The sequence below is a fragment of the Mercenaria mercenaria genome, chromosome 16 (genome assembly GCF_021730395.1).
Source record: "Mercenaria mercenaria strain notata chromosome 16, MADL_Memer_1, whole genome shotgun sequence".
NCBI classification, from domain to species: domain Eukaryota; kingdom Metazoa; phylum Mollusca; class Bivalvia; order Venerida; family Veneridae; genus Mercenaria; species Mercenaria mercenaria.
The window spans coordinates 43254184-43326272 of NC_069376.1; the positions used below are offsets into that span (position 1 = coordinate 43254184).

The 72089-nt window shown below is 35.9% G+C and overlaps 2 protein-coding genes across 2 annotated transcripts in view; one reads left to right on the forward strand and one right to left on the reverse strand.

The window, feature by feature from the left end:
• The first annotated feature begins 3389 nt into the window (after nucleotides 1-3389).
• Nucleotides 3390-44872, forward strand: LOC123539669 (nicotinate phosphoribosyltransferase-like). The gene is made up of 12 exons (XM_053525907.1): nucleotides 3390-3398; nucleotides 4703-4787; nucleotides 6236-6344; nucleotides 7715-7855; nucleotides 9299-9383; nucleotides 14910-14990; nucleotides 16016-16118; nucleotides 20372-20457; nucleotides 21540-21611; nucleotides 23666-23773; nucleotides 32831-32935; nucleotides 36766-44872. The coding sequence occupies exons 1-11, from the start codon at nucleotides 3390-3392 to the stop codon at nucleotides 32906-32908; spliced, it is 957 nt and encodes a 318-aa protein (XP_053381882.1). The 3' UTR covers nucleotides 32909-32935; nucleotides 36766-44872.
• A 26834-nt stretch (nucleotides 44873-71706) lies between these two features.
• The window catches only part of LOC128549667 (uncharacterized), a 4276-nt gene continuing 3893 nt past the window's right edge, over nucleotides 71707-72089 (reverse strand). Inside the window, exon 1 of the mRNA XM_053526866.1 lies at nucleotides 71707-72089. This exon is cut by the window's right edge and continues 3893 nt beyond it. The gene's annotated coding sequence lies outside the window, so the exon portion shown is untranslated.

Below are 72089 nucleotides of genomic sequence, written 5' to 3' on the forward strand. Positions count from 1 at the left end.
AAAAACACTTAAAAGTTATTGTCTTTGGACTTCCTGTTCGTAGATACCAATATTCATGCTAGCTTGATTAGAATATTTGTAATGTAAGAAACAAAATTAACTTCCTTATAAATCAATTGCTCTGTAATCATCAAAATTTTCTTAAAATGGGGGTGGGGGGGGGGGAGGGTAGAATACTTTATATGCTCCTACATGTGTTTTGGACAAATTATGCTGCCTTTTGCACTTAGAAAATCCTGGTTATGTTTTGTATGCAAGTTACTATCTCCAAAACTAACACAGATTTTGATTTAAAACTTCAAATGTGTCTTTGGGGTTATTCAACTAGGCGATAGCATCAAGTCCCACAACTCTGATATGTATTTTGCAAAATTATGTCCCCTTTTGTACTTAAAAAACTTCTGATTATACTTTGGCATGCAAGTTACTATCTTCAAAACTAATGCAGATACTGGATTGAAACTGATAGATATTTTATTATTGAATAGAGTAATATTCCTGCTTCTGGGACAACGATTCAAATAGTCGAGCATTGGCTGTCTAACAAACAGCCCTTGTTCAATGAGATATTGCCCTTTTTATTATTCAACTTTAGTAAACTACATGTATATGTGCCTAAATTAGTGATGTCTACTTTTATTCTTTTAACCTTTACCCAGCTAAATTTCTAAAATGGATTGGTCAATCATTCACTTTGGGTACTACCACTTGTTTACTAAAGGGGTGTTTACTAAAAATTTACTGACTGAGTAGCAAACAGTGCAGACCTGATGATGATGATCAGCCTGCACAGATGTGCAGGCACTGGTCGTAAAGGCAGAATCACTTGCTGCCAGCAGGCTAAAGGTTAAAATGCAATAATTATATTTTGGGGAGCATCCATTGGTTTTTCAGATATTTTCTTGTTTTTATTAGTTTGACTTTTTGAAGAAAAAGTAGAGCTATTGCACTCACCCCTGCATTGGCGTCGGCGTCACCTTTGGTTGAAGTTTTTAATAAAGTCAGATCTCTCTGTTACTATCAAAACTATTAACTTATATATATATAAAGCTTGAAGTAGATAATTACTATCAAGCTACACTAGGAGAAACAATCCCCATACCTCTGATTTTAATTTTGACAGAGTTATGCCCCTTTTTAACGTAGAATTTTTTAGTTAAAGCATTTGACTTGAAACTTTAAGTAGTTATTTACAGGGCTTCGGAAATTTGCCGGTTTGTCGGTTTTGGACCGATTTTTTACTTTTCAGACCGATTCATAAAGTGAAAAAACAAAAAAAAAGTCGGTCCCGTAAAAATGGAGAAAAGTATAAATTTTTGTCTGATATCTCAATACACCATCTACAGCCAAGCAGGAAATTGTTGGTCGCACCCTCAGATAATCAATAAACGTGTCGAACAGTCTGACTGTCACTTTGATAATCGGTCCGTAATTAGCACGTGACGCAATCAGTACTAGCGCGGCACATCCTTTAATGTTTGCAGACAGCCGACTGCAATGTATTAAACATTTTTGACTGGTTTCCAAATATGTCTGACTGGATCCAAATCATTTCGACTGGGATCCACTTCTTTTATTTAAAATCCGATGGATGGTTTATTTCAAAAGGCTATGTTTCATCATGGTAAAAAACAAATGGTCACTGCATTTAATCAAAGAGTTATAATTGTACATTATAGGTCTTTGATTTAATGAGACATCACACGGAAAACCAATCAAAATATTTTTTATAATTACTTGATTTGAAAAAAATACAAGATTCATTTGTTGCAGCTCCAGTTGAAACAAGTGCAGAAAATCGTTTTTGCAACCCGACGGTGCAAAAAAGAAAAAGAAAAAAAAAATGGACTGGCAAACACGAATGATAAAGAAAACCGGAGTGGTGCTGTTTATCAAATCGGTCTTTTAAAAAACGTTTCAAAATGAAATTTTGTTTACATCAGAAGAGAACATATAACTTCTAAAATGTAGCTGCTTATTGAAGTACAACATAAGTGAAATGAAATATCCGTGGCCAACACGCGTGACCTTTTGGTACTATACATGCGGGAAATTAGATCTCAGCGTTCATAGAACGTACACATTCGGTCCGCGGCAGAGTATTCTTAAAATACCGAGACTGTTTAGCAGAGAATATGTGTCATGTAATTGTATTTTATAGAATTCCGTCAAAGAATGAGGAAACATCACAAAGTATCTGCCGTGTATACGGTACCGGTCACGTGCGTTGGCTTTTAGACTAGTTACGCACACGGTGTCAATGCCTCGGTAATTTTATCCTTACAAGTATTTTCTCGGAAAAAAATCGAAATTTAAACAAAGTAACAATCACACTTAACACTGAATAACTGTCTTCATTGTATGGAAACACGCGGTGACCGGTAACTCAGTTTTAATGCATGACATGATTATATCTTTACTCTATCTCGTTTTACAAAATATGTAATATTGGGAATGCAGTGGGTGGGGTAGCGCCGATGTCAGGATTTTCGTTTCGGACCGATTGAGTTATCAAAATTTCCGGAGCCCTGGTTATTTACCATTAAAGTCTACACAAGAAGAAATAATTCCCATAACTCTGATTTGAATTTCGACAGAGTAATGCCCCTTTTTAACTTAGAATTTTTTGGATAAAGTTTTATGAAGTTTTTACTGGCAAAGCTTAATAATTCAGAGCACTGAGAAAAGTCAAGTGTGCTGTCTTAAGGACAGCTCTTGTTGATTTTGACAGTATCTGAACAACCTAAAAAAATCTCTTGAGTAAAATCACTGCTCTGCCCTCGTGACACAACGTAGCATATAAACTCCAAACAATGATTTATCTCACTGGTTGACAAAATCACTTTTTACGACTAAGTTAGTTAAATAACTCGATTATAAAGCAACAGAAATACTTTTTGAAATACAAAAATAATCTTTAAAAAAAATTCTAAGAAAAGCCCCCCAAACCCCCAGAAAATGATGTTGTACCAGTAATATTTTTTTCAGAAAATAAAAATGGTCAAGGCAGCATAAAAAATATATATACTGTCCTCATATACATCTCAAAATATCTTGGATCACTGGTACTATTGGGAAATAGTTGGGTTTTTTATTGGAAAAAATGCTTTTTGGGTTTTTTGGAATATATTTTTATATGTAAAAAAAAATTGTTTATAGTGATTGGCTTTTCTAAGTATGAACAGGTAAGAGATACCACAGTACGATTGATTCCACATAAAAATTAGTGGACCAAAAATGATTACCTAATCTTGCATAGGCCTCAAAGACATTAAACTGTTACAGCTCTGATAGAATAATTACTCTGCAGCCTGTGATAAGGTATTGATTACAATGATTGGTAATTGATTTTCATATAAACGTTTGTCAGCTCTTGAATAGATGCACAAATGGATATGGTAAAGCATTGCATTAGAACTGGCAATTTTTAGCTCAACTGAGCCAAAGGCTCATGATGAGCTTTTGTGACCACTCAATGTCCGTTGTGTGTTGTGTGTCAACATTTTCTAAAAAAATCTTCTTCTTGAAAACCACTGGGCAGAATTACACCAAACTTAACAGGAATGATCCTTGGGTGGTCCCCTTTCAAAATTTTTCAAAGAATTTAATTCCATGCAGAACTCTGGTTGCCATGGCAACCGAAAGGAAAAGCTTCAAAAATATTCTTGTCCAAAATCGCGTAGAGCATTACCTGGTGGATCTCTAACAAGTTTGTTTAAATTATGCCCCTGGTGTGAAAAGAGGCCCCACCCTGGGGGTCACTTGTTATAATTATGAGTTATATAGGAAAAATTATCAGATCATATTTCCAAGACATGTACAGTTTTGCACACCGATCTTAAAACTGACTTTCAGTTACCATGAATGTGACCTACTGACCTACCTTCTTAATATTTTAGCATCAGTTTTCTATTTGAAAAATATGGCTCATATTACTCAGGTGAGCGATCCAGGGTCATCATGACCCTCTTATTTATTTTTGTCTTTTCTTAATGCCCTTGTCAATAACTTAAACTTGTGAAAATTGACAGTCTCCATTTAACCCTTACCCAGTGCTAAATTTCTATAATGGACTTGTCCATCTTTCAATTTGGACAGTACCATTAACTGTTTAAAGGGGTGCTTACCTAAAAGATACTAATTGAATAGCGAACAGTGCAGATCATGATCAGACTACACGGGTCCCAAAGGAAGAATCAGTCATGTCCAGCATGATGAGGGGTAAAAAACCTTTGCAGTTCCTATCCATGTTCATCAAACAGCCAGAATGTAGTCTGGCATATTACAATCACCAGATTCTATAACTAGCCTCTTTAGTTATATCCCTTGAATAAGTTCAGATTTGGACAAGTGGAAACTTGGCTGCTCAATAAGTATAATAATAATCAAAGTCAGAAGTAACTGGCTGTCACATTCATTGTTTGTGACAATTTGTTGCCCTTGTTGCTTTACATTAATAACTCAGAGCCATACCATGAGAAAACCAACATAGTGCATTTGCGACCAGCATGGATCCAGACCAGTCTGTGCATCCGTGCAGTCTGGTGAAGATCCATACTGTTTGCTTTCAAACTGTATTGCAATTAGAGAAACCATTAGCGGATGCTCAGGCTGGTCTGGATCCATGCTAGTCGCAAGAGCTGTATGTCAGTTTTTTTATGGTGCAGCTCATTATGTTTTCTTTTTCACTTTTTCTTTTCAGAATTTGTTACCTAAAGACTCGAACACAGCGGTGAACTTTGTAGAGAAATGTATGGCCTGGCAAAAGAAGTTAGCTCCATGTATAGGTAGTAAATACTGAGGATTTTCACTTTGAACTACAGTTTGACCTGCCTTAATGGTCACCTGTATTAAATAGCCACCTGCAGTAAGCAGCCAGATTGTATAGTCGTTTTAGCTCACCTGAGCACGAAGTGCTCAAGGTGAGCTTTTGTGATCGCCGTGTCCGTCGTCGTCAACAATTTGACTGTTAACACTCTAGAGGTCACAATTTTAGCCTAATCTTAATGAAACTTGGTCAGAGTGTTACCCTCAATAAATTTTTGGACGAGTTCGATATTGGGTCATCTGGGATCAAAAACTAGGTCACCAGGTCAAATCAAAGGAAAAGCTTGTTAACACTCTAGAGGTCATAATTTTGGCCTAATCTTAATGAAACTTAGTCAGAATGTTACCCTCAATAAAATCTTGGATAAGGCCATATTTATGACTGTATCTTCATGAAACTTGGTCAGAATGTTAATCATGATGATCTCAAAGTCCAGTTTGAATCTGGGTCATGTAGGGTCAAAAACTAGGTCACCAGGTCAAATCAAAGGAAAAGCTAGTTAACACTCTAGAGGCCACATTTATGACTATATCTTCATGAAACTTAGTCAGAATGTTAATCTTGATGATCTTTAGGTCAAGTTCAAATCTGGGTCATGTGGGGTCAAAAACTAGGTCACTGGGTCAAATCAAAGGAAAAGTTAGTTAACAGTTTAGAGTCCACATTTATGACCATAGAGTCCACATTAATGACCATATCTTAATGAAACTATCTTGATGATCTTTAGGTCAATAGGTCAGGTGAGCGATACAGGGCCTTCATGGCCCTCTGGTTTAAAATAAACTGATATTTTACTCAACTAGGAATGTCTGATTCAAAGGTACAGGCTAAGGTGTGTTGAATTCATCCATAGAAAATTTTATAAGAAACAAATGAAAAGCATTCTGTATTATTCATTTGAAATGCAGTTTTTAGCTGGACAGTGTATGAAGTATTGTGTATGATAGAGAGCTACTCATCCAAGTGTTTAAATTAAGCTTCAGCATTAGTGTTAAAGTTTTGATGCACTTCACATTTACTTTAATTATCTCAATTATTACTTGGTGGATTTGCTTCAGACTTAAAATAGTTGTTTCTCGTCATCACCTGCATCATATGACACAAGGGCAAGAAATCTCACAACCATATTTTATGAATTAAGTCCCTTTGTCCCTTTTATGCATAGAAATTCTGCATAATGTTTTTACTGAATGGCTTTGACTGAAACTGCAGATAGCTGTTTTGCATCATCGCCTACATCATACATGACAAGGTTAATGAACTGTGAGTCTTATTGTGGTTTCAGGAATCAGTAAGACCAAGGTTAAAGGTCAAAGTGACCAGGGGTGTTTAGTTGTGGACTATGCATTATGTAATTGGTCATCATTTCTGGTTCTAATATTGCTGATGTGAAATATTTTATTACAGGATTTTTACCTGATCAAGTTAGTTTGGGGGAGCTGGCAGCTTTTATATCATATGCACAAGCTTTCCCAAATGGCTTCCTCGCTCTTATAGATACCTATGACGTTAGCAGGTAAGACTAAAAGTTTAAATTACTGTTTGATCTGACTTATCTGTAACAAGTTTTTCTCAATTTCTCTCTAAAGATAATACATATTTATTTTTAAAAGATTCGTGCATCTTTCTTAATGCCTCTAAAGGTTTTCATAGGAAGTTTTATAATTGTCCAAAATATTTTGAACAACAGTTTTGATTTTATCATCAAAAACAGCTTTGAAAGGTGTTTTTCGATAATAACTTTCAGCCATTTTAGAAGCTAAAAGTTTAAAGGCTTTTGTAAAATGTTTGGAAAACAGACACAATTTCGTTGGCCAGAAAAGAGGCAGTGAAAAAATGTGTGTTAACAATGGCATTGACAATATTAAAGATGACCTAAAATTGTTTAATTTCCTACTTCCACTCATAGAGACCTTTAGAAAGACATGCAACATTATCTTTAGTGTCGATTTTGCAAACTAAAGAGAAATTTAGTGAAAATGCTGTTATGGGTTTTGTGGATCAAATGGTACATTATGTTATTGTTTGAAAATTTCACAAAGGAGTTAATATGAATATCTTTGCACATGTTGATTTATTCTTAACTCAAAAGACAGGGCTGCCTTTTACAGAGTGATTAAAGCTCTGATGTACTCGACTGTCACTGCTGTGTGATTGAAATTTTTCTTGATACAAAAAATTCTTTCATTTTAAGGAAACTTTCCACCATGATTGTAGAATGAGGTTGGTTCTGCCTTGCACCTAAATTAGTGTACATAGGGCATTCTGGGGTTTTCCTTCATGATACAAGCTGAAAAGATTCAATATTTGTTTTAACAAAATTGTCTTGATTTAACCCACTTGCCACCCCCTCCCCAAAAACAAAAGACCGTAATTGATATGCACCATAACCAAGTGTAGTTTCAGTGATGTGGCAAAGCTGGGGCATAGGAAGCAGTTCATTAGAAACAGTTAACAATCTGAAGGAGTAGACACCCCAAACACATGTAAAAATTTCTTCCTGTGTATTTTCTAGCTTCTGGATGTGTTTTTAGCTCACCTGAGCACAAAGTGCTCAAAGGTGAGCTTTAGTGATCACCCTGTGTCCGGCGTCGTCCGTCCGTCGTCCATCGTCAACAATTTGTTAACACTCTAGAGGTTACATTTTTGGCCCAATCTTAATGAAACTTAGTCAGAATGTTACCCACGATAAAATCTTGGATGAGTTCGATATTGGGTCATCTGGGTTCAAAAACTAGCTCACCAGGTCAAATCAAAGGAAAAGCTTGTCCATTTGTCATTACGGGTCAACTACATTTTAATAAAAATTCCATAATGGCCAAAAGAAATTGTTTTGGCATCTTAAATAGTGGCCATTAATACAAATTTATTTAATTTTATTTGCAGGAGTGGGTTGGCTAATTTTTGTACTGTGGCGGTTGCACTATCAGAATTGGGTTACAGAGCACTAGGTATACGTCTAGATAGTGGAGATTTATCATACCTTTCACAGATTGTCAGAGATACATTCCGTAAAGTGGCACAAACGTACGTACATTTCATTTCTAGATCATAGATTTAAGACATACTTTTTCTCACCTATGGGAAAAGAGTATTCCAAATAAAAGTTCTGGTGTGAGATATTCTTATACCACTCACAGGCTTGTTTGTTTTGCTTTTTCTTTATAGTTACATATATAATATATATATATATGAGCCGTGCCATGAGAAAACCAACATAGTGGGTTTGCGACCAGCATGGATCCAGACCAGCCTGCGCATCTGCGCAGTCTGGTCAGGATCCATGCTGTTCACTAACAGTTTCTCTAATTCCAATAGGCTTTGAAAGCGAACAGCATGGATCCTGACCAGACTGCGCGGATGCGCAGGCTGGTCTGGATCCATGCTGGTCGCAAACCCAGTATGTTGGTTTTCTCATGGCACGGCTCAATTATAATATTTACATCCTCTGTACAGTCGAACTTCATTCACTCAAACAACACCGTTCCCTCAAACTCATCGTCAGGTCCTGGCAAAATCCATATCGATAATTCAAACTAATTTTAATGGTCCCCCTCGAGTTCTAGCGGACAAAGTTTGATTGTATATTAATAGTTTAGTAAATCTGTTATACACTGTGTCAGATAAACAGGTTATTTAGAAAACTCAACCATTTACTTTTGATTATGTCATCGTGGTATAGATTCATTTGGAACAGTCTGATGGTTTCCAGAAATGGGTAAATAGATAAATAAGGTGCAAAAATCTTCCAAGCCATTTAAGTTATGGTAATAAGAAAATCCCGTCTTTGGTCAGAGGTATGCTAAAAAAATTAGCAGTGATATAGAGGTAAGAGTCTGTCAAAACTAAAAGGGAGGTCACGGGTTCAAATCCTATAGGAAGCAGAATTCTATTTCTTTTCTTGTGCAAGTTGCAAGTACTGGCAGGAGCGGATAATGAATTGGAGGAACAATCGTGCAATTCAAATTTGGCTATGAATTTCAGGACCTTTCTGTAAAGTCAGATATTTTCATGAAGCTAAATGTTCTCTATCTTTGGCATTGGTATGCACAATGTATGATCAGCTTGTAAATTAGATAGAACAAGTAAACACTTTGAAAGTGATTTTGCAAGTAATGTGAAATCATTGATATTAACAGGGGCTATGTTTCATGGATTTCGTAGTTGGGTAAATCCAGGAATACAAATAGCAACAAAAAAGTGTAATTGCCACACATTTTAGGTTCAGAAGTTAAAATCCACAAATTTTTATCCCCACAAAGTAGCCATTCTGGCACAAACAATAACATTTTATGCAGATGGAATTAAATGATTTCACATTATTTAGTTTTGAGAATACAGAAGTTAAGTGAACACAGCTATAATAAATTCCTGTCAATTTTGATTTGCGTTTCCTTTAAGATCATTTGTGTTTTGAACTTTTGAAAGTTTCCATTGGCGCTTGTATATTACCTCCCTTGTCTATTACAGTTTTGATCTCCCTTGGTTTGAACATCTAACCATTGTTGCCAGTAACGATATTAATGAAGACACAATTCATTCCCTAAACCAACAGGTATGCAGCCTTTTAAATGTTTCCTTAGTGTTGGATTCTTTTTAAACATAATAGTTTTCTTTTGTTACATAAACTAGAAGTTCTTTTATTTATAGAGTAATGCAGCTTTGGCCTTCTATAGAGGATTAGTATGTCCTTTGAAACAAAGAGGCAGAATTAGGTAAAAAAAAAATCAAGTGGCATGTGTATTTAGTTGTGTATGAAATATTGAATTTAACAGAGCAATATTTCCTGTCATATAATGTGTACCCCTAAATAACCACATGCCAAAGGGTTTGGCAAATGGCACTTGCTTAGACCTTTGCCCCTTTTAGCTCACCTGAGCACAAACTGCTCGGGATGAGCTATTATGACAACTCTTTGTCTGGCATCTGTCCATCCGTCTGTCATCCATCCGTCTGTCATCCATCCATTCTTTTCTTCAAATGACATCTCCTCTGAAACCATATGGTGGAGAAAATTGGTCTGGATGTTCCTTGGGTGTTCTTCTTCTTTTAAGATTAATCAAATCTTTCTGTTTGGTTGCACATAGGGGCTGCAGAGCTAAAATTACATCTCCTCTTAAACCGCTAGTTCGATTTTGAAATAATTTCACACAAAATTAATGGTCCTTATGTAACCATCTACAAAGGTTGTTCACATTATTCATTGTTTAGGTCCATTTTCCTTGAATATTTATTAAGAGCTACAGCTTCAAAATTTTGTACACATGTTTATTATCAGTAGATGTTTAAACAGCTTAGGAACTATGACTCTGTCTTGCATTTAGTAGAGTTATGACCCTGGATAACTTGGAGAAAGCTTGGATTTCTCAATTTCTTGTTTTAATAGGGCAACTTTGTACTATTGCTTATGACCATTAGTGTATGTAGGTCAAGACCTTAAGTCTCTTTTGCATTTTGTCAGAATAATGACCCTTTTAAACTTCAAAGGCAATAGCTTTGAAACTTTAAACGTTTTGTCATGATCAGAAGACCAGCAAAAACATCCAGAACCATAACGCTTTTTAAGCTCACCTGAGTCAAAGGCTCATGGTGAGCTTTTGTGACCGCTTAATGTCCGTCGTTTGTCGTGCATCCATCAACATTTTCTAAAAAAATCTTCTTGAAAACCACTTGGCAGAATTACACCAAACTTCACAGGAATGATCCTTGGGTGGTCCCCTTTCACAGTTGTTCAAAGAATTTATTTCCATGCAGAACTGAAAGGAAAAACTTTAAAAATCTTGTCCAAAATTGCAAGGCATAGAGCCTTGATATTTGGCATGTGACATCATCTTATGGTCCTCTATCAAGATTGTTCAAATTGTGCCCCTTGGGTGAAAAGAGGCCCCGCCCCGGGGATCACAAATTTTACATAGACATATAGTAAAAAGCTTTAAAAATCTTCTTGTCTAAAACCACAAGACCTAGACCTTTGATATTTTGTATGTAGCATTGCCTTGTGGTCCTCTACCAATATTGTTCAAATTATGTCCCTGGGGTGAAAAGAGGCCCTGCCCCTGGGGTTCTCCAGTTTTACATAGACTTATTTAGAAAAAAAAATTTTTGTCTAAAACTGCAAGGTGTAGGCTTTCGATATTAAGTATGTTGCCTTTCCTGGTGTTTCTCTACCATAATTGTTCAAATTATGTCCCAAAGGTGAAAAGAGGCCCTGCCCTGGGGGTACCAAGTTTAACATAAATTTATATAGGAAGAAAAAAAGATCTTCCTGTCTGAAAGTTCAAGGCCTAGGCCATTGATATTTGGTGTGTAGCATTTCCTGGTGGATCTCTAACAAGTTTGTTCAAATTATGCCCCTTGGGGTGAAAAAAGGCCCCGCCCTGGGGATCACTTGTTATAATTATGAGTTATATAGGAAAAAATACTTCAAAAATAATCAGATCATATAATTGCCTAGACTGTTTAATTATAATTACCTGATGACCCCAAGCAATTAGGGATCACTTGACTGTGACCTTGACCTACTGACCTACTTTCTTGTTTTTTAAGATACAGCCGTGAAATTTGGATGACATGTACAGTTTTGCACAACGATCTTAAAACTGACTTTCAGTTACCATGAATGTGACCCACTGACCTACATTCTTAAAATTTTAGCATCAGTTTGCCATTTGAAACATGTGGCTCATATTACTCAGGTGAGCGATCCAGGGTCATCATGTCCCTCTTGTTTGCAAAATGTTAAGCACTTGCTTATGAGCTTTGGCAACCTCAGGCAGTGCTCCTGTTTTAAACATTTCAACACGACCAAAGCACTGGGTCCTCATAAATGCACATTTTGGCGTATTTTATTAACCCTGGGTACTTTGAGTAGCATTAATATTGTCACCTAAATACATCACCAATCTTACAAACCCAATTAGGGTTTGAATTCAGGCTTTTTTTGTCCCCCCGCCAAAGGCGAAGGGGATATTAGAAATGCTCTCTGTCCGTGCGTCCGCAACGATCTTTGTCCGGAGCATAACTCCAAAAGTATTGGAGGGATTTTCTTCAAACTTCATACACTGATAGAACACATTGGGAGGAAGTGCAGTGTGCAAGAACAATAACTCTACCTTGCCTATTTTTGAATTATTCCCCTTTATCATATTTTCCAAAAAAAAATTATCCGGAGCATAACTCCAAAAGTACTGGAGGGATTTTCTTCAAACTTCATACACTGATAGAACACATTGGGAGGAAGTGCAGTGTGCAAGAACAATAACTCTACCTTGCCTATTTTTTGAGTTATTCCCCTTTATCATATTTTCTTAAAAAAATTTGTCCGTAGCATATCTTCTTCATGCATGGAGGGATTTTGATATATCTTGGCACAAATATATACCACCACGAGGCGGAGTGTCATGCGCAAGAACCAGGTCCCTAGGTCTAAGGTCAAGGTCACACTTAGAGGTCAAAGGATACAAGAAAAAAACCTTGTCCGGAGCATTTCTTCTTCATGCATAGAGGGATTTTGATATAACTTGGCACAAATGTTCACCACCACGAGACGGAGTGTCATGCGCAAGATCCAGGTCACTAGGCCTAAGGTCAAGGTCACACTTAGAGGCCAAAGGTCAGATACAAGAATGACTTTGTCCGAAGCATTTCTTCTTCATGCATGGAGGGATTTTGATGTAACTTGGCACAATTATACACCATCATGAGACGAAGTGTCATGCGCTGAGTTCCCTTCTTTAGAATTACTTCCCTTTGTTGTACCTTAAATAGCTTTTATTGTAACTTTTTCGTTACTAGTCGTAGGGAAAAATCGAGACCACTTTTCTGTAGTACAACATGCTAAATCCAATTTTGAGGTGTATTTTGACCAATCTCTACCTGATAAAGATTTTTGTGAGGACTTGCAATATTTTTTTTTTAAGATTAACTTCCCTTAGTTGTTACTATAAATAACTTATATTGTAACATTTTTATAATTGACCCTAGGGAAAAAACAAGACCACTTTTCTGTGGTACAACATAGATGTTACTCTCCAGTTTTAGGTGTATTTTATTATATATAAGGTATCTCTACCTGGTAAGGAGTTTTTTTGTGGACTTTAAAAAACAAAAGACTTACAATGATTACTAAACAACCACAAAATTAACATTCCATTTGCAAATACAGCTGCTAGAGTAAAGAAATTTGCTTTGACGGGCATATATTGTGACATTCTGGCACTCTTGTTCCCTGTTAGCTTTCCATTCCTTCTTTTTACAGTAGCCATATAGAAAAACATCATAGCTATACTGTTCATGAAAATTAATAAAATTTAGCAGTAAACCACCTCACTACTGACTTATTCTTTCTTCCACATCTTAAAACCCCTGATGAGGACCACAACTAAATGGTTCTTCAAAGCTTTCCCCAAAATTAATACTTTCAGACACTAACTTGCCATGAACTTTAGCCTTCAATTATAATATGCCGGGCGGGGGGATTAGCCATGTGTAACATGGCTCTTGTTATATTTAGATGTGTTTATCACATGTTTGACGCTGCCTGAGTGTAATAAAGCCATAACATAAAAATGATAATACTCTAGCTTTTATTTTTCGACAGGTAAAGCTTACAAATTCATGTGATAAAAAGAATATTACATTTGTGACTTTCTACATTGAATTTATTAAACTTGTTGAAAAGATTCTGTTTTAAAAGACACTCATGTAATATCTGCTATATATATTATTTTGAGGCAATGTCAACAAAGATATGACTTTTTAGCTCGACTATACGAAGTATAAGGAGAGCTATCCTACTCGCCCCGGCGTCGGCGTCTTTCCGTGTCCCCACCTTGGTTAAAGTTTTGGTGCACTTTCTCTTTTTTCAACTTATCTCTGTAATTACTTGATGGATTTGATTCAAACTTGAAATACTTATTCCTCATCATCATCCACATCATCTGACATAAGGGCCATAACTCTGGCACCAATATTTCATGAATTATCCCCCCTTTTCACTTACATTTTCAGGTTAAAGTTTTGATGCACTTTCACTCTATCTCTGTTATTACTAAATGGATTTGATTCAAACTTAAAATAGTTGTTCAACATCATCACCCACATCATATGACACAAGGTGCATAATTCTGGCACCATTTTTTCATGAATTATTCCCCCTTTTTACTTAGAATTTCAGGTTAAAGTTTTGGTGCACTTTCACTCTACCTCTGTTATTACTGAATGGATTTGATTCAAACTTAAAATAATTGTTTAGCATCATCACCCACATCATATGACACAAGATGCATAACTCTGGCACAATTTTTCATGAATTATTCCCCTTTTTACTTAGAATTTCAGGTTTAAGTTTTATGCACTTTCACTCTATCTCTGTTATTACTGAATGGATCTGATTCAAACTTAAACAATTGTTCAACATCATTACCCTTATCATATGACACAAGGTGCATAACTCTGGGACCAATTTTTCATGAATTATTTCCCCTTTTTACTTAGAATTTTAGGTTAAAGTTTTGATGCACTTTCACTCTGTCTCTGTTATTACTGAACGGATTTGATTCAAACTTAAAATAGTTGTTCAACATCATCACCCACACCATATGACGCAGGGTGCATAACTCTAGCACCAATTTTTCATTAATTATTCCCCCTTTTTACTTAGAATTTTAGGTTAAAGTTTTGATGCACTTTCACTCTGTCTCTGTTATTACTGAATGGATTTGATTCAAACTTAAAATAGTTGTTCAACATCATCACCCACACTATATGACACAAGCTGCATAACTCTGGCACCAATATTTAATGAATTATGCCCCTTTTTGCTTAGGATATACTTATATAGTGTTTTGATACATTTTATCTTTACCTCTCTTATTACTTTAAGTTGATATTTTTGACATAGACACAGGCTATTGTGCAATATCTTCATCCACAATTGGAGTCATTAAACACTCCAGTGACAGCTCTAGTTTCCTCAGATGTGCCCAGTTTCACTATCCAGCATTGAAATAGTCGAGCGCGCTGTCTCCTGTGACAGCTCTTGTTATTATTATTTGTTTTTACCTTCAGTGATATTTTTCAGGGCCATGAAATCAACAGCTTTGGTATAGGAACACATCTAGTCACATGTCAAAAGCAACCAGCACTGGGATGTGTATTTAAGGTATAATTACTTTCTGTTCCTCACAAATTTTGGAGGGGAGACTGTTAGATTTGCTTTTGTCTGTGTGTCTATCCAAATTTGTGTCTTGTATAGTCATTGTTGTATCTCAGAAAGTATTTGACCCAGAGTCATACCTCACAGGATGTTAAACAGCATGTGAGGTTGTGCACCTGCTGTTCTAACTGGCATTTCTTACAGCCAGACCAGAGATACGGCATTTGACTTAGTCAAATATATGCAGACAGTGACAAGCAATAGGGCACCAGTGTCCTATGGAACACACATGTAGTTTGTTTTTGGTTTAAGTCACACCATTTACTTTCTGTCCAGTCTAAGAAAAGTTACGTTCAGTTTTATTTGACCGCAACATTCAGTTTGGTTTGAATTGTATGCCCTTAAATGAAGAGGTGTTAGTGAGAAATTTCCATTTAACAGGAGTGTAAATGCATAAAAATCTGTTTAATTTGATTGAGGAAACATAAACTGTTACGTCATTTAATTTCATGGGAACAAACTTTGGTGGTTTTGGCTAAAACAGCCATAATTTATAGGGATATGAAATCATGGGATTTTATGGCTTGGATTCTTTGTTTTTTGTTGGGTTTAATGTTGGAGTGGTACTATTATAGGTCATAAGGTGACTTTCCAGCTTTGATGGTGGAGGAAGTCCACAGTAGTCCCTCTGTGCATTATTTCATTATGGGCAGGCACCTGGGTAGAACCACCAACCCTCCATAAACCAGCTGGACTGCTTCCTCACATGAAGAATTCAATGCCAAGAGAGAGGCTACAACCCAGATCAGTGAGGGGCAGATGATTTGAAGTCAATGACTTTAACCGCTTTGCCATGGAGGCACCTAATTGGATTTACACAAGCAAGAAATCTAAGGAAAATAGTCCTCCACAAATTTTAATGAAGTGAAATTTTATTCATAAAAATAAGGTAGAGTTTCAGAAAGCTTATTATGCTACCAATTAAGAATAATTTCCTTAATTGAGAAATATTGTTCATTTCATTATTGCAGTTAGTAGAAGTAAATGGCAAAGCTCGGATAAAGCTGAGTGAAGATGTGGAGAAAGTAACCATTCCTGGGAAGAAATTTGCTTATAGGCTGTTCGGGCATGATGGTAAGTGAAGTGAAAATATTTTTGTTATAGGTTATAAGTGCATGTGTTAGGTGAAGGGAAGAAATTTGCTACAAGATGTTCAGGTATGATGTTTAGTGAAATAAGAAGAAATTTGCTAATACTACAGGCTGTTCTTGAATGAAAGTAAGTGAAGGGAATACATTTCCTTATAGGCTATTAGGGTATAATAGTATGTAAAGACAAGAAATTTGGTTATAGTAAGGTTGTTGGGATATGATTATAAGTGAAGGGTAGCTGCCTGTAGAATAGGGAATATTGTCATGATGATAAGTGAAGGGTGGTCAGTCAGGCGTGATGTTAAGTGTGGAGAACATGCTTGTTTATAGGCTGCATAGGCTAGATGGTAAAGGAGGGATAAAGAAAGTTTGCTGTTTGCTGCTTCAGCTTAATGATATGTAAAGGGAAGAAATGTGCCTATAGGCCACTCGAGTGAGATGGTGAATATACAAAAAATTGTCCATATCTAATTTTTATGTAAAAGGCTCTTGATTCATAGTGGTAAGTAAAGGGAAGAAATTTGTTATATCAGCTTCTGGGCTTGATGGTAAACCAGGGCAATGTATCTTTTTGAACGCTTTTGGTTTAGCCCTTCTCCTCATCTCACCCCTACCCCTCCACAGAGATGCACATAACCCCTAACATTGTCAAAAAGTAACATATAACCATACAGTGATATGAGGTGCAGACACCAGTGTCCAGTGGATACACATCTAGTTTTTAGCTCGACTATTCAAAGAATAGTCTAGCTGTTCTACTCACCCTGGCGTCGGCGTTGGCGTCGGTGTCGGCGTCGGCGTCACACCTTGGTTAAGTTTTTGCATGCAAGTACATACAGCCATCATTTAAAGGCATATAGCTTTAAAACTTATTTATTCGTTTTCTAGGTCAATTACCAACCTCAATGGGTCAAGTTCCATTACTCTGACATGTATTTTGAGCAAATTATGCCCCCTTTTGAACTTAGAAAATTCTGGTTAAAGTTTTACATGCAAGTTACTATCTCCAAAACTAATGCAGATATTGAATTGAAACTTAACATGTGTCTTCGGGGTTATAAAACTAGTTGATATCAGCAAGTCCCATAACTCTGACCTCCATTTTGGCCAAATTATGCCCCCTTTTGGACTTAGAAAATTCTGGTTAAGTTTTTGCATGCAAGTACGTACAGCCATCATTTAAGGGCATATAGCTTTGAAACTTATTTATTCTTTTTCTATGTCAATTACCAACCTCACTGGGTCAAGTTCCATAACTCTGACATGTATTTTGAGCAAATTATGCCCCCTTTTGGACTTAGAAAATTCTGGTTAAGTTTTACATGCAAGTTACTATCTCCAAAACTAATGCAGATATTGAATTGAAACTTCACATGTGTCTTTGGGGTTATAAAACTAGTTGATATCAGCAAGTCCCATAACTCTGACCTTCATTTTGGCCAAATTATGCCCCCTTTTGGACATAGAAAATTCTGGTTAAAGTTTTGCATGCAAGTACATACAGCCATCATTTAAGGGCATATAGCTTTGAAACTTATTTATTCTTTTTCTAGGTCAATTACCAACCTCACTGGGTCAAGTTCCATAACTCTGACATGTATTTTGAGCAAATTATGCCCCCTTTTGGACTTAGAAAATTCTGGTTAAAGTTTTACTTGCAAGTTACTATCTCCAAAACTAATGCAGAAATTGAATTGAAACTTCACATGTGTCTTTGGGGTTATAAAACTAGTTGATATCAGCAAGTCCCATAACTCTGACCTTCATTTTGGCCAAATTATGCCCCCTTTTTGACTTAGAAAATTCTGGTTAAAGTTTTGCATGCAAGTACATACAGCTATTACTAAAAGGCATATAGGTTTTAAACTTATTTATTCTTTTTCTAGGTCAATTACCAACCTCAGCTTGGCTGTCTTATGGACAGCTCTTGTTATTCATGGGTAAAATGTTCAGATAAACATTTGTTTTTGTATCCCCCGACAACAAAGTTGTAAGGGGGTTACACTGGTTTCAGGTTGTCCGTCTGTCCATCTGTCTGTCCGTCCGTCGATAGACACAATCTTGTGCACACCATCTCTCATCCCCTTGACATAATTTAATGAAACTTCACACAAGTGATCAGTAACAACAGTAGTTGTGCATGGGGCATGTTAGGTCCTTTCAGAAAAAAAAATGCAGAGTTACGGGACTTTGTTTTTTGTTACTATACTATATACATAGACACAGTCTTGTGCACACCATCTCTCCTCATCCCCTTCACACAGTTTAATGAAACTTCACACAAGTGATCAGTAACAACAGTAGTTGTGCATGGGGCATGTAAGGTTCTTTCAGAAAAAAAAATAATTGCAGAGTTACGGGACTTAGTTTTTTGTTACTATACTATATACACAGACACAATCTTGTGCGCACCATCTCTTCTCATCCCCTTGACACAATTTAATGAACCTTCACACAAGTGATCAGTAATAACAGTAGTTGTGCATGGGGCATGTTAGGTTCTTTCAGAAAAAAAATTGCAGAGTTACGGGACTTTGTTTCTTGTTACTATACTATATACATAGACACAATCTTGTGTGCACCATCTCTCCTCATCCCCTTGACACAATTTAATGAAACTTCACACAAGTGATTGGTAACAACAGTAGTTGTGCATAGGGTATGTTAGGTTCTTTCAACAACAAAAATTGCAGAGTTATGGGACTTTGTTTCTTGTAAACATACTATGTACATAATGATACAGTCTGCATATGCAATCTTGTGCACGCCTAATCTTCCAAACACTTGCACACAATTTAATGAAACTTCAAACAAGTGATCAGTACCAACCCTAGTTGTGCATGGTGCATGTTACGTTCTTTTAGATAAATATTCTGCATAGTTATGGGACTTTGTTTTTATGCCCCCGAAGGGAGGCATATAGTTTTTGAACCGTCTGTCGGTCTGTCAGTCTGTCGGTCTGTCCCCAATTTTCGTGTCCGGTCCATATCTTTGTCATCGATGGATGGATTTTCAAATAACTTGGCATGAATGTGTACCACAGTAAGACGACATGCAGTGCGCAAGACCCAGGTCCGTAGCTCAAAGGTCAAGGTCACACTTAGACGTTAAAGGATAGTGCATTGATGGGCGTGTCCGGTCCATATCTTTGTCATCGATGGATGGATTTTCAAATAACTTGGCATGAATGTGTACCACAGTAAGACGACGTGCAGTGCGCAAGACCCAGGTCCGTAGCTCAAAGGTCAAGGTCACACTTAGACGTTAAAGGATAATGCATTGATGGGCGTGTCCGGTCCATATCTTTGTCAACGATGGATGGATTTTCAAATAACTTGGCATGAATGTGTACCACAGTAAGACGACTTGCATTGCGCAAGACCCAGGTCCGTAGCTCAAAGGTCAAGGTCACACTTAGACGTTAAAGGATAGTGCATTGATGGGCGTGTCCGGTCCATATCTTTGTCATCGATGGATGGATTTTCAAATAACTTGGCATGAATGTGTACCACAGTAAGACGACATATCCTGCGCAAGACCTAGGTTCGTAGCTCAAAGGTCAAGGTCACACTTAGATGTTAAAGGATAGTGCATTGATGGGCGTGTCCGGTCCATATCTTTGTCATAGATGGATGGATTTTCAAATAACTTGGCATGAATGTGTACCACAATAAGACGACGTGTCACACGCAAGACCCAGGTCCGTAGCTCAAAGGTCAAGGTCACACTTAGACGTTAAAGATAATTTTTCATGATAGTGCATTGATGGGCATGTCCGGTCCATATCTTTGTCATTCATGCATGGATTTTAAAATAAATATGCATGAATGTGTGACACAGTAAGACGATGTGTCGCGCGCAAGACCCAGCTCCGTAGGTCAAAGGTCCTAAACTCTAACATCGGCCATAACTATTCATTCAAAGTGCCATCGGGAGCATGTGTCATCCTACGGAGACAGCTCTTGTTTGTTACTATACTGTATACATACAGTCAACATAATTATGCAATCTTGTGTGCGTCAGATTGCAATGTACTGTGTCAGTACATGCGGGGTGTACATTCATCACCTTTAGTGATAGTTCTAGTTATTTTCAGGTAGATTGTAAACTCTATAAGATATTTACATTTCTTAATTGCAATTCTCTAGTGTATTCTCTTTTGCAAAGCTATATTTCTTCTTTATTTCCTTTTAAAATATATCCGTATGACTGATAACATTTTGTGTCCTATTGCAGGCAATGCATTGGTAGACTTAATGCAAAAACCGTGCGAGGATCCTCCAAAAGTTGGAACTAGAGTTCTCTGCAGACACCCATTCCAGGTAAAATATAAACATATTATTGGTGCCCTCGGATTATGAAATACTGCTCGAAGGGGCACTTGCCTTCATCCTCTACTAGCAAAAGCTGGAAAATAGCCATATAACCTATAATTGTGCGGATGTAATATTAAAACCAACAAAACAAAAAAAAAGAAAATATGGCATATGGTGACAACAGTCGAACTTCGTTAACTCAAACTTGACGGGACTGGCAAAATTTGTTCGAGTTATTGAACAAAATTCATTATACAGGGATTCTTCTGTGACCGGGCGATAAGTTCGAGAGAAGGGTGGTGTACAAATTATCTGACTTCGAGTTAACGAAGTTTGACTGTATTTCCAAATAGATTATGTATGTCATATTGTAGGTCACTTCTTCTAGGTCTTTTGTACTGATTCGTTTTAGGTAAAAATGAAACAAAGTTATAACTTCTATTAATTTCTCTCCACACATTATTCCTGATTGCATTTAGGGTATGAGAGAAGAGACCAGTTTCCCTGCTAATTCTGAGTGCCAGGCAAAGGAGCTACTGGTACTGTTTTTCATGTTTTTGGTATCAGTGATGCAGCCCGAGATCGAACCCATAACCCACATTAGGTGCAGACACTCCCATTATACTATACATACTCTATACATCGTCCATTTTCATGATATACTTTACTTATATAAATATTACCCGGACATTCACCTCCTCCAGTTATGAAATATTACATTGTGGGTGACCTTTTCATGGAATAATGTAAATTTTGCATTGGTGATCACCACCAGGACAGAGATCACCAGTTCAAAATAAAAGTGAAGATAAAGGAATATACAGTACAAGGAATTAAATGAAACTGTACTTATTAGTAGCTTTTCGGTTAAGATTGTACAAGGCCAAAAGGGTTGTCATTTCACAACTAGAGAAGTTTCCAGTCAATGAGAAAAGAGCCATTTGGATGAATAATTATTTCTTTAAAATGATTAACAGTTTGAACAACTGGTTTTGATAGAAAGTTTACAACCCTTTTTTCACATATGAAGAGAGAATGTAGGTTTCATTTTAAAAAGAATTTATTATAATCAGTATTTTTTGTTACAGGAATCTAAGAGAGCCTATGTTATTCCTGCAGATGTGCAATGTTTACACAGGGAGTACTGGAAAAATGGACAAGTACGTAACTACAAGTGACCATGTTCTGTAATAATTGCTGGGCTCAATTTTCAAAATTGAGGAAGGATATTTATTTTTAAGTTAATAGCAGAGCTACCGGCGCCGCAAAGCGGCACCGACTGCGTCACATTACAGTTAAACGTATGAACAAGAAAACGAATAGAGAGATCTAACTGTGTATACTATCGAGTTGAAAATTCGTGGTACTTTTTTGGAATCAGTGTTGTTCGGATTTTTTCATGTGCTCAATGCACATAGTAATTAATCAGTAAAGACGTCAGTAGACGCTTACTGCTTACGGTTGACGAAAAGCGTCTCGCTTACTGCTTTGAATATTGTATAAAAATGTAAATGCGTGCTTGATAATAAAAAATTAGAGCTAAATACTTTTTCCATGAAGAAAAAAGAAATAAAATACAATATTTTCATCTTGAAACGACTTTCGTCACGCTGCCATTACCGAACTTTATTATATATACTTGTGTTTGACATGATGACGTCATAACTCCACAGTGGTGTAGTGGTTAGTGAGTTCGCATTGAAAACCAGAGGTCGTGAGTTCGAACCTCACCTGGACCAGATTTTTTTTTCAATTCCTTTTTTTATTTCAGTTTTTCTTCTATTACTATGAGTTTCGAAAATATTGTATAACTAAAGTCATTCATGTGAAATTTAACAAGTGTTTAGTTTTGATGTCTGGTTCCAATGTAGTGCCTGTGCAGTAGTCAGTAGACATAACTTTAAAAACAAAAAACAGCTTTAGGATCAATTAGAAGTTCAGTAAATAAACAGGGTTCTTCGAGAATTTCGGCAAATACTGTTTTTCTCAGGTAAAATTCTGATCATTAACTTTTAAAAATTGCTAGTCTTTTGGGTTTAAAACAAGCTTTGTACAGTCATGTAAATGATTGTAATTTTCCCATACCAGGCTCTATTATAGCAGTATTTTTGACTGAAAGTTAGACACAATCATTCTTCCTTTCAGAAAGAACCAAAATTTGACAATAATGACATTTAAAAGAATTACAATAGTCATTTCCAGGATTACGTAAATTCTAATTTCTGTTAACTTTGGAATTGAAACATTAACATTTTACATTAAGTCCTTATTGCCAAACATTCACACGCAAAGAGACAGAATTCCTTCGGCTACTGGCCTAATGAGATTCTGTTAGGTTTGAAGCTTTTCAATTTGAAGGAGTTATCATTTGTGACTGGTTTCCAGTATGATAATAATTTATGTAAAATTGTTGATGCAGTACGTTTTAATAAGAATGACAGAACTTATTCAGATACGTTTTCTTCATTATCTTGGTGCAGATTTTAATCTATATCGAACTTTCTTTTAATTATATACAGAATATCTTTCGAGTATTTCACACGTCAAGAATTAAATTTGATGCAGTCTAAAACATGCATTCAGAAATCATGAATTATACTTAATATTCTAATAGATCTAATAGAACATAAACTTCCTAAACAAATCCATAATTCCAGACAATTCCAACACCACTCCTTTAATTATAAAGGGGCACTGTGATTTTTCAAGGGAGCTCTGCCTTTTAGGTAGCACCTAATTTCATATTATCGTAAATCAAAAGTGAAAAACAAAGTAATTTGAGCCACACCATGATGAAAATCAACATATGCGTTTGCGACCAGCGTGGATCCAGACGAGCCTGAGCATTTGCATAGTTTGGTCAGAATCCATACTGTTCACTTTCAAAGCCTATTGCAATTAGAGAAAACATCAGCAAACAGCATGGATCCTGACGAGACTGCGCTGATGAGCAGGCTGGTCTGGCTGGATCCATGCTGGTCACAAATGCACTATGTTGGTTTTCTCATGGCGTGGGTCATTTGACGAGATACATGCATATTGAAGAAACACTTGAGAAAGGGGTAAAAGCTTGGTAAATTTTCACAAAGGAACAGTCACAGAGACAGAAAAAAATATGGTTTAGTTAAAGAATATATTGAGTAAAGATAACTGGTAATTTTAGAGCTGAATCATTTATCATGTAAAAAAAAAAATATGTATGATTGGATTTTAGGTTCAAGAGACGTTACCTCCATTGAATGATCTGAGGAACAAAGCCATATCATCTATAAAGTCGTTGAGACAGGATCATAAAAGGGCACTGAACCCAACACCATATAAGGTAAAATAGTTGTTTCACATTTTTTTGATGTTTTTTTATTGCTTTTTAAGCCGAGTTTAGAAAGTGTAACATTTTAGTGAGTTTTGCTTAGAGAATAGATCTATATCATTTGTCTTAAATTGAGGGCTGACTGAAAAACTGTTGTATTAGGTATTGTTGTAATATGAAAATTTCATTAACTTAAAGACTGTAATTGTCTGAATTATGACTCTGCAAACTGCGATTGAAATACATACAGTGAAACACCGCTCGCTCGAGGTCGCAAGGGAACGAGCAAAATGCTCGAGTTATCCATGGTTTCGAGCGACCCGAACATTGACCAACGTAAGAAGAAGATTGAAGTTTGTTTTACCAATTGTCATCAAGACCATTTGCAGAGGAAACGGTGATGCGTAATAATAACACACTCATGACATTTTCAAAAAACGTATTACAAACGTTATTTATGATAGATCGTAAATGGCACATGTAAAGAAACAGCTAAGAGATTTTTTTTTTATTTGAAATACTGTAATCGAATACGCAATTTTCTTCTTAAGATCCCATAATCATCGTCTCAATTTTATGAAAAGGCTGTCTTAGTTCTTTTATTTGCATGCACACTCTCCAGACGGCACTATGCGGCATCGCCAGATACTCTTCATTTTTGGTTGATAGTCCTTAAAAGTTCTTGTGCCCCATTTGGTTTAAGCCAATAAGGGGCAAGCGAGAAAGAAGGCATACAGTGTTTATATTATATAATTTTCAGTTTATTTGTCCCGGGTCTTTGTTATTCCTTTTGTGTTTGTGTAACCATCTTCAGAAGTCCCTGATTTGTAGGTTATGAAGCGCTCGTTGTGTTGGAGGAAGCATGAGCTTTTGTCGAGCTTTTGTCTGTAGAAGCCTTTAAATTGCCTCTGAAACATACAAAGCCTCCAAGCAGTATCACAGAACATATATTTAGCAAATACATAGCAATTATTGTTTGTATAATGTTTTTAATTATGCATATATGAATATAGACCAACTGTATTACAATAGGTTTTTTAAAAAAGGGGGTGTGGTGGGTGGGGAATTGTTTTTTCTGGCAGTCTTGGAGAGGAAGCTGTGATGCATTGTGGGAAAGTATCCCACAATGCAATTACCTTTTGACCATGTGACCAAATCTATTTTTAGGTTCTCTGGAATCTATTTATAGATTCCTGAGAATTTCTATTATTAGCAATATCCAAGCTGACTGACCAAAATAAACATTGAATACAGTTTATTTCTGTATTCTGCTTTATTTTAGGATGGCGTCAGCAATAACTTATTAAACAACAAACGACTGAAGTTTCGATTAATTAGATTTATTTGTAATATGTATGGCATAATTTGGCCGCAACTAGTATCCGCTTGGTTTGAACCAATACGGATTAAGAGAAATCTCAGCCCCTGGAAGGCAGATGCAAACATAAACCAGGAACCAATACTGTTATTTGGATATTTGTGATTAACCGACAGTCAGCAAGCATTTAGCAACCAATACCAAGTAGCAACCAATATTTGCAACCAATATTAAGTATTAATTTTGATTTTTGTAATTAACTGACGGTCAGCAAGCATTTAGTAACCAATACCAAGTAGCAACCAATATTTGCAACCAATAAAACCAAGTAGCAACCAATATTTGCAACCAATAAAATGATAGTGTACTTTTCGACAGATACGTTAGTTTATTTAGAGATTAAGTCTCTTGAAAAATATTAGGAGGGTACGCAGGTGAGTGAACAATGGTACGGACAATCACCCTGCCTCCTAATTCTAAAGCAACCAGCAACCATATAGCAACCAAGCAATTTTACCGGCAATGCAACCGGGCAATGCAACCAAGTAACTTGTTTTATTAATTAAGTAATAAAATTGCTAGAATTAAGAAGCTTTTCTTGGTGCTGGTTTATTCCAGTCGCCAAGAAGTTAGCTATACTATTAACGAGTTATAATGTCTGTCTTCCAGGAGGCTGAAATTTCCCTAGAATTTCCGCCACAGAAATATTTGAACCAAATATTTTCCCCAAATTCTAGGGTGTATTTTTGTATCAGTGATATGTTATTGTAGTTGTAAGTGAATGAAATTTTTTAAAGTCTGAATGTACAGAAGGTTGCCATGCTGGGACAGATGAACGCCATCAGAACTAAAAAGCTCTTGCATTGATTCATGGATTTTGAAGGAAAGTGATCTACCATTTTGTGTGTCTCTGAGTAATTGGCGAGCATGCCTGTTTATTCGCCTGGTTTTTGTGTTGAGGAGCTTGATACTATCTGAAATGTTGTCTCTCCATGATAGTCTTGGAAGAATGTCACACCATACTATTTTTGAATTTTCAAATACTTGGCATATATATTTTAAGTCTTTTGTCAATAAGTCGAAAAAGTCTTTTTGTTTTGTGTTTGCCATGCTGTTGCCACCCAGATGCAGGAGTATTAGGGAAGGTCTTTTACGGAAGATCATCTGGTATTGGATGGTTCGAGGGACATCCTCCCATTTCATTCCAGACAACCCCATCCAAATTACTGAATAATGGCTTTGGCCCAGGTTGACATCATTTTGTTGATCAGCAAATGATTCGGCCCTGTTTACGATTGAATCGCCAATTATCCAGATCTCTGAAATCAGAAATATTTATCTAGGTTTTTTTTTTTTTTTTCATCTGCATCTAGGTGGTAAAGCATTATATTTTTGGATGGCTGATGTATTTTAATGAGTGCCTATTTTCTGATATATCTCATATAAGCATCGGAATTCCAGCGGCCCTTCTTTTTGATATCTTCTGACGAGAAGCCAGCTATGGAAAGATCTGTAGCTCTGCCTATTCTGAAGGAGTGAGTTTTATAGTGATGGCTGGAGAGGCCAATATGGTTAATGCATTTTGAGAGGACTGCTGAAAACTGGTACCTAGTCAGTGGTTTTTTATCCAGATGGCATAAAAAATTGCCAGGGTGTGAAGGTCTGAGCATTAAGAATTCTGAGATTGTGGTTATACAGCATATTGTTTGATTTTTTGATTTGGGGATCTGTAGCTGAATTGGCCTGCCAGTTTGGTTTGTTTATGACTGCCTTATTGTTAGATAAATACATGTGCTAGATACTGAAACATCTGACATTTTGAGTGGCCTGTCTGTTAGTGTTTGGGAAGTGTATGTAAGCTCGCTGATTCTAAGCAGTCCGAAGTATGCAAGACAGTATGCTACTTTAAAAAGTTTGGCCTCATAGTTGTTATGACAGATCTGTGGTAGTACATGGCATATTTTTTCCAAAAGTTGTTTGCGGATAGGGAGTCGTGAGTCAGTGTGTTTTCTAGTACGTCTGCATCCCACTAATAGCTTCCTAACAACAAATTCTTCTGTTGGATCTTTTAAACTATTAGATTTATGAATAAAACTGATTCCCGAGCAATAAGAGGCCAGGGTGGCGGGTGATAACCCTTTATCATAGCAACATGCGAGAAAGAGAACAATGTGGTTTGTCGGAGCTGGCCAATAATTTGTTAAGCTATAGTCTGATCGGAATTTATCAAATGTTGTAATTGCATTTTTGTATGCTATCTGTGTATTTTCGGCTAAGCTGGCCTTTAGCAACTGCTGTGCTCTGTTTCGAAGACCTTCCAAAGATGTTCTGGGATCTGCTCTGGTGCGTCCTGTGCTAGTGGGGGGAGGTTTCTGAACCTTTCCATCTGAAAGCGAGAAAGACTATCAGTAATTGAATTTGATATGCCAGGGATGTGCTTAGCCTTAACTACCAAATTCAGCTGGAGGCATTTAAGGGTAAAAGCTCTAAGCAGTACCATTACAGTGTCTGATTTGGAGGTTGATGAATTGATAGCGTGGACCACTGCCATATTATCACAGTGGAATAGGACATTCTTATTCTGAAGGTCTTCTCCCCAAATGTGAATGGCAACGAGGATTGGGAAAAACTCTAGCATGCAGATATTGTTAGTAAGGCCATTTGTTTGCCACTCATTTGGCCACTGAGCACATGTCCATCTTCCAGCAAAGTAGAGGCCAAAGCCGGAACTTGCAGCACTGTCGGAAAATAGTTCTACGTCAACATTTGTAAGCCAGAACCTGTCATGGAACAAAGAGATGCCGTTAAAGTCTTTGAAAAAAGCAGTCCACATTTCCAAGTCTGCCCGAATATTCTTTGAGATACGAATATGGTGATGGGGGCGTGTCAGACCACAAGTAGAGTTTATAAGGCGTCTAATAAAAGTTCTGCCAGGGATAATTGCTCTACATGCGAACTGTAGGCTACCTATCAGAGATTGCATGTTTCTGAGAACCACCTTTTTCTTCTGTAAAACCTCTTTGATCTGTTGTGTTATTTCTGCAACTTTTGATAGAGGCATTCGCACAACCATTTGTTCTGAGTCCAGTTCTAGGCCAAGAAAGACTAAAACTGTTGTTGGGCCCTCAGTTTTGTCGGCTGCTATTGGGACGCCGAGGTCATTCATGCATATTTCAAAATGGTGCATAATATTTCTGCAATGATTTGTTCCTTTTGAGCCTCCAAAAAGGAAATCATCAAGGTAGTGGAGTATTTCGCCAGTACTTGATCTTTTGCGAACTGCAAATTCAAGGAATGTGGAAAACTTTTCAAAGGTTGCTGGGCTAATAGAACAGCCAAAGGGGAGGCATTTATCAAAGTAATATTTTCCATCAAAGAAAAATCCTAGTTGGTCGAAATCTTTTGCTGCTACAGGTAGGAGCCTGAATGCTGATTTGATATCGGATTTTGCAAGTAGGCAGCCTTTCCCAAGCTTTTGTACCATAGTGACAGCCTGGTCGAAACTAGTATACTGCACTGAGCAGAGTTTTGGGTCAATGAAATCATTAACTGATTCGCTTTCTGGGTAAGAAAGATGATGTATTAACCTGTACTCATTAGAATGTTTTTTCTGTACAAGGCCAATAGGTGAAACCCTTAGCGTTGGCATTGGGGGATATTCGAATGGACCTCCAAGCCTGCCTTCAGAGAGCTCTTTTTGAATTTTTTCTTTAGCAATTTCGGGATGCATTTTGGCAGATTTAAGGTTTTTTGACATGGTAAATTTCCGTGGGCCTGTATAGTGGAGTGGGAATCCATATTTAAAACCGTGCAAAATTTCATGCTTTTCTTTTGATGGATAAAATGCTAATTCTTTCTCCAAATTTATTATTTTGATAGGTGTTTTTGCCAGATGGAAAATATTGTCAGGATTTATCTGCAGATGATTAGAATCTACGCCAGGCCCTTGTGTTAGATCCATATCCCCTTCTTTGGAACCGTTGGCCTCGAAAAATTCTGGGGCTTGGATTGGATTGCTGAGAAGTTTGACCCTGAATAATAGGGCAGTTTACTTTGGCGTGTGTTTGGGAATAGCATGCAGAGCAGGCATGTTTGAATTTGCAAGGGTTCCAAGAACAATGGCCAGCATTGAACTGGTTGCAAGGGAAAGTGGAAGTACTTTGTTTTTGGTCAGGCAGTGATGCTACTGATGAATGCTGAACATTTTTAAAGCTTGCTGTGGACATTATACGGAGCCATAGCTCGGAATTGAGTGTGCCCCAGGACTGGCGTGTGGCTTGATTAGCCTGCCGGAGCCGAAATTGCTCGTCATAAGTTTTCCAGGCATTGGACTGAAAGTGTTTCCCAGCATCCCTAATGACGGACATATATTTTAGCAGTTCTGTGCTCTTTTCAGGATATTTGGAAGTAATTATACTAGCAAAAATAATAAAAGCATCAGTCCATTCCTCGATGCTCCGAACTGTCTGTCTTGAAGTTTGAGGCCTTGTTTCTATGCCCCCTTTATTATTAAGATGGAGGGAATGACTGGAGCACATCTCAGACAGCTCAGTGCTGCCTTTCAATAATATTGCTAGATTAACATATTGAAATCCAGGATTTTGTCTTTAAGAGGTTGTGGGACGTGTGCTGCAATTTCATCCCCACCACACCTGATTGCTTCTAATTCAGGCAAATTATCTTGAGCCTGGGCTATATTTTGAAAAATACTATCAAAGTGAATTATGCCAGAAGGCCTAAAATTATTACCATCCTTGGAGCTTTCTGCCTCATGTTCTAGTGATAGGATCTCGAATGGTGATTTTGGCCTCTTTTCTTGATTGCTGGTAGAATCTTCTGCATCTTCCTCAGCTGGAGCTGTGTGGGGCCTCTTCTGTGGTCTCTTTCCTTTTCCCCTACCAGGCATTTTTTCAGATTTCTTGGATTTTTAAATTTTGTTATCAACTAGTGGAATTGTTTTTTCTGGCAGTCTTGGAGAGGAAGCTGTGATGCATTGTGGGAAAGTATCCCACAATGCAATTACCTTTTGACCATGTGACCAAATCTATTTTTAGGTTCTCTGGAATCTATTTATAGATTCCTGAGAATTTCTATTATTAGCAATATCCAAGCTGACTGACCAAAATAAACATTGAATACAGTTTATTTCTGTATTCTGCTTTATTTGCATGCACACAACTGTTGATTAAAATATTAAGATCTCATAATTATCTTCTCGATCCGCGCGCAGAAAAAAGTAATAATTAATTACAATTTTGATCAATAAAACTTTTCTTCCACCTTTCTTCAATAATTAATCTCATTATCTGATCAAATATACCGACAAACAAACATTTAAGGTGGTCGGGGAATAGACCATTCAATTCTCACGACGTTCGAAAATTTTAAATTTACCGAAACATTCTGACCGCCGAAGGTGTGAAAAATTTTGACACCTCTGCTCGAGTTTGCCATAAGCAACAAAGAGTAAATTAATACACAGGGACCAGGTGTCATGCTCGAGCGATCAAGTTATCGATGCTCGGCCCAGCCGTGGTAATTTCACATAGAAAATAGAAGGAAATCGGCCGGGACCACATGAATTGCTCGAGCGAGCCCGGGTGCTCGAGTCATCGATGCTCGAGCGAACGGTGTTTCACTGTAACAAAATTCTTCTTTGAATCAAGCCATGCAAAAACTAAAATTTGGGCTTTGCCACCAGTATGAATCAAAGTCAGCCTGTGCATCCATGAAGTCTGATGTAGATTCATACTGTCAGTTTATTAGTTCCATACAAGTGCTGAAATGGATATGCACTGATGTGGATCTTTGCTGATAAAAGTCCTAACGACAGTCTTTTCACAAAGACGCTTATTATGTCTCCAACCACACAGTGGTGTGGGAGACACATTGATTTACTCCTGCCTGTGTGTCACAAAGCTTGTCCGCACTCTAAGTCGAACATTTCTCATCCGATCTTCACCAAACTTGAACAGAATGTGTTTGACCATAAGACCTCGGCCAAGTTCGATAACTAGCCAAATCCGCCCAGGCACTTTTGAATTATGGCCTTTGAATTACTGATTGAGTCCACTCGACCAAGCCGTCTAACTCGGGTCCATTCATCTAAGCCATCTAGAGAAACTAGACATTTTTAGCTCACATGTCACAAAGTGACAGTGTGAGCTTTTGTGATCACGCAGCGTCCGTCGTCCGTGCGTAAACTTTTGCTTGTGACCTCTCTAGAGATCACATTTTTCATGGGATCTTTATGAAAGTTGGTCAGAATGTTCATCTTGATGATATCTAAGTCAAGTTCGAAACTGGGTCACGTGCGGACAAAAACTAGGTCAGTAGGTCTAAAAATAGAAAAACCTTGTGACCTCTCTAGAGGCCATATTTTCAAAAGATCTTCATGAAAATTGGTCAGAATGTTAACCTTGATGATATCTAGGTCAAGTTCGAAACTGGGTCACGTGCCGTTAAAAACTAGGTCAGTAGGTCAAATAATAGAAAAACCTTGTGACCTCTCTAGAGGCCATATTTTTCATGGGATCTGTATGAAAGTTGGTCAGAATGTTCATCTTGATGATATCTAGGTCAAGTTCGAAACTGGGTCAGCTGCGGTCAAAAACTAGGTCATTAGGTCTAAAAATAGAAAAACCTTGTGACCTCTCTAGAGGTCATACTTTTGAATGGATCTTCATGAAAATTGGTCAGAATGTTCACCTTGATGATATCTAGGTCAGGTTCGAAACTGGGTCACGTGCCATCAATAACTAGGTCAGTAGGTCAAATAATAAAAAAACCTTGTGACCTCTGTAGAGGCCATATTTTTCATGGGATCTGTATGAAGGTTGATCAGAATGTTCATCTTGATGATATCTAGGCCAAGTTCGAAACTGGGTCAACTGTGGTTAAAACTAGGTCAGTAGGTCTAAAAATAGGAAAACCTTGTGACCTCTCTAGAGGCCATATTTTTCACAAGATGTTCATGAAAATTGGTCAGAATGTTCACCTTGATGATATCTAGATCAAGTTCGAAACTGGGTCATGTGCCTTCAAAAACTAGGTCAGTAGGTCAAATAATAGAAAAACCTTGTGACCTCTCTAGAGGCCATATTTTTCATGGGATCTGTATGAAAAGTGGTCTGAATGTTCATCTTGATGATATCTAGGTCAAGTTTGAAACTGGGTCAGCTGTGGTCAAAAACTAGGTCAGTAGGTCTAAAAATAGAAAAACCTTGTGACCTCTCTAGAGGCCATACTTTTGAATGGATCTTCAGGAAAATTGGTCAGAATGTTCATCTTGATGATATCTAGGTCAAGTTTGAAACTGGGTCACGTGCCATCAATAACTAGGTCAGTAGGTCAAATAATGAAAAAACATTGTGACCTCTCTAGAGGCCATATTTTTCATGGGATCTGTATGAAAGTTGGTCTGAATGTTCATCTTTATGATATCTAGGTCAGGTTTAAAACTGGGTCACATGAGCTCAAAAACTAGGTCACTATGTCAAATAATAGAAAAAAAACGACGTCATACTCAGTTCAAAACTGGGTCATGTTGGGACAGGTGAGCGATTCAGGACCATCATGGTCCTCTTGTTCATAGGTGCAGTTGTGGGAGACATGCGCTTTTCTCAAAAGCATCTCTAGTTTATGTGTACTTGTCCAAGTACCATATAAAAAATTTTAAAAATCTTTACTATTTTGTATGATCGCAACTATGCTCAGCAAGACATTATTTCATTGGCTTATTCATGTTGTAGGTATCTTTGAGTGCAGATCTGTACACCTTTATGCATAACCTGTGGTTGGAAAATGCACCAATAGGAGAGTTGTCGTAGAAACCGGGAGTGTTGTCAGGTTAACCAGTATGTAAATTATTTTTATGTACAATTCTTTATTTATCAGAAGTACAAAGTGCAATTATGAACTGTAAGACGGATGATAATAAGGTTTGTCTTAACTTAGCTTAGTTTGAATTTGGCCTGTGCCTTATTTTATTTAGTCCCCTACTGGTTGAAAACCAGTTTCGGGGACTATAGGAATGTGCTTTTCCGTCATTCCGTCTTTCTGTCATTCCGTCATTCCGTCCGTCCGCAATTTCGTGTCCGGTCCATAACTCTGTCATCCATGAAGGGATTTTAATATTACTTGGCACACATGTTCCCCATGATGAGACGACGTGTTATGCGCAAAACCTGGACCCCTAGCTTAAAGGTCAAGGTCACAATAGGAGGTCAAAGGTCAACAGGGCTTTTTTCCTGTCCGGTCCACAACTCTCCCATCCTTGAAGGGATTTTAGTATTACTTGGCACAAATGTTCCCCATGATGAGATGATGTGTCATGCGCAAATCCCGGACCCCTAGCTCAAAGGTCAAGGTCACAATTGGAGGTCAAAGGTCAACAGGGCTTTTTTCCTGTCCGGTCCATAACTCTCCCATCCATGAAGAGATTTTAATATTACTTGGCACAAATGTTCCCCATGAGGAGACGACGTGTTATGCGCAAAACCTGGACCCCTAGCTTAAAGGTCAAGGTCACAATTGGAGGTCAAAGGTCAACAAGGCTTTTTTCCTGTCCGGTCCATAACTCTCCCATCTATGAAGGGATTTTAATATTACTTGGCACAAATGTACCTCATAATAAGACGATGTGTCGTGCACAACTTTCAGACCACTAGCTCAAAGGTCAAGCTCACACTTAGCAGTCAAATGTTAACATAGCATGAACAGGGTCTGTTTCGTGTCCGGTCCATAACTCTGACATTCATTAAGGGATTTTAATATCACTTAGCACAAGTGTTCCCCATGATGAGACGACGTGTCATGCGCAAATCCTGGACCCCTAGCTCAAAGGTCAAGGTCACAATTGGGGGTCAAAGGTCAACAGAGTTTTTTTCCTGTCCCGTCCATAACTGCCATCCATGAAGGGATTTTAATATTACTTGGCACAAATGTTTCCCATGATGAGATGACGTGTCATGCACAACATCCAGTACCCTAGCTTAAAGGTCAAGGTCACACTTTGAGATCAAAGGTCAAGAGGATTTTTTTCCTGTCCGTTCTATAACTTTGTCATGCAAAACAGGATTTAGATATCAGTTGGCACAAATATTCCCCTGGATGAGGCAACATGTCATGCGCAAGAACCAGGTCCCTAGGTCTAAGGTCAAGGTCATATTTAGAGGTCAAAGGTCAAATTCAAGAATGACTTTGTACGGAACATTTCTTCTTCATGCATGGAGGGATTTTGATGTAACTTGGACCAAATGTTCACCACCATGAGGCACCCTTGTTTTTAGAATTACGTCCCTTTGTTGTTACTATAAATAGATTTTATTGTAACTTTTTTATTACTGGCGGTAGAGAAAAATCGGGACCACTTTTCTGTGGTACAGCATGCATGTTACATCCAATTTTTAGGTGTATTTTGACCTATCTCTACCTGGTAAAGAGTTTCTTGTGGACTTATATTATTATTATTTTTTTTTTAAAGATTAATTTCCCTTTGTTGTTACTAAAAATAACTTACATGATAACATTTTTATAATCAGCCAAAAAAATTCAATATGAAAACAACTGTGGGTTTTTATATATGCACATTTTAATCCAAGTATGTTGTTATAAGTACAATATTGTTTATACATCATTGACAGATATCAGTTCATTATGTTATACTGCAGTAGAAAAAATTAGGTGCCTTCCAGTAGGGGACTTTGTATTGCATGGCAATACTTCATTCACTTGTTCATTAAGCCTCTCTATAGTGTCTCAGTTCATTGCACTGAAACCAATTGCCTCATGCTAATGTAGGTTCAAAACCTTGCTTATGTGAGGAAGTGGTCTGGCTGGCTCACGGAAAGTTGGTGGTTTTACACAGGTGCCCGACCTCTAAGCCCGAAATAATGAGAGACACCTAGTATCTACACCATTGAAATCTGGAAAAGTTGCGGCAACCTTTAATGTGTTGGTGTGGCACTAAAACAAGCACAAAAAAACAAAAAAAACATGCATTTTGAAAGTTGATAATCCCCATAAACAACTTATTTTCAAAGAAGACCACCTGGCCTGGTTTGTAGCAGCATCAAAACTGGCAGCGTGCAAAGGAATCACTGGAGCTAAATATAAAGTAATTAAGAAATAATATGAGCCGCGCCATGAAAAAAAACAACTTATTACATACTCGTTTCTATTCCCCATTAAGTTACACAGGTACCGGAAACGTCAATATTTTTCCATACACTGACGCCTGAATTTCATATCGGGTGCGTGACGTAATTCAATGTGTGTTGTTGCACTATTTTTTTTTCTATTTAGTTCAGTACTGTCAATCCCATTCAGGCTTTTGAACATATTTATGATATTTACATAATATTTATACCTGTAGAGGCATATGTAATAAAAAGGTTATTATCTTTGCATCGGAAAATATGCACTCGTTCTTCTGCGGAAGAATATTGCACTCCTAAAGTCGCGCAATATTTCCACTGAAGAACTTGTGCATATTTCCCGATACAAAGCTTATAACCTATAAATAGTGGGTTTGCGACCAGCATGAATCCAGACCAGCCTGCGCATCTGTGCAGTCTGGTCAGGATCCATGCTGTTCGCTAACAGTTCTCAGAATGCTATAGGCTTTGAAAGTGAACAGCATGGATCCTGACCAGAGTGCGCGGATGCCCAGGCTGGTCTGGATCCATGCTGGTCGCAAACCCACTATGTTGGTTTTCTCATGGCGCGGCTCATATAATATTATCTAATTTAGTGATTTGTTGCTGAATAAGTCAATGTTTGGAATTCAGATGCGAAGGAATTATATCACAAGTGATATAATAATACGCATCTGAATGACAATGATTTTATTTAAGAGCAGATCACTAAATGAGATATACTGTTTCGATTCTAACATGTTACCAAGGATTTTAAAGTACATCCTTGCAAAATTAATTTCAAATATCTGCCTGTTTTCAATTGGTTTCTTTTCCAGCGGCTGCTATGCCATTTGATGCTATCATGTATTTATTGTGACTTCAAAATAATGACCAGGTGCCCCGCTCGTGATGAAATAATGCACGGAGGGGCACCTGGGGTCTTCCTCCACCATCAAAGCTGGAAAGTTGCCATATGACCTAAAATGTTTCGGCATGACGTTAAACCAAACAAAACAAAACAAACTGATGTATAAATATGATAATTCACTGTTTTCAGCCTTCTTTTTTAATAGGAAAATGATCTTATCATGTTAGAAGAACATACTTGTGCTTGATCAGTTGATTACTACTTGTTAGTTAAAATTTAACACATGTGTTATAAAAGACTCAGTTTAGAGATAAAAATATTGTCAACTGTTTTCAAGGGTCTGTAGCAAATTTATCTCTTTGTGTATGATCTTCATATCTACGACACAAGTGCTAGATACATAAGCAAATATTTTTCTTGATAGGCCTATATATGTATATAAGGGACTCTTGCATACATATGTAGGCCTATCAAGAAAAATATTTGATTATATGTCTAGCACCTGTGGTCTACAATGTGTAGTTCTTCTGACTTTAGATTATATTTTCAAATGTGCAGTGAATATTTTGGAATTTTCTTGTTTTGTTAGATATCACTTTCTTGTACTCCTTTATATTACTTTCATTTATTTCTATTTCTTGAAGTGATTATTCATGCAGAAATATTCTCTCTGTTTCAGGAGATTGTGTTCCTTGGAATCAAATTCAAAATATCAAAGACAGTGTTCAGCTGTGTTATTTGAGGGGATATAATTCTGTGTCAAACTTGGGGTGTTTTATATCATAATATTGTGATAGAACTTAGACTAATTAGAGGGTTATTTTGTGATGTGATATTTTGTGACTTCCCTTGTACTACTCTGTAGTATTGTTTAGGGCCTCCATTGCAAAACAATTTTGGGTTTTTCACACCTGAATTGTTTGGAATTCATGTAGCTTTTTTTTCTGGAAGAATCACTTATTACTAAAAGCCTTATTAAATGTATGATATAATGTTGAACACCAGTTGGTGGGAAAAAAATATGCAAAAACAATGAGCCTGCCAACACTTTAATTGGTATAAAAAGGAAAACATTAGGCAAAATTGTACTTTCTGACTTGGATTTTTGCATCTTAATGAGGAAAATTATGGCACATCTTGCAAAAAAGAGTTTTTATAGCTTTATTTTTTTTAAATGGAAACCATTGCCACCAGGAGAGATAACTTATGTTGACTTTACCAGGAGACATAACTGTTGACTTCACAGGGAGAGATAACTCCTGTTGACTTTACCAGGAGAGATAACTCTTGTTGACTTCACCAGCAGATTTAATTCTGTTGAGTTAACCAGGAGACAAAACTGTTGACTTCACAGGGAGAGATAACTCCTGTTAACTTCTTCAAGAGTGGTAACTTCTGTTGACTTTTCCAGGAGAGATAACTCCTGTTAACTTGAAGTGTAAAGAAGATGATGTGTTTCCATTTGTATGCATGGAGAGTGTAAGATATTGAAATGGGAATAACAGCTTGTCATCTTGGTTATACTGGAGGTAGGGAGAATTTCCACGTTACAGTTACTGCATTGAGAGTAAACAACATTATGTGTATAAGTGAAAATGTTCGCAAGTTTGGAAATTTGGGAAAATATCAGTCAGGGTAAATTTTATGTTCAATAAGACATGTCATTATAGTCAAGTGAAGACAAGCTGATAAGCAAACTTAGCTTTGGCTTTTCAGTTTTGGGTGATTTTCAAACATTTCATTTAAGCAAAACATCTGGAATGGGTAACTTGACCTGCAAATATATCCACTTGTATAGTAAACCAAGACTTGAAAAGTCCTTTTTTCTGTTTTGCCTTTTCATTTCTTCAAAACTGCAAATGTATTACTTTCATTTATGCATAGTTTGACATAAAATGTATATCCGATATAGAGAAAACAAAGAAGAAATGAAAATTGTTATGATCAGATATATTGTAGAATATTGAATCTTTGAACATATTCTTAATGCTTATATGGTACAAAACTTCATATGAGTCTACAAGTTTTGGTATACATTTACGAAAAAAATATTTTTAGCTGTTTTCAAAGGAATCTTTTTTCGCCTCAAATAATATGAACAATTTTGCAAATGTTTGTCTCTTGCAACTACAAAAAAAAAACCTGCAGAATTCTCTGCTTAGTTTTTCTAAATTTCAAAAATGAATATAGCTCTAAGGTTATAAAAGATGTTTGGAGACCAGTCTCAGAATGCAGCATTTTGATTGGTCAGTTTCAAATTTGTTTCAGAAACAACCAAACAGATGCAAAAGTTTCGAGACTGGTTTCAGTGCCTAGCTTTGTAGCCTGAATTTGTTAAATTATAAATGAAATTTTTATTATTGTTATTGCAAAGTGGTTTTCGCTTTTATTGTTGTATAATAGCTTAGAGCAGAGATGCAAATCATGTAATAGAGAGTTTGTACTTATTTATATCTTTAAATGTACATGAGCAATTCTTTGATGTTTTTAGGACACACTATTTGATAAAACCGTTGGTCTTTGTTTACTGCAATCCCAGTCATACTTGGCCGTGCAGGCATTTTACTTAAACTGGTTGAACCAAGAAATCCAGCTTTAATGTTTTTAATAGCACATTATTAATGGGTTCAAATGCAGTGTTGATATTTTTAATAGTGCATTACATACCTTTTTTGTATTTTAATATTTTAGTCAGTGCATATTAAAATGATTACAATGTTAAAATCAAACCATTTTATCCATTCTGTAAACGGGTTAGAACATTGTTGGCCAGATTACCTATATGTGAACACACAATCACTTTTTATGCAAATATTTTAAAGATATACTACAATGTATGTCCATAATCTTTTGCTAAAATATTTTGTCATGAGGTATTATTTAAATTTAGAAAATTTTCTGAAAAATATTTAAGTTGACTTAGTACATAAAACAATCAGGCTTATTGCTATAAAATTGCACTGGACTATTACTTATTAGTAAAGGGAGATTATTAGAGTAGTTATTATAATGTATGAAATAGCTCTTAAATGTGATATCTAGTAACATTTGTTTGTTAAAAAGACTTTCAGATTTTTATATGGCATAACATATTTATACTGTATGTGCACACGTGTACACATGTAGTATTTTAAACCTAAAATACATTGTTTATACACGTTTTACAAGATGTTTAGTAATTGTTCAAATTTTCAATATAAATTTTGGGCATATTATGTCCTTAAATTAGAAAAAAAAAACTGTGGAATTGTGCTTTGTACATGTGTAATCACTTTGGAATTGTACTTTGTACATGTGTTATGTTACAAGCTATAAGCATTTTGATACCTGTCATACTAACATCTTACATTTCAAAGTGGATTTTTGAAAATAAGTAACATTCATGTTTTCATATTTTTCTCTCTTTTTTTTACCAGTTTTGAACATTATTATTCACCTGGCATTATTTTTTTTCAGACTTACTTTTGGGCAGCTGTTTTTCAGAATGGACTTTTTATTTCAGAAGATTCAATATTGTTATTTATTTTTGACTGGTTTAAGGTCTTAATATTTTCATGATAATTTTTGTCTTGTTTGTTAAAAAAGAATTTTAGCACATGATAAGAAACATATGTTTCATTGTTGGAAATTTACATACCTTATAGACCATAATGGACTAATAAACTCGTCTATCTTTAAATTTGAATAGTTTGTACCATATATTGTTTAAAGGGGTGCATATCAAAAAGATACTGACTGAACGGTGAACAATGTAGATTATTTTGCAGGCTGAATCATTTCAGCATGATAAGGGTTAAATCTTAACCTTTAATATTGTCTTTTACTACTTTTTATTGACATTTTTTCTGTTACATAAAAGTATTGTTTATATTGCTAATGTTACTTTTATCTTTTATGATTTTTACAAGTCTGTAGGTATACAAGCATTATGCTTTTTACATTTGGAATATTATGAACTATTAATTGTTTTATGATGTGTAAGATTTTGTAAAAAGTAAATTATTGTAGAAATAGCTGTCCATAACATCTTTACAAGAACAGTTTGATATAGTTGACACCAAAAGTAGAGTACTTGTTACATAACAGATTTTGATTCCATATCTCATGTTTTTCTTTCGATATATAAATGAGATGTGGAACCAAAATTTTTAGTCCTGTTTGGCGCCATATAACCTATACTGTGTTGGTGCACCGTAAAACCCAAATAAATTGTTACATAACAGATTTGGTAGGAGCTTGTGATACAGTCAACTGCAGTGTATTGTAACTGATGTGTACATTTTGTAGTGTGTTTTTACATCATGTATACCTACATACTCAGCTATATGTCATAGTATTAAATAATAAGTCAAAACAACAAATTTCAGTATCACACTCTTTAAAAGGTACATTTACAGTTGAACTTGTCTTAGCAGTCACCTGTATTAAGCGGCCTCTTGCCTAATACAGCCCGTCAGGTAAATTCCCAAATGGATTTTCTGTTCTTATGTTTGATTTGTCTTAAGGTATCTGATCCATAAACAGGTCACATTTCCATGCCTGGTGACCCCATATTTTTTTGGTATCTTTTGAAAGACTTGTGTTTTTTGAACAAGAATTAGTAAATAAGATGACCGTTGATGATAGATAATATGTAAGATTTATTACAGTTTATTGGTTTGTGAAATGATAAAACTTACACTGTAATAACTGGATTTATGTTGAAGTATCACTGAAGATTTTAAAATAAAAGAATAGAACTTCTGTAACATATTTTTTCATGTAATTTGTATTTTCTTTTTCAATAATAATACATTTTCAAATGATACCAAAATTATATGAGCTTACCAGGCATCAATATTTGATATATGAGCCGTGCCATGAGAAAACCAACATAGTGGGTTTGCGACCAGCATGGATCCAGACCAGCCTGCGCATCCGCGCAGTCTGGTCAGGCTCCATGCTGTTCGCTTTTAAATCCTATTGGAATTGGAGAAACTGTTAGCGAACAGCATGGATCCTGACCAGACTGCGCAGATGCGCAGGCTGGTCTGGATCCATGCTGGTCGCAAACCCACTATGTTGGTTTTCTCATGGTGCGGCTCAATTATGATAGCTCTTATATGTAGAACTTCATTATTTGTGGATCTGATACCTTAAGCTAGTGGATACAGGAGTAAATGGATTTGATAACACAGCCCTATGTCCAGCTTGTTAACTTGCTTGTCCAATTGGTAAAAAGTGTCATATTGGTGAGTGTGTAATGTTGTACATATAGAATTAGTGCCATTAAACACTGAATTAGGGCATAATTTTACACTTTGTAATTTTATTGTTGGATGAAAGTATAATTTACCCCTTTTCTTTGTTTAACCAAAAATAATATTGTAATATACCAACTTTTATCTAGATAAAATATAAATACGTTGTTTGACGAATTCTTTTTGATAAAACCATTTTGTATGTATTCATATTTTGGGTGTACTTTTTCCCTCACATTTTGAACAAGATATTATGAAAATACTTATTCTAATTAGTATTGATTCATTTGTCAATTAAGCAAAACAGGAGATCAAGCATTGTATAATCTGTGATAAACCATGGGTTTGATGCAAAGACTGGTGAGAAACCATTTTGATGTCAGATTTTTCTGCATACATCGTGGTTTATTACCATGTAATGGATGAAGCTCAGCATGTTTTTGATGAACACATTTCTGTGAGCATGTTAAAATGAAAATAATCAAGGCTTTTTTTATGGTTTATTGTTTGATATACCATGGACCATCATTCAGATGTTTAGATATTTAATCATGAAGGTGTATGAACCTTGAACTGTGGTATGTCTGGAAGTAAACATTGTGAAGGCTTTGTTTATTTAGATATCATACAAAATATGTAGATACAGAAACTCCTTAAATTCTTTTGCAAGTTAGCCCAACCACGTAGCTCAGTAGGGAGAGTGCATATCTAAGAATCACAGGGTCATGGGTATGATCCTCGGGCAATGCTCATGTTCTCCGTGACAATTTGATAAAAGACATTATGTCTAAAATCATTTGTCTTCCACCTCTGTTTCTTGTGGGGAAGTTGACATATACTTGTGGGGAACAGGTTTGTACTGGAACAGAATCCAGAAGCACTGGATAGCTATCAATAACTGCCCACTGTGACATAACTAAAATACTGTTGAAATTAACGGTATTAAACCCAAAAATAAACATAACTGTATAATGGAACTTTTGACCCAGCTTGCAAAGATCTATTAAGAAGTAATATAACCCATATGAGAGAAAGCAAAAGAAATAAAAACTAGTATTTTATGATGCTGGAAATCAACCAAAATAACAGCCATTAGTCAAAAATCCTAATTAAGATAATGTTTTAGCCTGTCTGCTTAGTTTGATATGGAGAACACTGAAATATGTATCGCAGTGTCGTGAGTTTGATCCCAAGGCAAGGTCACGATTTGATAAAAGACTGTGTTTGAAGTCATTTTGTCCATGGCCTCTGAGTCATGGGGAGAAGTTGGCATGTACTTGTGCAGTACCTACAGAATCCAGGAATACTGGCTAGGTTAATTGCCCCCGTTACATAACTGAAATACCTTAAAAATGATGCTTAACCCGAAACAAAACTAAATCATGGTACATTGAATTTTTACTAATCTTAAACACAACACCCATGACTCTGTATATTAATTAAAAATCAGAGAACATTTTCAACAATATAAAGTTGGAAAGAGTATGAGATAATTTCATTTCTTACCTGATAAAAGTGTATCTTTTCTATTATACGGTGTTTGTTATTGTGATTTGATAGTTTATATGAATGATGTTAGAATTGTTATTAGTCAGTCATATTTTACTTACATTTCTGCACAGTAGAGGGGATATAGAGTTTATACATGTCTAGTAATGGTAGGGAACCCTGTTTAACAGTATTTAGGATTTGTGTCTAGTAATGGTTGGGACCTCTGTTATATGGGATTTTGGATTTATTCATGTCTTTTAAAAGGCAGGACCTTTTTTCATGGATTTATTTAAGTTAATTAAAGGTCAGAGTCTCCTTTTATGGGATTTAGGATTTATTCTTGTCTACATTAGGTAGGGAACTTAGTTATTGGATTTAGGATTAATTTATTTCAAGTAAAAGCCAATATCCATATTTATGGGATTTGAATTTACTCCTGTGTAAATTAGCTTGGGACCCCTGTTTTATGGCAGCTGGTATTTTATTCATGTCAAGTAAAGTTCAGACCTTAAACATGTCTAGTAAAGTTTGGAACTCCTTTTTTATGGAATATGTCTAGTAGTAAAATATGTGGATTCCTGATGTTTGACTGTGATCATTTTTAATTGACATTCATTCATGTTTTTAACATACTGATGTTTTAATCAAATGTAGAAATTTGGTTTGTCTAGATTCAAAGTTACCTTTCCAGCTGGTTATACTGCGAAAATGCTTTAACTTGGTTTTGTATACAATAACTTAGTGATTCTATGTTGAAGAAAATGGAAAAACACTTTGCTGCAACTATTTAGCATCATGAAAGTACCAAACAAAGTTTGGTTCTATAACTCTATTACTTCTTACACTACTTTGCACATTCATTTTTTGCTTAAGTTAAAAAAAATTGGTAAAACTTCCTATCTAAGTTTGTATTATGTAGAAAGGCTCTTGTTATAAGTAGGTCATACTATCCCATTTCTAACAATATGGCTGTTCAATTAATATGCCCATGTCCTTTAATGGAAAGGTCATTTTAAATTTGACTTTTGTACTTTAATATCTATAAACTAAGATGGTTAAATCATTTTAAATTCACAGCCACTGATATTGTTCATGGCTGTAATAAAGAGCAAGGTACATAACGTCCAAGTTTAATTGGATGTTTTCCATTGTAATTTTCAACCAAAAAGTAATGAATGTAAATTTTCCTCAGATTATAATTAAACTTTCAGAATATCTTTGTGCAAAAAAAAAACAACATCATTTTATTTTGTAAAAAATATATGAAACAGCACATTTTGGGCATAAAACGGACATTATTTGATATATCATAAAGATAAAAAGGGTCCAACTTCTACCACTGGGGACTGTAAAAATGATGTATAACTTGTGTATGTAACTTGCAAGCAGATCAGCAATCCACACAAATTTTTTTACAGAAATGGTAGATAAAACAGAAGAAGAATAACACAAACTTTTTCCCATTTTGCTTCATAACTCTGTCTTATTTCTGACTTTAATATTCCAGATGCATTTAATTCTTATATATCGGAGGCCTTATGGTTTTCTATTTTCTTGCAAAACTACCTTGAGTTTCAAGAGTGGGGTTGGATATAAATCAACAGTGGGGCTGGTTACATCTTCGATTTATTAGTTTTTAATAGAGAGAGGTTCCAGTATGTGTAGCTGTATAGCAAAGCTCTATTCATAATGATTGAAAATAAGTGTCTGACAAAAAGTGTGAATTAAGTAAAACATTCCTTGCTTTTATTTAACCGAAAAAGAGATAAATTTGTACATTTTCACACAGTAGGCGCTTGGTGTTAGTCGTACACATACACACACTTATACATAAAATTTTAGGAAATCACAAGGTCTCATATATTGAAAGACAAGATGTAATGACCTGTCAAAGTCACAATATGTAATTCTAAAACAATGATTGAATGAACTTTTACCTAAAAAATGTACTGAAAAAGATTTTGGAACTAGCATTTTGCACTATTGACTGGTAAATGAATGCATTTATCATACAGAATATATTTACCAGTTGAAATAAAAGACAGTTTGTTTGAATTTTTGTTGGCTTGTACTATTCTTATTTGCCGTGCTATTGGATGACCTTTTAATTTATTATGCCCCCCTTCGAAGAAGGAGGGGTATATTGTTTTGCAGATGTCGGTCGGTCTGTATGTAGACCAATCAGTTTCCAGATGATAACTCAAGAACGCTTGGGCCTTGGATCATGAAAGTTGAAGGTTGGTCCTGCAGATGATCCCTATTGATTTTGAGATCTGTATGGCAAAGGTCAAGGTCACAGTGACCCTGAACAGTTAAACGGTTTCCGGATGATAACTCAAGAATGCTTGGGCCTAGGATCGTGAAAGTTGATAGGGAGGTTGGTCTTGACCCGCAGATGACCCAGTTGATTTTGAGGTCAGTATGTCAAAGTTCAAGGTCACAGTGACCTGGAACAGTTAAACGGGTTCCGGATGATAACTCAAGATTGCTTAGGCCTAGGATCGTGAAAGTTAATAGGGAGGTTGGTCATGATCAGCAGATGATCCCTATTGATTTTGAGGTCAGTAGGTCAAAGGTCAAGGTCACAGTGACCAGGAACAGTAAAACGGTTTCTGGGCAATAACTCAAGAACGCTAAGGCTTAGGATCAGAAAAATTTATAGGGAGATTGATCATGACCAGCAGATGACCCCTATTGCTTTTGAGGTCATTTGTTCAAAGTTCAAGGCCAGATTGGCTAGGAACAATTAAACAGTTTCTGGACGATAACTTGAGAACGCTTGGGCCAAGGGTCATGAAAGTTGATAGAGAGGTTCATCATGACCAGCAGATGAACCCTCTTGATTTTAAGGTCAGTAGGTCAAAGGTCAAGGTTACAGTGACCTGGAACATTTAAACCGTTTCCAGACAATAACTTGAGAACGCTTGGGTCTAGGATCATGGAATTTGATAGGGAGGTTGGTCATGACCTGTAGATGACCCCTAGAGAGTTTGAGGTCAGTAGGCTAAAGGTCAAGGTCACACTGACCCGTAACAGTTAAACCCTTTCCGGACGATACCTTGAGAACGCTTGGGCCTAGGATCACTAAACTTAATAGGGAGGTTGGTCATGAGCAGCAGATGAACCCTGTTGATTTTTAGGTCAATGGGTCAAAGGTCAATGTCACATTGAACCAGAACAGTAGAACTTTTGTTTACAGTGAGCAAATAGTTTCTGTTCCTTGTGCAATTACTGAATGCATCAAGGGGGTGGGGGTACGTGTTCGACGAGCTCTTGTTAGACTTGAAATATATTTGCTTTTTTGCAGTTGAACTTTTTTAATACTTTCAAAGATTCAGAGTGATATAGATGGTTCCTCGGTAGCTGTCGTCCATAGGTGTTTTGCTGTTGAAATACTGTTGAAAAACGGCGTTAAACCCAAAACAAACAAACAAAACTGTTAACACAACAGAGGTCACAGTTTTGGCCTAACCTTTATGAATTTTAATCGGAATGATCTGGTATCAAATACTACCAGTACACTACTTGGTCAAACAGTAAAACATTCAAGACACCAGAGGCAAGTTTAATAATATAGGCCAGGTCGCTCGGTAGGTATAGAGTTATCTCTTGTCCCATGAGGTTCTGCAACAGCGTATGAAAAGAATTTTATTCACAATTCACTGTCTTACCCGGACATGACCATAAGAGACGACTAATAGGATATTATCACTCGGGTTTTGCTATATCTCTGTGATTCTAACAGTTGTGAAAGTTTTTATTAAAAACGACGTATTTGATTTAAGTGTAAATGAGAGGTGAAACCAAAATTTTACTTTTTTGTGCCAATTTAACTTGTACTGTGTTGCTGCACCATAAAATTTTAATCGAGAGTTATGTGCCTTTGATTTATTTTACTATTATTTTTACACTCGAAACAGCACATTCCGAGCTGGTGATGCAAACTCGAGCAGTGACTGGGCGAGAAGGGTGGATGCAAGAGAGATGTACCCCTCCTCACCAAAAAAAGTACAACCAGAGAAACATTTATCAAAATTTAGTGTACATCCAAGAATTCAGTCATTGATTATTCTTGCCGGGAGAATATTTGAATACCGTTTTAATGGCAGTTTCTAGTTTCATTGATATACCCACGTCAAAACTTCTTAAATCAGCAAAATAGAGGCAAGACTTGCTAAACTTGTTCAAGTTCAGCGAGATTAAGATAAAAGTTCTAGTAGGAAAAAAAGTCAATGCTCAGAATCCGGAAAACTTGCTGTGATGCTTAAATGAGCTCGAGATCAGAATGCTACACGTGAGAATTCATGTAGCCGGGCTAACGACAAGATATTTCTAATAGTCCTGTTCTATATTCTGGGCTCTGATCAAAGAAGTATTTCTTATTAGCTTTTTGCTCTGATAATATCTTATTATTCTACTGTTTTGAAAAGAGAAGGGACATGATTATTATACCAAATTTGAATAGCCTCGGGAGTTATCTTCTGTGACCACTCCACGGAACGTAATTATCACAGCAGACGAAAACTGTACCATTTTTTCTTCTTCCTTGATTGAAGTTCTGTTGCATTCATTTGTGTCTTTTTAGTATAGATTCATAATCGTTCTGGTTGGTTAGCTGGGAATTGAAATTTTGAACCATTTCTTAAGCTATTTGCGCAGCGATCCTTGTGCTAGCGCGTTTGGTTTTGAATGCCTTTTATCTGTTGGAACAAGTAGTTCCCAAAACTACAGCAGATTCTAACAAACTGGTATATAAAACATATTCTAACATTTTGACCGTTTACATCCCAACCACAACCCCTTCACCATTTAAAATGCCCCCATATGCTGCACATGATGCAGTAGTATTTTGTACATAAAGAACGATAAGTCTATGTTTCAATATAACCCTTTTAAACTCTACTGTTTTATTACTTAATGCTAGGTATAACGACCAGCTTGACCACAGGTGGCAGTAACGTACCTAGGATACAGTATGGATCCATGAGCCATATGCACTTAAATTTACTACAATTATAATGTTTTCTTAGGAAAAAAATGACAAAAAGCCAGTTTGAAAAAAAAATTTGCTCCTGTGACAATGAGCCATGAGAAAGGTGATCAAGGACAGTTTCACATGTGCATTGTTTCCAGGTCCGTATTTTTTTTTCAAAACAATATTTCCTTATCAATGGTTGGCCGCCTTTTCGGCAAAAGATTAATCTTTCAGAAAAACCTTACTTCAAAACCCAGTTCCAAACCGTTTACGCATCACGAGCGAGCAACGGCATGGAAGTGTCTATCGGCACGACCGTCGTGCCGATTATTTTTCTTATCCGCACGACGGTCGTGCCGATTAGAGTGTATTCTTATCCGCACGACGGGTGTTTCGGTGGCATTTCTATTTTTGGCGTAATATATCTTAGTTAAAAATACTAGCTGTAACAGCATCATGTTCATTATTTGAGCTATCAAATAAATAGACTTTGATTGGATATTAAAACAACCATTATTACTAAGTCTATTTATATAATAATATTAGTAATTTTGTTAAATTAATTGAATAATTCATCCATTGCAAATAAATCAAAAGAATGCAAATAACATATATTCTTGCATAATTAATAATAGTTAGTTAGCATAACTTCATGCCGTTATTTCATTTTTTATATTATGTTTTTAATTCAATAAATCGTGTGTAAGGCAAAGGTAAAGGTAAATTTTATTTACCGTCGCTTTGTGAAACAGTTAACATAAGCTCTGTAGAGCTTTTGAGCGACCCTATTTTAAGAACAGTTAAAACCAATTATACCTTACCCCCAGCAATTTGTAAGTGATTCAACATAATGCGAGTAGGTGCATGCATGCTAAAATTGTACTTTATGGAGATCTGATAAGGCTTTTGAAAAATTATTTCCGGTAACCCCCCCCCCCCCCTCAAAAAAAAGGGTAGGTAGATCTAGATCGGATTTTTTTTTAAGTGCGACTTTTCAGAAATTATTTATGTGACAAAAATGAATACAAATAAGGGGGTTATGTCTTTCGAGCGTCAGTAAATTGATTTCTAACATCACTGACCATGTTTAAAGCATAAAAAGTGCAGTATTGCAACTTTTTGTTAAAAAGTTGAAAAAAAATCTCCAAGGAAAAAAGGGAAAACTTCAGAAAAAATTAACTAAATTTCACATATGTATACAGTATTTTTAGTTGTATCAATAACAAAAAAAATTGACTTTCCAGTCATGTCAGCAGATCGTCGTGCGAATAACGAAAATATTCGGCACGACCGTCGTGCGTATTACGAAAATCGACACGACGGTCGTGCGGATAAGGAAAATTATCGGCACGACCGTCGTGCGGATAGCCTCAGCCCAACGGCATACGAAACGATAGTGATTTCTCCAGCCGAATAAATCCCACACATTTTTCGCACCGAAGTCTCCCCCGTTAAACAAATCAAGTACACCATGTCGGTTAAAAATAGCACTGCAAGCAGTCAGAATATGCTAAATGTAAACTAACAAGACTAAAAATAAGGTTCAATTCTACTTAATTACTTACCAGTTGTTATTTATTTGAATTTGGTAAATAATCCTCGTGAGCCATCGCTGCTTGTTTATATTCGGGTACTCTTTGGATTTTATCGCTACGTTTGAAATACGTAAACTGTCTCCGCCAATGAAAACGTTCTTTACAACCACCGTCTTGTCAACGGTAATCATGGCAGGCGAAGGTAATTTCCGAAAGCGAAAATGTTAAATAGCGAATTTGTAAGTAACAAAGTAGAATTGAACCTAGTTTTCGGTCTTGTTAGTTTGTGTTTAGTGTTGTTATGAACGGTAATAACGTTATTTTAAACTCGCACAGTGCCACTGTGTGCTTGATGTGTTTTAGGGGGCAGACTTCGATGCGAAAAATGTGTGGGATTTATTCGGGTGGAAAAATCACTATCGTTTCGTATGCCGTTGCTCGCTCGTGATGCGTAAACGGTTTGGAACTGGGTTTTGAAGTAAGGTTTTTCTGAAAGATTAATCTTTTGCCGAAAAGGCGGCCAACCATTGATAAGGAAATATTGTTTTGAAAATAAAATACGGACCTGGAAGCAATGCACATGTCAAACTGTTCTTGATCACCTTTCTCATGGCTCATTGTCAGAGGAGCAATTTTTTTTTCAAAATGGCTTTTTGTCATTTTTTTCCTAAGAAAACATTATAGGGTAAAATGGGGTAACTGGGACACTTAAAGAAACGCTGTTGAGTAATATTTTAGAAAGACAAAATATAAACTGGATTTATTGATATTTCAGTATGCGCAACCTATACAATATAGGACGAATATAAACTTATACAAATACCTGATAACCTGTGATTAACAATAAACTTATTAAACATTGGTCAAGTGTCCCAAGTTACCCCACCAAGTTGGGGTAACTTGGGACATTTTAGTTGTATTGAAATTGTGTATATTACAGTCGCATTTATGACAAATGAAACCATTCATGTCTACAGATCAAAAAAGAATTCTAAACTGAAAATATAGCTCAGTATTAATTACAATTTATCATTGTTTTGTAAAACAAGAAATCAATATGTCCAATTTTTGCCCAAATAATGTCATTATTTGTTTCAATACATGCTTATTATATAAATCGTATAAAATAAAAATGTTATAAGTGTAAATAACTATGTGTGAATTAAACATAAACTTGACATAATCCATTATGTACTTATATTATGTGATTTTTACACTTGAAACTGATCAAAACAGTTTTAGAACATAGCTTTTATCAAATATTTACGGGACAATTAAAATGTGTTTCTTTTTTCACAAAGAAATAAGGACATTAACTAGCTTTTTGCATAAAGGAAGACTCGGGGAGGAGGGGGTGAGATGTGAGGGGAATGAAGGCAGGGTTAAAGGGAGTAGAGATCTAGAGGGACACATGGGCATACGCTCTCGGAAACTATTGACAACTGTACCTAAAATTGTTGTCCGACCAATATTTAGTGTTTGCTTTAGCCTGAATATTTGACACAACGTCATCTTTTAAAGGAGTAATTAACGAAAAGAACTACCCAGTTGGTTTGACTGTCGGTTCCTCTGTTTCACCTAGTATAAATACTACTTATTTATATAAGATTTGTCGAAATTTTCTTTAAAAATGAAAGAAATATCAGTATTAGCCTATCAGGCTGTCAAACACTCACCTGATTTTACGCGGAATGAGTGGGAGGGGTTCACGATACGATCGCCCTTTAAATAAACCTATGTGACTGAACAGTGACTTGGATCATGTAAACTTGGTATCAGGTAGAAAGTGTTCAGTAATTGCACCCAAGTTATATACATGTATTAAGCTAATATAGATTATGACCACGCCTGTGAACTAGTGGTATACTTACAAAATATCAGAGTTTCATCATTACTAGACTTTCTTTCCTTTTTTCATTTAATTTGTGGTAAAAGATTAAAAGTTGACAATTTATAGTGGTTATGTCCAGTTATGTACACCATTTTACGTACTGTCCATTGGAGCATATCCCCTATTTCTTTCAGCATCCAGTTTGTTCAAAAATAAAATCATGGAGAACTTTGTTTTTAACGACAGTGTCCCACTTGCCCTAATACATTAGGGTAAGTGGGACACTTTTGAAAAGGAACGTTCAAAATAAAGTATGTTGTAATTTCTCAAAAACAAATCTCATTGTATGAAATAGTAATGTGATACCTACAGTTTTGCAACTCTTCCCATAACTTAAGGTATAAACACATACTAAGATAAATATTTTGGACATGCCATATTTCACAAACGAGCACCTGTTTTATAACGTCGTTGTCTGACGTCAACGCAACGGTTCATGAGAGGCCACTTTATTATTCAAAATGAAAGTCATTAAAACAAAATTATTATACTTTTTGATAGAATTTTAAAAGAATAATGCCATGTCCTTTATTTACAATGATTCATAATAACGCTTCAATATTTCAAACAAGTTTAATCCGATATTACATATATACGAGAACCAGCTTCTTGCGTCAAAAATTATCATGACGTCACATTTATGACCAAGTTGTATCGAAATTAGATATCTTTAAGATCTTATCGATATACCGACCACATATAAGCAAATATATCTATAAAGTCAGACGACTATTTCTACTGTGCGTTTCACTAGACAGGAACATAACGAGGACATTTTAATGGACCATCTGAAAAAATAGGCATAATTATTTACAGCGTGTAATTCTATGTTTTCTTATTTTTATTTAATTAGTAATACTCTCAACATATGTCTAAGTAAATCGATTCTAAAAGTATTTCCCAATTCCATCGGCAGAAAACTTTTGTCATAATAGGCTTTAACACTGAATGTTCTTTTTCAACATATGATCTTATTTAGGGAACGTAACCCATATTTACCCCAATTTACTGAAAAGTGTAAAGTGTCCCAGTTCCCCCATTGTCCCAGTTACCCCATTTTACCCTAATTGTAGTAAATTTAAGTGCATATGGCTCATGGACCCATACTGTATCCTAGGTACGTTACTGCCACCTGTGAGCTTGACTAGCTGCAATAACCTCAAAATTGGGAGCAATTCGACAAAAATTAAAGTCAAAAGGAAATAAGAGTAGTAAGGAACATAAATAAATCGAATAAACACCGACTGATGTAAGAGCGGGGGCTGTTTAGAAGCAGGCAGGGGCGTCGGAAGGTATTTGATATTGGGGCCGCGAATGGGGTTAGGTACGAGAGGGGGACACCTCTTATGTATGGGGGTACGGGGGTCTCCCCCGAAAAAATTGTAATACATGATCATAATTGGCGACTTCTGGTGCATTTTAGGGGTCCTGAATCGCATCTCAATTCTCCAGTATTTTCTTACTACTTACATGACATATAAGCAAAATAAACCCTTATCATTATTAATAATGTGTAACGCAATACAAAGAAAATGTTTGTTTTTTTTGTGTGTGTGTGTGTTTAATATAACTAACAATAATTATTCATGTTACATTCAATAAACGTATTGAAAGTCAAGAAATTTCATTTAAAAGTTTGTAACATTCTCAAAGCAGTTCAATGTGAGACCAGTTTTACGTCAACTGTTATGTTCTAGTACAGTGGTGCAATTGGACTTATTCAGTCTCTTAAAACTTTCCAAAAACGGCAAGACGTGAGTCTCTGCAGATATGACATAAGTTAAACTTCATTTCATATTTGTTTAAAATATCAATTTGTGAGTAAGAACAATTTATGCCGTTAACTCCTTACATCTTACCGCTGTGATAAATCTTAATACTTAATTACTTCATTCATTAAAGAAAAAAACATGCTTATTAATTTCTTAAGGGTATAGTTTAAACGTACCTTTAACTAAAGACATGTCAATTTAAAATATGATGATCCCCATCGTGTCATCATCACCACGGTATCATACTAATCTGGACAACGTATATTGTTTAACACGAAGTAAAATTTAATATACTGTAAAAATATTGGGTCCGCGGACATGCGGCTCCAACTTATAAATTTAGAAAAAAATCGTTTTTGGGCAAATTGTTGGGGCCGCGACCGCGGCCCCTGCGGCCCCATTTCCGACGCCCCTGGCAGGAAGGTCTAATACATATCAGTTGTTCCAGTTAGAAGTAAATAGAGAATAATAGGTTAGTGCCGTAGATGAGAAAGTTTATCTGGCGAGGTGGAGGAGGTTATCGGGTGAGTGACAGGATAAATGCCGAACTCGACAAGAAACTGACCGAAGATACTCGACTACGTATTTTTTCAAACTTTAACAACGGGAAATCACTTATATTTTTTATTTGGGAAGCACAAAGTCATAAAAATTCCATTCCACTTTAAAACATTCATGTTGAGGTAACTGGTGACATTGTACTTGCAGTCGGAATATCCCAGCTGTAGACCGTAAGTGCTGCGCACGCATTTTTGATGTCATCGGTCATGTGATCAATATGATGATGTCCCGTCTCTTGGATATTGATAGCTTGGGAGAGCTCTGCTAGCATTCTGGCCTGTAAATAATATATTTTTGTATCTAAAACAAGTAATAGGTAGCTACAAATATGAATTAAGAAATTATGAAACATAAAACGTGGTGGCGTTTAACCTAATCAATGGTTTTCTGAAACCGAGAAAGGCCGAAGCCATCCAATGGTAGTTTAAATCTTGAACAGCCTGCCGAAGTGGGGTCATGTTTGAACAAATTTGTAGAGGTCCAGGCAATGCTACATGTCAAATATCTAAGCTCTAGGCCTTCTGGTTTATTTTTTTTTTAATTTTTGAAGATTTTCCTATAGAAATCTATGTAAAATCAAGTGACCCCTGGGGCGGGTCAATTTTGACCCCGGGGTCATGATTTGAACAACTTTAGAAGAGGTCCACTAGGCAATGCTACATGTCAAACATCTAAGCTCTAGGGCTTCTGGTTTTTGAGAAGTTTTTTAAGATTTTCCTATGTAAAATCAAGTGACCCCTGGGGCGGGGTCAATTTTGACCCCGGGGTCATGATTTGAACAAATTTGGTAGAGGTCCACTAGACAATGCTTCACACCAAATATCTAAGCTCTAGGGCTTTTGAGAAGAAGATTTTTAAAGTTTTTCATTTCGGTTGCCATGGCAACCAGAGTTCTGCATGGAATTCAATTCTTTGAACAATTTTTGTAGAGCTTCACCCAAGGAAAATTCCTGTGAAGTTTGGATGAAATTGGCCTAGCGGTTTATGAGGAGATGCCGTTTAAAGTAAAAGTTTACGGACGGTGAGTGATCTTAATAGCTCACCCTAAGCCTTTGGCTCTGGTGAGCTAAAAAGACATCAATGTCCTTAATCAACATGATCAATTTTCCTCAATTATGCCGTCGTATACCTTTGTTCTGGTCACTAATTAAAATATTTATTCAATTCCGATGTGAGTTGACAGTTTACTTTCTTTTTCGATTCATTTTGGAAACCCAGATGCGTGATGTAGTGGACTGGTACTAAAGCTTGATAATGCAGTATCAGTAATGTATACATGGAAATTATTCACTTGCGCGGTACACAGCCAACCATGCGATTTTGATGTCACGTTTGTCTGCAGGTTTTTTTCCCTTCTATAATAGGGGCCGTTAACAGGGCGTTAACCCTTTACCACACAGAGCAGAAGCCAAAGTAACCTCCTTTACATAACACTGATAAGTGATAATCAATAATCGGTATATGGCTGATAAGCGTGACTGTCTTATCTGAACAGAGGTGTTGGCATTATTTTGTGATTACACATACCTATGTTAAAAATATCATTATTTTAATATTTTCTATAAGTTTGACATTATTTTTGTCAATATAAAGTTTATAGGAATTTAAATTCTCTTTCCGATGATATAAAATTCATTGTAGTTTCTCTTTGAGTTTCGAAGATATATAGTGTTAAAGTAAGGGAAATATATTTTTTAGGCGTAAAATTCTGTTTTGGTTTACTTTCACATTGAAATTCATATACAATTTAATTTTGATGTTTGAAAGTTTGATTTATAGTTAATAGACTCATCTTCCGAATTGGAATCGGTAAGTATTTATATAAAAAACAACATCCATCAAACTGAATAACACTACATAAATAACAGATCGTAAAATTTCTGAAAGTGCAAAAAGATCGCTGACATCGAGACTCGTAACGGACTACAGTATTCTTGTGCTAAAATCTAAAATATTTTTAGATAATATTACGTAATATTTTGCTGATCAAACGTCGGTACATCACAGGTGACTTCTGCTGCAATTAACTCTTGGGGTGTCATAAAATATTTGGAAGTCGGGGTCCTTCTGTTTTGATTAACACTTCCCGTTATGTAAGGCCATAAATACCAAGCCATCGTATACACAAATTGTTGTTTAGGGGAAATCCGCATGTATCACGCGTGACCTTCATGACCTAACACATTTAAAAATACTTAGATGTTAAATGGTTGTTATTTTTAGAACAAGGAAAGTCCTGCGAACCGGCCAGTTGCAAGTAGTTTTCACAGTAATTTTCCATGACGTAGCGTCGTGCACATGTAGGAAAAAACCCCGGTGTCTATTTTTGCAAAGTACTCGATAAATTTAAATAGTAACCACATGATATTTTACGCAAATATTGATGACGAAATCCCATATTTTGCATTAGCAAACATCCAGAATTCTTTTCTTTAGGAAAAGAATGAAAATAAAGCGACTGATTACGAGATACGGGGAAGACGTTTCTGTTCAAATGGCCGATACTTGATAATATACGTTTCTATCGGGTAATCGATAGACACGGGTCAATACGTTTCTGTTTGGTAATCAATAGATACGGTGATAAACGTATCGATGTGGGAAAGGGTTAACAGGCCCCTTCCCCTCAGAAAATTTCTTTTAAATCATGCAGCTTTCCCCAAAAATCAGGTTTTTTATTCCCCTTTACCCAAATACAGAGCTATTCTTTCCCCCAAATTATAGGCCTGGGCCCCTTCCCCTCTTGGTAAAAAAAAAACCCTGGTCTGCAACAAAATGGTGCAGCAAAAAATTTCTGACATGTTTGGAGCACTTTAATTTTGCCACCCCAACTTTTCATGTTTAACCCCAGTTTTGTTTGGTATGTAACTTAGGTATGTTCACTCCCTACTGGATAAAATGCTAAAAAAATTGGTAATGGGGGCTGCTGCCCCCACACCACAACCCTGCATTTAAACAGCGGATTCCTCTAAATAAACTCAATTTTAATTTTTAAATGCTAACAGCCACCCCCCCCACAGCCCCACTTATAAGTCATAAGTATTATCTGATTTTTAAAAAAAAAACATTAAAATAAATGTTTCGATTTGTAAACAGCTGATTTTCGTCATTACATCTGATTTTCATCATAAAATGACAATCTGATTAGAAAACTACAGGTCTGTAACAAATAACGCCAGGGCTTTTTCCCCCTATAAATCTACCTCTGGTAAAAGGAGGTAATCCCAATGCAAAAAAGTATGGTTTTTCCCAAAGTTGAATTTAAAATTCCCAAATGATTAAAACCTTTTAAGGTTTTTGCTGAACATTTTAAGATATTTTTGCTAATTTGTATGTATATTTAGGTAAATTATAATACTGTTGAACAATTACTGAAATGCAATTCATTAATACTTCACACAAAAACACGTAGATTTTGGTAATTTGCAAATTGTCCAAATTAAGGCAATTTCCGGGAACATTTTCCCAATTCCGCCGGTATCTGTGGCATTCCCAAATTGATGAAAAAAAAGGCCTGAACGAGAGCGCGTCATTAACCAAAATGGATACATCAATCAGTAGAATAATGTTGTTTTGAAGTTCACAAAGCAAGAAACAATTCCAACAAGTGTTTGATTCATTAAAATTTCTGGTAATAATCAGACCGGCATGCAAGCGAATCAAGAAACAAAACGCCAGATGATTTTTCACTTACTAGAGTGTTGCAACGACTGCGCACTTGCTTGAGCATGCACAGTCGACATAAATATTAGGTACCAGGTAAAGTGCATTCTATGATTCTTTGACATCGCGTTGGGTCTTTGCCCACTTTCATATTATAAACAAAAACAGAACCCATTTATCCAACCTTTAAAATATGCATGAAGAGAGTACAGTGTCATCAAGCACCAAAATCACAAAAGAACGTTTGCACCAACTTGTGCAACGGTTGAACATGTCGAAAGCATGGAAACGCGTGGCATCGTTCTACGCTAAAATCGGTGTTAATTTTAACGCAAAATAATGAGAGATAAGAAGTTATATACATGCAACATTTGAAAAGAACAACATATAGTGTAAACTATGAGGAGAAAACATTTGAAAATAGCTATATAAAGTTTACTAACTGAGTAAAAGTTTGAAGAATTTCGCTAGCGCAAGGCGAGGTGTCAGTCGTGACTCTTTGTATTTCTATCTTTGAAGAGTACACACGGAAGGTCCATAACCACAATAGCTATCATCACGGTCAAAGTCAGATTTTCTTAACACGTAAAAGATTTAATTATTATAAATAGCTAATTTAATTGTGCTTTGTTTAAAATGTAGGAAACAACTTTGACAAATACTGACAAAAAAGATTTTCATGTATTTTCATGACCATTGTGAGCAAGCCTATAGGCTATATATGGGGCCCATATGGGCTATATCTGTGCATAATTAATGGGCAAAATATGTCAATATATTACTGTGCCCATCTCATTGCTCAGTCATTCAAATAGTTAGAGAGCAAACAATGTCAATATTTTATGTTCTACTGTGCCGATGTCTTTGCTCATTCAAACATAGGCCTATATTTAAAGGGCAAACAATATCAATACAACTACAGTTACACCAGTAGCATTACCTAAATGTTAAACACCTTAGAATGGAGTATACTCCAATACAGAAAAAAACAAGGACAAATATCAAACAGGGAATGCCATGTTCCAAAAACGCAGCCTCCCCAAAACGAAATCCACAGCACACAGACGTGCACACTACAGACACACACACATACACTCGCATACAAAGCAAACACATGAGGACAAAACGAACTTATAAAGGAACGCAGGTCATTCAACTCATTAGTAATGTTTTAAAAAATAAGTGTCCCGACAGTTGCAGTCAACCAATCACACCTTATCCCAACTAGAAAATTAAATTACTTAATCCCCCAGTCTCACACTCAGTACTTTTCTAACTCCTACTTCCCGAGGACCATCCGATTTAGACTCTTCTACGCGTTTATACTCTGTATTCGCGAAGACAGATCAGTGTAACAGACTACACCCGACTTTGGAACTCCCTACTAACCTATGTCAAATCCAGCCCCAGCCCCAGCCTCAGTATCTTTAGAGAGAGGCTGGTGGTGGTCAACATGTAATTGCATCGCTTCTGTCCTATTTTAACTGTAGCATACTGTCTTTTTAGCTTTTATTCTCTTAACATTTGTAACATATTCATTTCTTTGACAACTGTTTCTCTGACAGCGCCGCCCAGTGATAGTTGGAAATCGATGGTTGGGTGAAAGATGTAGATGTTGATGTCAGTATGATACACTGTGCCGGTGTCCTTGCGTAATCAGTAATGTGATTAAAGAGCAAACAATGCCATTATGCTCTACTGTACTAGTGACGGATTCAGCCATAGTCATAAAGTTAAAGGGCAAAATTACTGTGGTGATTTTTATACTCAATCGATGTGTACTGTCACGATCAGTCATACAGTTTAAGAGTAAACAATGTCTACTGTAGCAATGTTCTTGCTAAAATATTCAAACAAGTGTCGGTATGATCCGCTGTATCGATGCCCTTGATCAATCAATTATACAGTTCAATGGCAAACAATGTCAGTATATGTTAGTTCTGCCAATGCCCTTGTTTAATCAATTATACAATTATAAAATGTATAATTACATGGCAAGTATGATATCAATACATACAACCGTGAAACAATAAACAATGTATGAATTAATATAGCCATGCCAATCAACATTATATGTCAAGGATAACACAAACAAGAAATATCTTTTAAAAAGATGGTCGACGTGATGTAACTAAAGCACAAGTTATATATGGGCAGAAACCTGTATTTTAAATTTTTTGGCAATGTTGAAAGGGGCCTCTGTGAAGTTTTGTATAAATGAGGACAGTAATTGTGAAGAAGACTGTGTTTAGAAATTGTGGAGGGACACACGACGGACACCAAACAATCACAAAAGCTCACTTTGAGTCTTTGGTGCTTAAAAGATGGTAACAGTAAGCAAACAATATTTAAATACGTTCTATAGACTTTATTTCTGGAATTGTTGGAAGCAACATGAACCCTTACCCTACTTCAGCTTATTATCAAATTTGTCTATCATTCAGAATATGTACAGTACTGTTTTCATCGGAAAGATTAATTTAAAATTTAGAGTCTAAAATTTAACAGTATCGGACATGTTGTTGCAGGTTAGTAATAATTTGCACTGGTTAGAAATTGATGCTGTAATGCAGGGTAAGAGTTAATGACTGTATAAAACAAATAACCTTTTTGTAAAAACAAAACTTAAGAAAAGGAAACTTAACAAAACAGAAATATGTCCGGATGAGCAGATGAATATTTTGTTACGCACACCTGTTCAAGTGGTACGCATACAACCCGATGGTGCTGTACTTATAGAGGGTATAGATGACGAACGCGTTGTCATTTCACTCAGTGTCGCACATGACTCTCAGTGAAGCCTTTCCTCCAGTCAGCGCCACTCTTACTAAATCTCTCATTATGGCTGAAAATATCAAGAATACCTTACCAAGCAATCCGATTGGTACATTATCCAGGCGGCATAAGGTCATACGAGGTCATAAAATCGTGCTTAATACGGCACGCCGAAAAAGAGTTAAAATAAACTGTTATTTCAATTGTAGTCCTTGAGATGTAGTGCTGTATGACATAGGAAGATACCAATGAGTGAGAATTATTTTGAGTTGCCGTGAAACATTAAAATGACTAGACTATCTATTTGAACGTATTGAATCTTACTAAAAAATGTTTATAGCACATGTTGTAAAAATTAAACATTTAAATGACTAGACTATAAAATTAAAGGCCAAAAAATGTGAATATGCTAAACTATGATGATGTCCCCCATCAGTCAGTCGCACAGTTAAAGGGCATATAAAGTATGCTCTACCTTCCTTTCTTCCTTTTATTTCAGATACGTTGACTTGACTCAGTTTATTATTCAGTCAAAGGGTAAACAATATCAGCCTCATTCCGTCTACCATACAGCCAACGGGCAAATAATACAAACATATTCTACTTTGCTTTATTCCAGAGACGATACCCTTGATCAAGCAATCATACAGTTAAAGCGCAAATAATATCAATACTGCCTATTTTGCTTTATACCAGAGACGACACCCTGGCTCAATCATACAGTTAGATGTTACGGATGTGTCCTTACAGCTGGCTTACATGTCGAGGAAACTATTTCTTGCAGTAACCGCAACATATTTGGATATTGTTACTCTATCGCATGGGAAAGAGGTACATTATAGTGCAAAAGGCCAATCATTTTTTAGTATTTGTTACACGGATTTATAGCGCAGAGGTAAATATGATTATGTGAAAGCTTATGGTCTCGTCACTTTTTTTATGAAAACGCCCAAGTTATCCCAATAGATGTTCCTGATGATACAGGTTTGAAATATACACTCTTACTGAAATTAATTAAGTCGTTTCTTAAAACAGTCACCGGTTTAGTCGATTTAGATTGAGATGGGAATATCGGGTCCGACTTTTTTTCTTTTCTTTTCTTCTTTGTTGGTAACGAGGCTCTACAGTAACATACTATAATGTATGAACCGTTAGTTGTCATTAACAGCACGAAAAACACCATTAAGTATAGTTGTTCTGGAATAGACAGAGACTCGATCTCATCCCCATCCCACTGTTTAGAATCTGATGTAAACTTACATAATTATTTTGGATTGACAAAGGCAGCGGATATCAGTCTTCCTCAAGGTTATGGTGAAAATTACTTTTACAGTTGTTTCTTGGAGCAGACAAAGTTTAGGAAGAGGCTGCAACCAGACCTAAAATGTCTTCTTGCCTCTAACAAAGTGGAAATCAGGTGCATTAATTACGTTCATTAATAGATCCGGTTCACAAAGCATTGACTGGTTATTTTTTTTTTTTCGAAATGTCAAGTCATAACCGCTAAATTTGTTTATTCTGTAATAGACTTGACATACATCGATAACGAAAGTTAGAAATAAAAACAAGTCTTGCAGAGAAAATGTCATTTCAGCCTTTGAACTGTACAAGACCCAGTCACAATAGCCTGTGACAATTTATCAGTCAATGAAAATTCTCTTTTTTTTTCAGGAAAGTTTTAAAGCTTCTGTTTCACCTGCACGATTTCCAGTCCTAAGTAGCGATTGTACGAGCTTTGACGCCGCTTCCATTGTATCGTCTGGACAAAATGTGATTAACATCTTTTTGTAATATTCTAAATAAATAATTTAATAAAAAAGACAAAATAGTTTAGCCAGTTATCAAAAAGGTTTAACATCTATATCTACTTTTGTGGAGTGTTAGATTTAAAGTTTCACAATGATTTTAATCTTATGTTAGAAACAGATAAAGCATCTGTCCATTTGACTGTTCATAATTACATGCTTGGAAAGTACTGTTTCTAGTACTACATATGAACGTAAACAGTTAAAGTCATAAAGGGAGGTAATCATAAACAGTGGATTCAATAACATTTTCTACTATGTTAATATATTCAAGTCTTTGGCAAATATGCAAGACAAATTTAGAAATATTTTGTTTTGATGACAAAAATGTGTACACTCGCATTATAAAACAGTGACTTTATGAAATAGGAGATCGTACGAAATCTTAGAAGAACTTCCCACAGTAAAGTTCTACTCATGAACATACTTAGTTTCAAACTAAGCCTGTCATTCTTTTTGCTTTGTTGCATTTAATACTCCAAAATGATTTTCTTATATTTATTTTTTTATTTATTTATTTATTTATTTATTTTTTTTTTTTTTGGGGGGGGGGGGGGGGGGGGCGGGGAAGGCAGAGGCAGTAAAGTCATGAATTTCTCTCTTAATATCTCTTTGTTCTTCTTAAGAATGTCTTGGGATAGCATACTGAATAATGTGTATGTTTCTTCTGAAACACTTTATATAGTAGGCATAATCGTGCACTATATTTCAGAGAATCTTTACTTTCAACCATTTTCTGACACGAGCAGTTTTTGAATCCGACGAAGCAACCTGTTGCATATTTTGCTGACCACATGCTTGAGAAGAACAAAACGCTGAACATTATTTTGGAGCGTTGCTTGAGAAAATAAGAACAAGAAACATGATGATTGTCACCGTTGGCAACTCCAAGATATAAACATGGGCCCGATGTACACAAAATTTGACAGAAAGAAACAATTTAAATAGTCTGTCTTTAGAAGCTCAGAAGTGATGCAATTTAAGAAAACAAAATAGAGAACACGTCTTTGCTAGTGAGACTTGACCACCTGAATTATCCCGTAGGCCCATTCTATTCAATAACAAGGAGAAACGTCATTCCTTCAAATGGATATTATTTGAAGGACATCTTGCAGATCTGCTTTTCGGAAATAGAACAAAGTACCACGTAGCTTCAAACCCTCAAAGAAGAACTGGAATAGAAGAAAATGGTAAAATGTTGACGAATGGTGAAAGCCATGGAGATACCTCTATGACAACCCGATATACTTACGAGAATAAGCGTGAAATTGTCGGGGTTGCTAATGTGAAAAATTGCGAAAGTTATGAATCTGTTAAGGAGGTAGGTTACCTTGTTACAAGGGTAAATTCAAATTAGTTGAACCGCAGCACATTTTTGTATTTCGTGTAATATGAAGTTTTAACTGCTATAATCTCAATTTCGTTTGTCTCTGTCCCTTCAAGTTCAATTTCTATCCAGGTTTGAAGAACATGACCCTCCAAAGGTATTTCATATTGAAAGAAGAAGGAAAATACGGATATTTAACACTTTTCAGTGTATTTTATTTTCATTGATATCCGTAGAAGTCTGCATAATTGATAATTTTACTAGTATTCACGTTATCTTTGTAATAAAAGTTTAAAATGTATATGTCGCGGGGCTCGTGTTTCCATGGTAACGCATTTTTCTCTCATTTTTAAACAACTATGTATGAAAAATAGGGGTTTTCGACGGCTTCAGTGCCATTCTGTTAATGACCAACATTGAATATTTGGGTAATATTATTAGCAAAATACCAAGCACTTTACATGGTACCCTATTTTCCTTAACGTGTAAAGTAACCATGGCAACAGAGATGTTTAAAATAGCTTATATCTTGATTTTTGTCGTAGTTTCTTATAAAAAATATTGAATAAGATTATCTTTCTAGTTAATGTAGCTATAAAACATATTATTTCTAACGTAAGTTATATTTCGTGTTTTTTGCATTTATTCAAACAAATTTCACAGCTTAGAATACTTACAGCAGTACCCCTCGTCTGGCATTTTTCATGGAAAAATCGTTCAGCATGCTGCTATTATTCTCACGGATATTGTTGAAATGAAAATAAAATGCCGAAGCTGTGTTTCTTAAATAGACCAGTGTCAACGCTTTTGAATTTTACATTTAGATACATAGGTCACGGGCTTCGTTTCCTTGGTAAAATCAATTCAATTCAAGAAACCACATTTTTCTACCGAAATTTGAACAATTTTAGATCTTAGTTTTAGTATATGAGTAACAAATTATCAACGGAACCTGAAAAATAGGTATTACAAATCAAACTGCTAGATTTTTTATTTAAAAATGGCCGTAACAAGTAACCTTTCACCCAACTATATTCCAAATAACATTGGTTGCCATCATCCATTTTCTTACATTCCGCATAACATTTCAATATAACTACATAAAAGAAGCAAAATATTGATTTTTATTCAGAGCAAAAGACACATAAAAATATTTCAGCAAATAATGGTTATTTGAAAATAGTTAAAATAAAAAAATAATGCACAGAATTACGTACTTTCATAACAAAAACTATTAATTTTGCGCGGTAACTGACACGTAACGTCATGACGTCAGTGACGTCATTTTAAGGCAACATTGTTTTGAAGCGTTTCTGCGGCAATTTATTCATTATTTCTATATTATTAAGCCATAAAGCATCAGATCGAAGACAGGTTCATGATTTGTTTTCAGAAGAATGAATATACAAACACATTTAGTTTGTCGTAAACGTCGTCGTAAATCGTCACGTTAGCTTCCGGTTGGACATGCGCACATACAAATATGAAGGTAACCTACCTCCTTAAGGAAAAAAATCGGAAAAATCTCCAGACGTCTATATGAGAAATTGTGAACAATACGAAAATGTGCAAACGGGAAATATGGTGAAAGTAATGGTGTAAATTGACACAAAACACCATTACTAAAGAAAAGCCGTAGAAACAATTTGAAAAAGTCTCCTCCTTTGATGCAGTATTTCGATAATACAAGTAGAAACATATTCTATTCAGCTGTAAAAGAAGCCAGAGGACTGATTGAACGTGATTAAATGTCCATTGACAGTGAAGATGACAGTTCCGTATTTAGTGGCACAAGTTCACCGGGCATGCAACACAATACAAATAAAACTGAAGGTTGACTTTTCGTCTTTGCAAGAGAATATATTAATTTGTCCATATGTAGTTAGAGCATTTGGATTTGGGTTTTTATATACAAAATGTGTTTCCTCACACCTGTAGAAGCATGTCGAATTTCTTCGTCAATATAGGGGCGTGAGGTTTGTTGCTCTTCTCATCACGGTCCGTGTCTCATGAGAAAATCACGTACATGAAATAGTAGCAAGAAGCAAAAGAAAATCAATCTTTGAAGAAGCGATTGCCAACAAGTTTGAAGAAGATGATGAAACATGTATACATTTTTGAACTTTTAAAAAACGCCAAGTAAGATGGGCTGTTGCAAAAGAGGTCAGCCGGGTTTGTTTTTTTTGGGCTTTTTTTTTCTCCGGACGAAAAGGATTTGGCAGAAGAAGATAAAAAATCAGAGTCTTCCATTATTTTTGGTAAAAGGTTATTGATAGAGTCTGTTACAAATTTGTTCGGAAATAACAATACAAGCAATAACACAAATATTGAAATAACCAGTCATGTGTATTTGGCAAATATTTGGCTTTAATCTATGGTACGACTTCACGCTGAATTCTAATATGGCCAACAATGCTTTAATCATCACAACGATGTTATGTTGACGTCACGTCAACGTGATATTTAGCGCCATATACGCATCAAGAAGTAGCGCTTTCAAATTTCATGAAATATTTTACTAAATAACATGTTTTAAACGAAATGTCACATTGCAAAAATGTTTTGATCAATTATACACATACTGAATTAGTTATTCGCTTTGCTGAATAATTCGCAATAATTTTCGCCCGAATTGAATTCTGCCGCAAGACGTATTACCGTTTCCGGTCCTGGCGTGTTTTAACAAATACCTACTGTTTGGCGCCATGCTTGCGCGAAGAAACAGTTCAATCATATTTGATGTAAATTTTACAATAAAACCATATTAGAATCGAAATAATTTATAGCAAATCATTGCTTTATCACTATTTATACACTCGGGCGGTTATACCCGCCCATCGTGTATAAATAGTGATAAAGCACTGTTTTGCTATAAATTATTTCTTAAATGAGAATAAATATTCACGATGAAAAAGAGACTATTTCAATTAGCGGTGACAGTTGTCTTGGAAATGTGAAATTGTCTGCCGTAACTTTTCAGGGAAACATTGACCAGACTATTCCCTAATTATGTCAAAAGTAACCCTCGGAAGGCTCCTTTAGATATAAATAGCAGATTGTCTAGCGGTAGTTTAAATTGCCCTGGTAACAGTTCTCTTTGTTGTAACAAAGTATGCTTGTATGAATCTGGCATCTGGAATCACATCTTAGATACTCAGATAAACCTGTTGAAAATTAGGATACAGCCACTTTAGACAGTAAAATATATATATTTTTATTTTGGTTTTACTATAAACAATTTCTTGACAGATTTAAATATTTTGCAACTGACAAATCAGTCATGTTAGAAAACAAATATAACAGTAATAAAAAAGTCCTTCATTATATTTTAGTCTAAAATGTTTCGGTTCCATGTCCTCGTGTATAACATGTTATTGCTTCAAATCAGACTGGTAGAACAGTCTATTTTACAAATAATTAAAAGTTTTAAAAACGATTTACGTTCTATTTTACTGTTTTAATTCAATAAGCGATTGTTGAGCCGTAAATTTCACACTGAATGAATTCTTCACACGTGCGAGAAGTTCGTTCGAATGTCTCACATTGTGAAGAATTCATGCGAATATTTCACAAAAAAATGTCTGTGAAATTTACGTTTTGCATTTTTACCCCTATTAAAGCCACGCAACCCCAATGTTTGGTCGTGCAATTATGAATGGCGATATGCGAAGAGCGGAGCGTGAAGGTGTGGACCGGCGGTCTAGTGGTAACACTCTTGACTGTCAATCAAGAGGTCCGGGGTTCGATCCGGGTCCGGGCACTGGAAATTTCTGAGACGCTCTTGAGTGTCTCCCACCTAACCAAGATGCCTGTACTGGTTCTTCCGAGGAAAGACGGCTTCGCGTGTATCGGTGCTATACTCTGGGCACGTTAAAGAACCAGACTGTCTATTCGCAAAGAGCTAGGCTAAGTTAGCCGGACAGGCCTGTATCTAAAAGGATTTCTCTCTATCTGGGGCTTTATCTCACTCTGTCTCTCTGGTCAGGTCGCTCTTTGTCTGTACTAGTAGAGGATGAATTTCGCGACCTGTACGACTACGTTTAAAACGCCTTTGAACGTGTTTATCATAAAAAGGGCGCTATACGAATTTGGTATAATTGATTTGGTAAAGTTGAAATCTTTTGAAATCTTTTGATACAAATGATCACCACGAGGACATGAGGAGTTTAAGGTCCGTCCTTCAAAGGTTGAGGTCACATTGAAACTGTGGGATGTTGTGTCCTGATATGTCAGCGACAGAGACAATACTAAGTGGAAAGAAGTGCTCTAAATGCATTCTTCACACACTAATTCTTCACACTTGTGAATTCCTCACAAGTGTGAAGAATTCGTGCGAGTATATCACAAATATCGTACGAATATGTCACAAATTTACGTTTCGCATCTGTACCCCTGTCAAAGCAAAAACGTATGTGACACATTTCTGATTTGTGATATTTTCGGCCGTCTATAAAAAAATGAAATATGTGAGGAATTCGCATGAATTCTTCGCACGTGTGAAGAACTTGTTTCTGTGAAATTTACGGTTCAACAAGCGTTCAGTAACACTTTTCAAGTCTGAAAGTGATCATTTTGCAGCATCCATCAAAATACAAAGAGAACAAAAAACAACAACAACAACACAAAAAAAACAACAACAATAAACAACAACAAACAACTTATCAATATAAATGTAGTGTATATCCTCTGAAATAAATAATTTCGATTTTAAAGTGGCTGGTTATTATTATTTTATGTGTGCTTTGAGCAAATGTGAAAGAAAAGACAAATGGACTGGGAACAATGAATATGACATTCTTTTCTGTCAGTTTCAAAATAGATTTTGGCATAAAAATTAGCAGTAACATCAAATAACGCTTCAACATTAATTTTTAAGAAGAAATCATTAAAAAACAAAATAATAGTTATGCACGTGCCAACTATGTAATTCAGCTCATGCTCCTAAAAGTTTGGTAATTTAGATAGTAATATCCATTATGTTACATCTATTACTAGCTTTACTGGACTATATGTGATAGGTACTGATGTAATTATACCGTATGTCAAGTTGCGCGGAAAAATATTCAGTCGTTTTAGTTTAAAAACGCTTTTGAAAATCTGAATTCTTAACTTGACCTGTTCAATAGCCGGTTTTGTATGGTGGGTAAACTAAGTGTGGCAGATATTTTTAAAGAATGTGTTTAAGTCAGTACTTACTAGAACGCCCTCAATCACTCTATTTCTGCTTATAACTACAATTGCCACAGTGGAAAGTAATTTCGAAATGTCAACTTTGATTTACATTTGATATAAAAGAAAACCATTTGTGTTTATGGGTCGCACTATCTTCATATATAATATGGTGGTGAAAGCGGGGAGGGAGTGTGGGTGGATGAAGGTTGAAAACCAAATCTGGAATTATAGCAAGTTGTAATAGAAGAATATCTGGGATAGTTTCTGTCAAGATCAAATCTGGTTTACACGGGAAAAATCTTGCCGGGAAAACAGGTAATTTTACGTCCACTTCAGAAAAAAAAGTGAAAAATCAGTCAACCTTTCTGAACTTCCTTGAAGCACATTATTAATTTTGGCGTCCATGCAACTGCACATGTGCTGTATATTGCCAATTGATGGCGACACCCTGCCTGTATTAAATGTACGGAAATGTGAGTTCCAGTCTCCACTTCTCCAACTTATAAATTACTTACATTAGCATATGAGTCCTGAATATGGGTGCTTTAAACCTGGCACGCTGAAGAACCAATGAGGCTTCTGGAATTGGTCCTCAGCATCTTCTGTGTCTTGCAATATCCGTTCACAAACATTACTAACAGTCTTCTAAAGGAATCGCCCATATGAATAATCGGTGGCGTTTATATATAGGCTTGCATTCAAAACAAGCAGAACGAAATGCGTCTCCGCTTCATAGATTAAATATATACAAACATTAGGATAAAATTCCGGTCTATCGGTGATTTACGGTCACACTAAAGAATCAGGGAAGCATCTAGAGTTGGATGGACTTTTGTATCAATAGACCTTGAAATTCGCTTTATTGTGGTGGCTGTTTTGAACCATTTCGTTCTGTCGCAGCGACACAACGCTAAACACAACGATAAACCTAGTTATGGCGCCCCGCCTAACGTCGCTATGGCAAACGTTACCCACCGAACGTCGACCGGCGTCCGACGTTTGTCGTTGTGTCGCTGCGACAGAACGAAATGGCACAAATCAGCCACCATACTTCATGGTAGAAACCTTTTTTTTCCGACGGCATTATTATAAGTACTCTGAGAATGGTACAGGCAGTATCGTACGTCGCTCATATTTATACAAAATACATATTCATCAATCAAGCATATGCCAGTGTAAATGAGCTGAGCGTTAGTTTCCTAAGTAAACGTCGTTAAACTGTGTAATTTATGCAATATAGCTTTTAGTTGAAATTTTGGACCTATCTTTTTCCAGTCCAGCAACATACATCTATGTGTCACAAAACCGACGACTTGTCCTCGAAATCAGTGTCAAAGGTTACTAGAACATTAATACAATAAATAAACAATCGCTTACTATGTTTCTGCAAGTCTCGTAAGAAGAAACGCCTCGTGTTTATACATGTCTATATATTCCGTATAATCACAGTTCGATCTTTTCCATGAAAATGAAAACAAGTGTGTAAACTTTAGTAATTTAAAGTATGGTGTATTGGATAAACCATTTGTAATTTCTGACGGTAAATATCACTGAGAACATCATTTATGTTGACGAAATTTAATTGAATATTTAAGTTTAATGCTTGCGAAAGAAAAAAGGCATTTCTAGTTTTAGCTCTAGCAGCCCATAAAAGAGGCCAAATGTCCCAGCTGAACAAAGTTGGCTGCGGGCCTAATAAAGATGCTACAAATCAAGTTTGATTAGAATACATGAGAAAAAATCAATTAAAGGATTTTTTTATTTATTATTTTTATTTATTTCTAAAATAGGCCAATTGATCCCGCTTTAACAAATGCATAGTCTTTGGACAATGACGTCACACCTATAAAAAAATGAATGTCAAGCAAAACACACGATTGTAATTATTTCAATATTTCTGTTTCATAAGCAAAGTTTGGCCGTAGTCATATCACATAGATAAACTGTATGCAGCGTACCTTCACTTCAGTGTAATGAGATTCAGTCATTATATAGCATATATATAATGAAACAGATTTCAACATTTGCATACCATACTAAAGAAAAATATTCATATATAATAAATCAGTTAAATAATTAAATATTAAATATATCAAAGCAAACAAGTACTCATTTTAATATGCAATCTGAATAAGTCACAAAAGCAAGAAACCTTTTCATATACAGACGACAATTGTAACAAGGAAAATCTTTTAAAAAGCACTTCTCTACATAAAAGAGATCTTATCACACCCTTATTCATGTGATACGCAGACCGTATTCAGCTCTTTCTTTAATTTGATATATGTTGGTATTTGAACAGGTTTTTATCATATTTATTAAACTTACTAATCATTTTGAGATATATCAATATTCTTGCTTAATATACTGAGCCAAAGTTAGCTTTAAAACTGTGAACAGCGTCGTTTAGGATAAACGCTTTGTCTACATTTCACTCAGCGTAGCACAATCAACAGGGTGAAAGAAATTGACACTTTCGTCCAATCAGGCAGCGTGTTGCATAAATCTTCCATTCGGATAAGTTATCTAAAATGCGTTATCAAGTAGTTTGATTTGCAAACTGAAGTCACGTGGCATAGGTAGCGGAAACGAATTTAGACGGCGTCGCCGAAAAATCAATTAAAGGATTTTTTTCGGCGACGCCGTCTAAATTCGTTTTCGTTACCTATGTCACGTGACTTCAGTTTGCAAATCAAACTACTTGATAACGCATTATAGATAATTTATCAAAATGGAAGATTTATGCAACACTCTGTCTGATTGGACGAGAGTGTCAATTTCTTTCACTCTGTTGATTGTGCTACGCTGAGTGAAATGTAGACAAAGCGTTTATCCTAAACGACGCTGTTCACAGTTTTAAAGCTAACTTTGGTTCAGTATATTTAGCAAGAATATTGATATATCTCAAAATGATAAGTAAGTTTAATAAATATGATAAAAACCTGTTCAAATATCAACATATATCAAATTAAAGAAAGAGCTGAATACGGTCTGCGTATCACATGAATAAGGGTGTGATAAGAGTCTTTTATGTAGAGAAGTGTTTTTTAAAAGAGTTTCCTTGTTACAATTGTCGTCTGTATATGAAAAGGTTTCTTGCTTTTGTGACTTATTCAGATTGCATATTAAAATGAGTACTTGTTTGCTTTGATATATTTGTTATAAATTATTTAACTGATTTATTATATATGAATATTTTTCTTTAGCATGGTATGCAAATATTGAACTCAGTTGAAATCTGTTTTATTATATATATGCTATATAAAGACTGAATCTCATTACACTGAAATGCAGGTATGCTGCATACAGTTTATCTATATGATATAACTACGGTCAAACTTTGCTTATGAAACAGACATATTGAAATAATTACAATTGTATGTTTTGCTTGACCTTCACTTTTTTATAGGTGTGACGTCATTGTCCAAAGATTCATGAATAGCGGATATGGCTTTGTTAAAGCGGGATCAGTTGGTCTATTTTAGAAATAAATAAAAATAATAAATAGAAAAAATCCTTTAATTGATTTTTTCTCATGTATTCTAACCAAACTTGATTTGTAGCATCTTTATTAGGCCCGCAACCAACTTTATTCAGCTGGGACATTTAACCCCTTTTAGGGGCTGCTAGAGCTAAAACTAGAAATGCCTTTATACAGCGTCTCATGAACAGCTTGGCGGATCTTTGTCATACTTGGTCTGGAGCATCATTATAAGGTCCTCTTCCAAATTTATTTATATAGGAACTTGGGCCCTATTAGGGACCACCATAGCTAAAAGTAGATATGCCTTTCTTC

What these genes read in the sequence shown, in the direction of transcription:
- LOC123539669 (XM_053525907.1), top strand. An exon ending in GATACCTATGACGTTAGCAG is followed by an intron (nt 6,345 to 7,714) that starts GTAAGACTAAAA and finishes TTTTATTTGCAG; the next exon opens with GAGTGGGTTGGCTAATTTTT. An exon ending in CACTGGGATGTGTATTTAAG is followed by an intron (nt 14,991 to 16,015) that starts GTATAATTACTT and finishes TCATTATTGCAG; the next exon opens with TTAGTAGAAGTAAATGGCAA.